Source organism: Benincasa hispida, chromosome 1 (assembly GCF_027475165.1).
Source record: "Benincasa hispida cultivar pf3 chromosome 1, pf3_genome.v1.1, whole genome shotgun sequence".
Taxonomy (NCBI): domain Eukaryota; kingdom Viridiplantae; phylum Streptophyta; class Magnoliopsida; order Cucurbitales; family Cucurbitaceae; genus Benincasa; species Benincasa hispida.
This window is the reverse complement of record NC_143478.1, coordinates 10122478-10194566: the sequence shown is the minus strand read 5'-3', so window position 1 is coordinate 10194566 and position 72089 is coordinate 10122478. Positions and strand designations below refer to the sequence as shown.

Genomic DNA, 72089 nt, shown 5'->3' with positions numbered 1-72089 from the left:
TCGTCTTATTTGGGAGCTGGAAACACAGCTACACAAGAAAAAATTCACTCCTTCCCTATTGTCAGGATAAGTAGATAAATTACTCCCCTTAGGGCTGATTTCGGGGCTTGAAAAATGTGGCATCATACCATCTATTGGCCCGAAAGGGGTTTGGTCATAGTTGGACTATGATTTATTGTTCATTATAGGGATCAGTGGTACTTAAAGAGTTAGATGTAACTACAGAAGAAAAATGGTAACTTTGACCCAGTTGTACTTACGAGCAATTTGTGAAGGATCATCGTATCGTTGACTGGTTATATCCAATGTACATAGAAATATTTCTGTAGTGTGAAGAGTGTAGCTGTTGGTCTTTAGTTGACTACCTGACAGTTAACGGATGGTGAATAATTTAATTAAATAGTTTAACTAATTATTCACGTACTGTTCGAGCTTTAAGCTACAGGTCCATAAGGTCCCCTCAGTAGATCAACGGGAATTAATGAGAATCATTTTTTGAATTAATTTAAATTGTTCAAATTAATTATATATAATATAATTAATTTAATTTTAATTTTATATGATATAATTACTATAATGTATCTGATACATTATAATATAAAGTTTATTAAGAGGAAATAAATATTTGCATGTGATTCAAATATTAATTATATGAATTTGATTCATATAATTAAATTAATATAAGTGTGATTTATAATAAAAGCCATAGGTGAGAAAGAACTGAAACTATAGGTTATATTGTATTTGATACAATATAAAAACTATAGGTTATATGTTATATTTGGTATAACGTATAGTTTAATATAAGGTAGTTATCATGTAAATATATATTAATTAACTGTTTTATTAAAATGAGTTAATTTTATTTTGAAAAATTATTTTTGGGAGGGAGTTGTAACTCCCTCCCCCATTTTTTCTCTCCACTACATTAGTGGGAATAGGGGGTTGAAAAGATTTTTTTTTTTCATCTTCATCCTCTCCCTTTGTTTCTTCACATAAATGAATACACATAAACGTTCTATAAAAAAAAAAAAAAAAAATTATCTCTTCTCTTACACTATCTAAAAAAATCTCTCTTATCCAAAATAGCCAGAGCCCGCAACTCATAAGTTCTCATCCCAGAGAATATCGAGGGATTTTTCAGTGAAGATTAGATATTCAAAGGTAGGGTTCTTGAACCCAATTGTTATTCTATATTTTAATTTTGAGCATGTTGCACATTTTGATTAATTGCATAATTTTTTGATATGATTGTTGTAAAATTATGATTATATAAATTTTGTGTTTGGCTCCGATCCCGTGTTTCGCTCAAGGACCTTTAATGGTTCCTTTATTAACCCCATCAGGTTGATCTACAAGATCCTAAACTGAATTAAAGTACATAGACTCCATTTCGAGATCCATAGCTTTGATCCACTCATCATTGTCAACATCCTCCATTGCCTTCTTATAAGATAATGGATCCTCAACGTCCCCGTCAGCTACCATAGCCAGGATTTTCATTAAACCTATATAACGGACAGGCGGGTTCGCAACCCTCCCATTACGTCGAGGCTCCCTCAAGACTTGAGGTGGATTTGACCTACTAGATGATCCAACTTCAATAACTCTTGTTAAGGTATTGGGTTCTTTAACAACTCTTGTTGAAGTTTCAGTAGTTTCTTTGGAAATTTCATTCAACACTATTTTACTGCGAGGCTTATGCTTCCTTGTGTGGTATTCTTCTAGAAAAGTAGTGTTTATTGACACGAACACTTTATTTTCCTTAGAGTCGAAGAAGTAGTCACCTTTTATTCCTTTGGGGTAGCCTATAAATAAGCACAGTTTTGAACGAGGTTCCAGTTTCTTAAGATTTGCCTCAAGCACATGTGTTGGGCAACCTCAGATTATGAAATGACGTAAACTAGCTTTACTGTCATTCTATAACTCCAAAGGTGTTCTAATAACACTCTTGGACGGAACATAATTCAAAATATACACTGCAATATGTACTGCAAAACCCTAAAACGAATCAGGTAAGGAAGTGTAACTCATCATAGACTGAACCATGTCAAACAGGGTTGGATTTCTCTCTTTCGATACACCATTTTGCTGAGGTGTACTAGGTGCTGAGAGTTGGGATACAATTCCATGCTCTATTAAATAATTTCAGAATGTAAGATCTAAAGCTCTCCATCTCGATCAGATCGAAATGTCTTAATTGTTCTATTAAATGCATTTTTAACTTCGACCTTAAACTCTTTGAACTTTTCAAATGTTTCAGACTTATGTTTCATTAAATAAACATACCCATACCTTGAATAATTATCATTAAAGGTGATGAAATATTTAAACTCTCCTCTTGTTTTTATATTCATTGGACCACAGAGGTCTGAATGTACTAGTTTTAAGGGTTTTTTGGCCCTATGACCTTCTCCAGTAAAAGATCTTTTTGTCATTTTGCCTTTAAGGCATGACTCATACACAGGTAAAGAATTTTCTTCTAACTCGCTTAGAAATCCATTCTTTACCAATTTATCAATCCTATTGAGATTGATGTGTCCTAATCTCAGATGCCAAAGTTGACCATTTTCTTTAGGAGAAATTCTAAGTATTTTATTTTGAGTTACTGCAGTTTTAAACATTTCAGTGTTAAGGAGGGATATTGTTGTTAACTGTCTTAGCACATAAATATTATCTTCGAGATTTGCATAACAAATATATACACCATTTTTGTAAATAAACACTTTATTTACATTAAAAGAAATAGTATAATTTTGTTTTAAAGGGTATTTTACAGAAATAAGGTTTTTTTCGAACTTGGAACCAAAAATATATTATCTAATATAACTTATGATTTCTGTAAACAAAGTCAAAGTCCTCCCATTGTTGTACCTGAGACGATGTGCCCAGTTTCAACCTATATAGTCATCTCCCCAGCTTCCAGTTGCCGCTAAAACTAATTCCCTAAAATGAAGAACAAACATGGTTAGTGGTGCCCGAATCAATTATCCAAGTTGAATAATCATTCTCCACTAAATAGGTTTCTGAAATAAGCAAATCATATTTACCTTGCTTAGCCTTATTCTTTTCTGCCAAGTATTTGGACAATTTCTCTTTCAATGTCCCTCCTAGTTGCAATGGAAATAGATTCCCTTTGCAACCTTGGCCTTCTTGCTCTTCTGGACAGTAGTTGGTGGGTTAGCTTTCCCCTTTCCACCTTTCTTCTTCTTCTTCTTCCACTTTTTGGTACTGAAAGAAGAAGACATAGATTTTGTCCTAGAGATCGAACCTCTGAAGAACTTTTTAAAGGATGAAACAACATTTACCTAACCCTTACGTTCCTTGGTTTTCATCAAGAATTGAAATGTATGGTAGCTCGTTGAGCAAGGTGGTCAGGTTGTAGTCAATCTTGTTTCCTACGAAATTATAGGAAACTTTCAAGTAAAGTTTCCAAGATGAAGCTAACCTGACTGGCTTCATTGATGATGAACCCATTCATCTCTGCCACGTTAAAATGGACCATCATGTTGAGAACACGTTCTCTAACAGATGCCTCTTCTTGTATATGGGCATTGAAGATAAATTTGAGAGCGTCATGCCTGAACTGTGTGGATGGTTGTCCGAACATTCCCTTCAAAGACTCCATGATCTCATGAGCCTTGATCATGGGCTCATGCTTCTTGGCCAAGACTTCAAAAAGGCATGCTAAGATGTATGCTCGAACCTTCTTGTTTGCCCGTGTCCATTGCTCGTATGCTTCTCGAACATTTCAAGCAGCATTTGGAGCTGGAATGGGAGGACACTCCTCTATTAGGAAAAAATGGAGATCATCAATAACCAGTATAGTGTTGCTTTTATTTTTCCAAGTCGTGTAATTATCGCCCGTTAATTTGCCCGCGGTGAGTAAAATAAGAGTCACATAAGTCATTATGAACAAATTTGTTGAAATCATACAAATTATTTATATTAGTATATTTGTATTAAACTACTTAGAAAAACCAATCAATTTTAGCAAAATAATCTAATGTACTTTAAGTGTCATCTATTTTGCAGTGATGCTTCAGTGAGACAAGACAAACATCATCGTAGGGTGATCAGATGTCCCTTCACTAAGATGAGACAATCTCAACCAATAAACATAATAACTTCTTATTACTGTAACTATCATTCACCATCGTTTGGTCAAAAAATTGTTAAACTCGCTCAACATTTCTTATAAGTACCCTTTATTCTAGACTCTAGAGTTCTGTCCCAATGAGCCAATCGTAGGAAAAAATCGATTGGAGCAAAAACTAAAGTAGCTCTTATCCATTTCTGGAGTTTGAATAAAGCATCATGCAAAAATGTCAACCTTAAGGGGACACTCAAGGTGCCACGAGGCCATACACGAGACTTTACTTCAAACTAATAAGAGGGACCGAGGGATGTGTTGTCACACGTCCCGCTCCTACTTACTATAAACACTCTCCATTCACCTTGATATCGATCTATACAAACACCATCTATAGGGGGCACTCAAGGTGCCTCAAGGCTAAGTATAGATCTCATGGTGTGAATGTTGGGATTGGTGTACTAATCTCTATTGTGTTCTCGTAGTTTGTAAACAATTTATAAACAGATTGTTATTAATAAAATAATTGTTATTTTATGAGCATACACTCAATCCAATAAACTAAGATCCTTACCAACATGATACATTCTTGAAGAGCCCGATATTCTTCTTGCTGATCAACGATTATTACAATATCGAGTAACCCTGTCATATAGTTAATCCCGCCCCAGATATGTTTGCAAGTGAGATAATTGTCTCTTCAACATAGCGGCATCCCTTTTTAGAAGACGGTTGAGTCCCCCCGTCTTTTGTTCTGTTCTCAAGTCCCTGAACTTATGAATAGGTTATTTTATGTAATTTATACAAGTATGAAGGGACATACAGGTGGATCTTGTTTAAATAATAGCCTAACTGATGTGTAGTAGATGGGTAAGATTGGGTGCTTTATCCTGGTGACACTATGGACACGACCTGCTTTGTAGATGTTATAAGTGTTATAAAATGCTACAAATGATCTGATCCTTATCATTCATGTGGAGACATGTGAATGGGGATATTCTATACAAAGAAGTTTGCATAAAACCAGACCACAAAATGACTACTCTCATTATATAACGCCCTTAATAATAGAAACTTACATTTCATTAGGATGACCAAAGGTAACATGACCTGAATCCTGAGTGAGAAGTGAACTTCTTCTCATGAAAGTAGTCCTTTGATTTGTATGGGTGAGAGTGGCCAGATTGCCAACTCTATGTGCCTACCATTTTGGGGATTCGTCTAATTGGAGAGCTGGGAACACAACTATACAAGAGGAAATTCACTTTTTCCCTGATGTCGGAGTAAGTAGATAAATTGCTCTTTTAAGGGCTGATTTTGGGGCTTGAATAATGTGGTCACACCCTATCTTGGCCTAAGAGGAACTTGGTCATATTTGAACTATGACTTATTGTTCATTAGAGGGATCAGTGGTACTTATAAAGTTTGATGTAACTATAGGGAGAAACGGTAATTTTGGTCCAGCTGTACTTACGAGCAATTTGTAAAGGGTCATCGCACTGTTGATTAGTTATACCCAATAGACACAGAAATATAATTGTAGTGTGAAGAGTGCAGTTGTGGGTCTTTAGTGAAATGATCGACAATTAATGAAAGTTGGGTAATATAATTAAAGAGTTTAATTAATTATCCAAGTACCATTGGAACTTCAATCTACAAGTCCATAAGGTCTTCTCTGTAGCTCAATTAGGATTTAATTGAGAATTAATTTTGTATTAATTTGAATTGTTCAAATTAATTGAGGGAATTAATTATATATGTGATATAATTAATATAATGTATTCGATACATTATAATGTAAAGTATTTTGAGAGGAATTTGAATATGATTCAAATATTAATTATGTAGATGAGATTCATATAATTGAATTTAGTATAAATATGATTTATATTAAATGTCATGCATTGTTGAGAGAAAATAAAACTATAGGTTATATTGTATTTCATACAATATAAAACTATGTGTTATGTATTATATTTGATATAACATATAATTATCTATAAATTGTGAATGTTTGTGAATGTTTTTAAATGTTCTTGGGTATTCATTAAGTGTTGATTTGGTTTCAATTTACCCATGATGTTGGATTTTAGATTCAAGATGTGGAGGGTTTTGAGGTGTTGCCTATCAAGATAGAAACCAATTTCGGCGAAAAACTGTTGAAGTTTGGTAAGTCAAGGTTTCAAAGCCTTTGGATAAATTGTATTTGGGATTGGGCCTAACAATTTAATTTTGGAATGGGATTTATTTTCTATGATTTTGTTCCAGTAAATTGTTGGAGTTGGTTGCTATGATAACTTTTCTTGACTGAGGTAAGTGGGTATATTGTCGGTGCTTTCGTGCCCTAATTTAGATTTATCAAGTTATCTAATGGATTCTAGAAGCATGATTTGGAATGTGTGATGCGTTATTTTATTAAATGAAAATATGGATGATATGCGTTGGTGAAATTACGTTATGCACTCAAGTTTCCTCAGCATAATTCAAGTGTAAATTCCCCTGAGTTTCCTGGTAAGTCCAGGGTCGATCACAGGGACTTGTGAAAATAGTTGTGTTGATAATTTTCTTATAAAAACTTTGCGGTAATTGGGTAAATAAATGAAGTGATTAGTTTGTTGTTGTGTTGATAAAAATAAATAAATAAATGTGGCAGAGTTGAGAAACAAAGTTGCGTTGATAGAAGCAATGAGTATGCGATAAACGAATTGAGAAGATCTTTAGCTAGCTTTACTTGGGAATGTGTCAGACTATGCGATCATGTTACTACCATGCACAGCAAGTCATTTTCCAATGTAAATGCAATGCTCCTAAATCTAGGATGCAAGTGTTGCATGCAAAATGTCCATAGAGCTTATTTCTAAGTCTCTACTCTTGTCCTATGCGTTGATGCAAAATGCAAGAAAGCAAGGTGACCGCATACAATCATATCTTATTGCTAAGATGCATGCGATGCGTTGATAACAAATAGTGCTCATCCCTAAGCGCCTATCTCACGTTTATGCGTTCTAATCTGGTTCTTTCAAACCTAGATTCTGAACTGACCTTCCCAAGTCTAGGTCCTATCCTTAGACTACCCTCCCGAGTATCTCTAATAGACAAATGAATCATACATAAACAAGGTAATCATACAGAATGAGGATTCCCTCGTTGTGCTAGCTCTCAACCTATTCAACTAATTTAACTACTCATGCGTGAGTCACAGAGAGTGAACAGATATAGAGAAAGAAATTCCATTCTTATATATGAGTTGAGTATAAATTGCTAATGGAAGTTAAGGTAGAGAGTCTGGTAGCAATTCCTTGCTGATCGAGGCTTTTTACATTGGAATCTATATTCTAAACTAAAGATATTCCCGCTTCCGTAAGAATTGGCCCCATCTCCATCTTAGTAGCTTCCGGTGCTCTCCCAAGCTTGCCAGAACGATCTACTGGCACAACTTCTTCCTCGCGTCCGCCTTAAAAAGGTGAAAGAATACTATGGACAGAGGCGTGAACTAAAAATGGTGAACTAATCAACTGCTTAACCCCTTCTCTGAAGAATGTGTTTGGTATTTATAGGGCATCAAAAGGTGAAAGGTGGCTTCTCTTTCCTTGTTGTTCAGATGAGACAGTTTTAATTCTTGACTGATGCGTCGGATAATTGTCATCGATAAAGCTGGATGTACTTTGTGACCGTTATCGGCTGTCAACTTAATTTGGATCCGACTGCTATCAGCTTTCTGTCCCATCGATCTTAATTGTCCTTTCATCCCGATGCGCCCACCATGTTGCAATGATTCTTCTTGGGTGAACATTTGCGTGCGCGATCAACGCAAAGTTTTGTGGTGAAGTTGCGCTCGGCCGATGAATTCCTATGATCGCAATCTCTGCAATGTGTTAACGCATATTCTGCATAAAAAAAATACAAAAATCAATAGTTCCAATGCGTAGATGAATGTGATCGCAATATTATAGCTTTTATGCTTAATGGACGCAATTTATCATTTTTCATCAACGCAATCCATCATTGTTTAATAACTTAGCACTATGATAACGTGCATTTCTGCCCGTTATCAATGTGTAATACACTATTTGTTGCATGGAAGTTAATAGAATTATAAGCATGATTGAATCTATATAATATGTCATGATTTGTATTGTAGGATTACTCATGAAATTAATTTATGTATGTAATGCATGATTAGACCAATAGGGGCGATCTATCATCTCGTCTTGATGCATGTTTTATTTCAGGGACCGAGAGGTCCAATTTCATGTTTTGACAGTGTGCCATTCAGGCCACTAGACATGCATGAGCTGACAGGTTCACGTTCACGTTTGTTCAGGCCACTAGACACGTGAATTAAATCGAGACAGGTTATCCTCGTAGTAAGTCTTTCAGGAACAATTACAGTAAGCATGTCCCACTAGCCTAGACATTCACTGCAAGTGGATGCGTAATCTGATCCCGGTAATAGGGTCATTTACCGAGTATTTTATACTCATCCATTATGTTTATATTTTATTCAGGTAAGGGCAAAGATACCTGGGCAACTAACAAGAGGAATCCGTGAGAATGTCAATGAGACCATAATAACGCATCCGCATTTGAGTTAATAAGTCTTTTCATGTTTTTCTTTTCATGGTCTTGTTTTTTTTACAGAGTCTAGGTGCTAAATATTTTCTTTTTCATTTAATCTCCTTTATTTTTAAAATTTATGTTTTAAGGGGTACCCCGAATCAAACTATATTATTTTTTAGTTGAAATTTATTTAAATCCTTTATTTAATAAAACAATCCATTTTCCTTACTCTAAATGAAAATATTTATGCATGTATGTAGTAACGGCTCTATGAGGTGTCTTAGAAAGTCGGTCATTACTTCTATCCTTTTCTTCTTCCCCCTTTTTAAAGCCGGTGAAAGCCTCAACCTCAAAAAAATCTTAATTCCATCCTTGTCTTATTTTCCTTAGTGAAGAAAATGTTGGTTCGATTCATCTTATTTCCAAGTATATCTCTTAACTAAAGTTCCCGAATCAAACTTAATGTCGAATCCTCGAGTTCATCCCTAATAAGTTCCCTAGCATTTTCCAGAAAGAGTAAAGAAATAGAGGGCTTACATGATATTTCCACGTTTCCATTGGCTCGATATCGATATGGAGTGAATCGATATTTCCATTGTAATGTATAAAATCCACGAAACAGAAAAAATAAGCACAAGAAAACCACTTATATAAATATAATATAAATAATAAAATGTTGATGTACTAATTTAAATTTAGATTTTTAAATAACTTTTCCAGAAATATCCATCAAGATCGATATTCTATTAATATTTTCATCAAAATTTCGGTCAAAAGAAGACCTCGATATTTTCGTCGACATCATTTGAAACCTTGGTTATAGAGTTATTTAAGGTAATTTTACAATTAAATCAATTAAAAATCTCAATTTAAATACTTTACTTTATCATCACATGATTTGATTTCAAATCTATATTGTTTAAAAGGGATTATGGGGAGAAACATTTGTTTTTCCCGTTTACCCTTTTAGATGATAGTTACAGGGTTATTTTAGATAATTTGACAATTAAATCAATTAAAAAGTCTCATTTTAAATACTTTATTTTATGGATTTGGTTTTAAATTTAGGTTTTATTTAATTTTTTATTAAAAAAATCAATCAAATATGGGTTTTCACGCCTTTTCTAAATTTAAAAGAAAAAAAATCATGTTATTAAAAAAAAAAAACAAAAACAAAAACAAATCAAACTAAGATTCGAAACCTAAATTTGTTCTATAAATAGCTAAATTGGATTTGGTTTCAAATTTTGGTTTTATTTTATTTTCAGGTTTTTTCTATTAAAAAAAATCTATCAAATTTGGTTTTTTCACTTTTTTTTTTCTAAATTTAAAAGGAGAAAAAATCACGTTATCTAAAAATTTAAAAAAATAAAATAAAATCCAATTAAGATTTTAAATCTAAATATGTTTCATGAATAACTAAATTAAACCTTCAATTTGCATCACGTATCTTTTCTTTATTTTCTTATTGTTTTGGTTTTGGTTTTAATTTTGTTAATATGTTTTCCCTAATTTTTATTAAGACTTTTTTTTTGTTGTTGTTGTTTTCTGTATATATACATTTTAATTCAATTAACCATTATTCCCACATTATTGTGTTGTTTTCCTTTTTCTCATACATCCGTTTACAATTTTTATTTTAACTTCAAGTACGTATTTTTTTTCTTTTTTTTCTTTCTCATCTTTATTAAGAGTTTTTGTGTGTATATGTATGAGTGTTATTTATTTATTAAATTATAAATGATTGAATCACTATCTTAATTACCAAATTGTGTAAATTGTGTGAGATTTGATATTTAGAGTTTCAAAATCACTACTCCAATGTAGACATAGATTGTAGTTAATAAAATATATTTTTTTAAAAACAAATTATTAAAAAAATTTTAAATGAGTTATAGTTCGGAGATGCAAAAAAAGTCTCTAAAATCGAGTAAATAGATTTATGAATTTTGTATAAAACTTCTATTTTATTAACGTTAAAATAAATGAGTTTATTTTAAAAAATTTATTGTATTTTTTTAAGAAAATTTTTTACCGTATTTTAATTTGCATGCGAATAACATTTTTATTTAAGTTTTAGATTCAAGATTTTTTTTTTCTACTCAATTGTGATTGAAAATATTAAAATAATGCAAAAATAATAATATTTAATAAAATCACATATAACTTCTATAAAAAGATGTTATATTTTAAATTTTTATAACACATGCATTGCACGTAATAAACTAGTTGTTTTAAATAATAAAACTGTTGAAAATATTTTCAAGTATCGCAAAATGTCACTGTATGCCACTGATAGACCGTGACAAGTGTTCTTCAAAATGACTGGGCATAAAGGGCACGCAGGCAGTGAATCGGGTTGAAAGTGAAAGTCGTCAAAAACTGGTGGAATGCTCTCGAAACCCATTCACTTGAGTGAGACAAAGGAGAGTGGAATTTCGTATTTGGAGGTGAAATCCATAGATCTACGAAGGAATGCTGAGGGTTAATAGACTAATAGAAGGGCTTGATCCCACACTATACTCACTGAAAGGCTTAGTTTCCAAGGATTTGACTATCACCACCTTCATAGTCGATTCATTAAGGTCGTCACCTTCTACCCTCTCACTTGTTCTACCTCTTTAGGGTAAAATCTTAGACTTTCAATAGAGATTGATCGCAGATGATGTATTTTATTAATAAATAGTGATCAACACACTAATCATTATATAGAAGGTACAATGTGTAAAAATAAAATAAACAAAATACACAATTGAATAACAGAATAACACATAACACATAAACTATCTAACGTTGATAATGTCTATCGCGGTTTATCACTAATAGATAGTGAAATTTTACTATATTTATAAATAAGTTGGCTCATTTTCTTTATTCGAAAATATTCTTATATAAACACATATTTCACCTCTTTTTTAAAAATTTCTCTATATACTCTATTTTAAAAGTGTTTCAAAAAACCAAAGTTAAAATTTGAAAATAAAAAAAGAAAAAGAAAAACGTAGTCTTGAAAACTTTATTTTGTCGTTGGAATTTGATTAAAATTTAAATGTCTAATTAGAAGATGAAACCGTGATTAAAAAGTGATTATCGAAGGAGCCTCAACTTTCCACTTTTTGTTTTTTTAAAGCTATTTAATTGAACGTCCTTTAAGTTTTTATTTTTTATATGGCGTGCTTGAGGGAAGTATCCTAAAATTTATAGACGCAAAAAAAAAAAAAAAAAAAAAAAAAAAAGCTCCTATATTTTAAATATTTTTAATGAATGTAGAGTCCAAACAAAGTGATATACTTTTTTTTATGAAAGATAAAAACAAAAACAAAATAATAACATCCGTTGATACAAAACAATTAAAACACCCTAAGTAGAGATGTCTACGGAGTAGGGTAGAGATGGAAAACATCTCCATCCCTCCCCTATGGGCCTATCCCATTCTCCGTCCCTCCAAATTTTCTCATAAGAAAAACTTTTCTGCATTTATTTTTCTAACAATCTTTTTAATTTTAATTAAATATTTTTTAAAACAATTTCTTAAACATTTCTAGTATAATTTTCATTTAAATAAACTATTATCAAATTTGCTAATAAAAACAATAATACACATGTAATTTGAAAATATATAATTAAAATATTAAATTCTTGTGATTTGTAAAAAAAAATGAAATTCAACAATGAGAACATTCTATCTTAAATATCACAACATCTAGGGAATTAAAGTAATAACGTATTAAATTTAAATAATCAAAACATCCATCATTATTTTAACAAAGTCTCCAATATATATATATATATATAACATTGTCCTCGAAAGCTTCCCTAGCTAGATAATGAGTCAACCTATCATGGCAATGACGAACATGAGAGAAAGATCTGACCCTCATCCCGTTTTCGCACCCTAGCCTCATCAAAAACGAAACTTCAAATGGATCATCAACTACTTCATTTAACAAATTAACAACTTTATAAGCAATTTGATTCAAAACATTAGTTTTGAAATGTTGAGGCTAGAAGTATGCTCAAGACATGAAAGATAACCATTGGTTCGGGAAACTTAACTTCACATTGTTTATATATGAATTTTAATCCAGCTAGGCGGGCATGCCATTGGCGAGTACATGTCAATTATCACTAAATTATGCTAATTTTATCTACCATTGTATATGTGTGTGTATATACATACATGATTTGGTATATAATTGATTTGATATACTTAGGGATGTTCAAATGACCCGACAATCAAAACAACTTAGACCACTCAACCTAAAATACAAGGGTAATCGACTAAAAGGTAAGAGTTGGGTTGGGTTAAACATTTTCTATCTTTTGTTAGGTTGTGTATATATATATATATATATATATATATTTGTCTAAAGTTTGTGATAAATATTATAGATATTTAGTATTTACTGATTAAATTTTATGAGATTTTAGTTATTAGTAATGTATTGTAGATTAATTTACATATTTTTAATTAAAACAAAAAAATGGTTATAACCCGACAACCCAACCAAACCTAACCCATTTTCGGGTTGGGTTGAGTTGGAGACTTTATCGGGGTCTCTTGGGTTGCCAACCCAACCAACCGAATTTCGGGTTGATTCAAAAATTAAAACACCCTCAACCCAACCTAACCCAACCCATGCATACCCCTAAATATACTATCGATGTACATGATTACGAGTGTGATATATCAAATGACCTATCTGATATGAATGCAAATATACTATTGATACACATACTTAACTTTCATGTAGTATGTCCATGAATTTTTAAAATGTTAAATAAGTCAAAGAACTATTAAATAGAAGGAAAAATTATTTGAACTATTAAATAGAAGGAAAAATTACCTTTTTGGTCGTCAAGTCTTGAAGTATACGTGCATTTAGTCCCTAATATTTCAAATTGGTCACTTTAGTATATAGACGTTCCAGAATAGGTTTAAAAGGTCTCTCTCGATGAAACTAAATCTCATCAGAAAATTGACTACACATCTGATGTGACAAGTTCAGTTGAAAAAATATAATATTTTTAATTATTCCCTCTCGTCTCTTTTTCTCCTTCTCTCTCTGTCCCTCCTCTTATCTCCCCTGTTCTGCCTCCACTGTTCAGTTTAAGATTGGAAGCTGGGTCAAGAGATGTTGAACTCATTTCCCTTGCCCACGACTACACCAACGCTTGCATCTCACTAAAAAACTACACTTGTGAGTTGTGATGTATATGCAGCCACGTTTCAAACACCCTTCTTTCAAATTAAAACGTGAGACCCCAACATATGAAGAAAAAGTATGCTGTATGAGAGAGAGCGAAAGAACCCAAATGTTTTGTAGGGAAAAAAAAACCGAAACAGAGATGAAAAGTTGAAAAGAAGATTATACATCAGAAAAAGGAGAAGAAGATGAATACATGCAAATGAGGATTTTGTTCAGAGTTCTTGAAGAGATTACAACAAATAAGTCCATTCTAATCTAAACTTTCACCATTCTCATATATATTTAGATTGATATATATAAAATATAAGGAAAAAAATGTTGATTTCACCCAAATGAGTTATTGTTTTACCATTAATTAAACATACCATTAGCTTAATTTAGTTAACTAATCTGTTTTGCAGATGCACGTAAAGCATCACAATTTGCAGAATGTGATGTTTGATGAAACCGACCCTTTAAAATCGCAGCTCTTTTAACGGATGTTTGAAGGGAGAGAACAGTGTTCGGGGGTTGGATTGAGTTGAATAACTTTTTAGACCTAACTCAATTGTTCGAGTTATAAATTTCTTCGACTAAAATAAAAATGAACCCAATCCGATCTAACCATGAAATATTTAGGTTAGGTTGGTTCGGATTACTCAGGTCATTTATTTAATTTTTTTATAAAAGAAAATAAAATGTTAATACATAAAAGTTCGATTTAATTATTTTCATATATGAATTAAGATTAACAACTCAATTTCAATGTATATAATGTATAATATTTTTTTCAAAGTGCAAAAAAAAAACTATTTTTAAGAGTTATTGAAGAATAAGTTATCCAAAAAAACTGATAAAAATAAAGAAAACTAAAATAAATAAATAAATATATACATATATATCTAATTGTACATAAGCAAAAAAAAATACATTTTAAAGTTAATAATAAGTTTGGGTTGATTTGAGTTATTTTAGGTGACTCGTGAACCAACCAAACCCATAAAGTTTTCATTTATTTAAACTTAACCCAACCCAAAAAAGTTCATAACTCAACCTAAATCGAATGGGTTGAGTTGGATTGGTCGATTTTTTTGGGTCATCGGGTTTTTTTAACACCTCGAGAAGAGGAGAGAGGGAGGAAGAGAGAGGAGAGGGAACGATTAAAAAAATATATATTATTTTTAAATGAACTTGCCACATCAGCTTAAATTTAATAGTTTTATTAGGGAGGGGACAAACCCATTATTAAAAATCTAGGGATTAAAATGGCTAATTTAAAACATTATGGGCCAAATGTAACTATATTTTAAAACTCAAGGACCAAAAAGATAATCTTTCATAAATAGAAAATTAAAAGTTTAGAAGATTATATTAAAGTTTAAAAACCAAATAAGCACAACATTAAAATTGAGGGCGTGTTTGAAAGTGTTTTTGAGGTGGTTAAAAACACTTTTTTGTAAACCCTGAACCCTAATTTCCCTACTTGTGTATGTTCAATACTGAGACCAGTATGGTGAGTAGGTTAATGTGAGAATTAATGTTTAATTGTAGGAAAAAAGGTGAAGAGTTAGAAGAAATGTTTAAGTTTGGAAGCTTGTCTTTTGGCTGAAGCTAGAAATTAACTAAGTGTTGCCCATGCGTTGGCTTAGTGTTAGGCGTTGGAGTTGAGCCATACATTGGCCTTACCTATTTGTTAAGGTTAGTTGGGCTCTTAAGGAAGCCAAGTGTGGCTGAGTGAGGAGAAGCCATGTGTTTGTTGTGCACACCAAGAGAAGCCGTGTTGAAAGCAATCAACCTTATGCGTGGACAAGGCATGCAACAACCAAGTCTTGAAAGGTTAGTATACATGCGGCAGGATCGGGTGTGCGCGAGTGTGGGTGTTGGGCGTTGGAACGTTGCGCGCGGACGATCGCATAGCTGCTTGCAGCGCTAGACGATGCGCTGAGCGATGCGTTAGACGATGACGCTACACGATAAGCGTAAGCGCTAGATGATGGGAGTGATGCGTTAGACGATGGGGTCAGCACTACACAATGAGCGACGGCGAGAGTTAAACGATGGGCACAAAGCTAAACGATTGAGGTCTTGCGTGTGTGCAGGCCAGGATAGACGTTGGGCACAAGGTGCTGGCTACTAAGCGTGTGTTAGAGCTGTGCGTTGGAGTAAGGTTGCCTATGCGTTGGTCAAGCTTGGCATGCGATTAGTAGAGCTTACGTGGGTTAGACTTCGCAAAGCTGAAAGGGCTGAAGTGCGTTGATGATTGAAGCCGAGAGGCCAAGGCACAAAACACATGCGTTGGAGTAGGTTTGCGTGAGAACTATGGTGTGCGTTGAACCTAGTTGAAGCTCGCGTTGATAGTAGGTGAAGTAATCAGTCTTAACCACAGATTTAGGGGAACTAGTTGTCCTAAGCACCATAATTAACTCCACTTGAGTTGGAGGTGTCGTGCTAAGCATCTATGATAAACGATGGGAGGCAGTATAAAAGGGATGATGAACTTCAAAAGCTCAGTTTGAACAATTCCTCCGTGCAAATTGAGAGTTATTGGTGGCGTTGGAAATCTTTGAGAGTCTAGTTTCAGAAGTAGTGTTGCCGAAAGAAGACCTCATCGGAATAAGGCCAGAGAAGGAAGAAAGTAACAAGAGGTTTAGTTCATAGGTGAATCCAGGCCATCGATGAATAATTGAGGCTCTAGAACGAATTACATAGAATTTAAAGCTGAAAGTTTAAGGTAAGCTTCCTAAGACAATTATAAACAAGCTTGTAAAAGGACATTTCTTGAGATGAGCTCTATGATTTGAGTTATTAATGAAGTAAGACGAATCTAGAATTTTATGAACAAGCAGGCAGCTGCTTGGGTTGAGTAAGTTTGCAGCTTGCAGTAGGCCCTCGGACAGACTAAGGACTGAGCCTTCCTATGCGTTTGACTTGCTACTGAAGACTTGGACGCATAGATGCCTTTGTGTTATGACCATGTGCGGTTGAAGGAACACTTAAAGCAAGTGCTGATTGCACAGTGGGAATGCATTTGTGAGGTGTGTTGGCCGCATAACAAGAGTCAAAATCTCAAGAAAAATTTAAGTACTTAACCTATAGCCAGGTATGCGTTTGAGTGAAGGTCTTCTAGAGGAAGACTAAACACAAAGCTTAATTAAGAGTTAGTCTCAAAAGGGAGACCATTGTCAGTAGCTAAATATATGTTGTGTCCACGGGATAGACACCATTGTTAGAAGCATATCAACCTTTGAGAAGTTAGCCCTAAAGTTGTGAATGACTAAATATTTACAATGTTTTAAAGAAACCATGATTTTAAGAAAGATTATTCTCATGCTAGCTATTTTACAAAGTAGTTTCCTAAGCAAACTATGAGTTTATGTTTTCAAACGCATATCATGTATGAAAGCATGTTGTAAAACTATTTATGTGTGTTTAAATACACAAAGAATGCGTTAGAGCCTTTCGAGACATGTTACTATGTATTTAGGTATACATGCTTTAAAGAGTAAGTCTTAGTATGATTAATGTTACTTCAAGCTCGATACTGAAGGACAGAGATAAGGTATCCGAGCAACTCGATACTAAAGGACACTGAGAAGGTATCTAAGCAATAGTACCTAAGGTACGACAGTACTTAGTTATAACTACGTGCACGTAGGTAGTTCGACGTCAGAGATTGAGCAAAAGGGTTCTCTCTTTACTAAGAAATTGATGTTGTGATTTAACCATAACATGGTTACTCTCAACTAAGGAACAACTGAATGTTTTATGATGAAAACAACTTTACGTGTTTAATGTTTGGAAGTTTATATTGCAGTACAAGGTTACTGTAAAGTTTAGATTTCAGTACAAAATTACAGTAAAGTTTAGATTCCAGTACAAGGTTACTGTAAAGTTTACATTTCAGTACAAGGTTACTGTAAAGTTTATATTTTAGTACAAGGTTACTGTAAGGTTTATATTTCAATACAAGGTTACTGTAAAGATTTCTGTTTCAATATGATCTCTTTATTGAAACTTATGCATAAGAACTAGTTTTCTTTTTGAAGTCACTCACTTGGCTAGTAGCTCGCTTCGTTTTTCAAATGTTCTCTTTCCCCAGGTAGTAGTCAAATCCTCCGAAGATAGCTCTACATATGCTCTGTCACTTAAAGTCAGATGTTCTAGTAACTCGTCAGCTAGGTGGTTACTGTAAATATTTGTACACATGTTGTAGTTGTTTCATGTAGGGACTAAGTTTGGAAGTGGGACTTATGAGACTTGTGTTGTAATCTCTGTAAATGTTTTGTGTTTAATGGTTAATGTTTTTTTTTTTGTGCCTTAGTGGCAACCGTTGTGTTTGAGATTGCATTTTGTTATTAGATTATTTAAAAAGAGTCAATAGGCAGTAAGTGTCATAAAAAAGTTGATAACTGTTGCAGTCATGTCTCATTCCAGACTAAGAGAGTAGTCTAGGCGGGGGTGTGACACTTTTGACATTTTTTAAAATCACTTCAAAACTTATTTTAATTATATAAGATCAATTTCGATGATTTGAAAATTGTATGTATGTAATTAAATATTAAAATAATTTCTTAGGATGTGTTTGAGGAAAAAAAATATCTGAAAACTATAACAACTACCTTTTGTTACGGTAAATACTATTTTATATTTCTTAATTAGTTTCAAAACCCCTATTTGCTACAATGTTTACTATTTATTTCTCAGACTAAAATAATTTACATTTCAAACATATACTATTATAATCCAAATGAAATATATGACTATAATGACCAACTATTTGTCCTAAATGCCCTCTAGTGATTAAAAACATATTTTAGAGTGATTTTAAAAAATGGAATGATGAATTTAATTTAATTTATTATTATTATTTTTTTGTTTTTAATAAATTTTTTAATTCTATAATTCGTGAGAGGGGAGAATGTAATCTAATCTAACCTCAGAGTTTGCCTGTCGAGATATATGCTGAATGCTCATTGTGGCAGTTAATAGAGTGAGTTGATATCGTGGTTAAGCTTCCATTACTCGAATAGAAAAGAACAGCGAGAATCACGTAAAGAAGAAGAAGCTAGATATTGGAATTTCCCATTACTTCCCAAATTCAACTTTCCCAGTGATGAGTTTCCGTCGCCGGTCACTATAATTCCGTCCGGTTCTCCGATCAAGCTCCATTCCATGGCGGGAACAGCCTCCAAGATGGATCCTATCTCTCGTCTCCCTCTCCCTCTTTTAGGATCCGAGCCGATCCCTTCAGCCCCGAATAGATTCGACCCCCCTGGTTCCTCCATCGATTGGATTCCAGACTTTGCCGGCTATGCGTGGGTCGCTTATGGAGCCTCATCTCTTCTGGTGATCTCTCATTTCCCTTCTCCTCTATCTCCCGAAGAAACCAAAATCGGACCCATATTTCGGCAGGTACTGGAGCTCTCCGGCGACGACTTATCGGCTGTCAATGCCGTATCTTGGTCTCCCGTATTTCCGTCGGAGGGCGAGCTTGCTGCAGCCGCGGGCAACCGGATAGGGGTGTTTTCTCATGATTCGGGTGCTTCTCGAGGTACGCGATAGTCTGAAATTGTTAAACTTTCATTCCTGTTGGTTATTGTCTGAGAAAAATGAGCGGAGGACTGATTCCAAAGTGATATATTGGACTCTGCACCAATTAGTTCGGCCATCTTTACTAGGATAGTTCTGAAGTTAATTCCCACTTGGGTTTGTTGCCAACATTGGGAAAATAGAGATAATGGTAATATAAAACAATTGACGAGGAAATAGTTAGGTTCACTGAACGAGACTGATAACATTGAACTGTTTCCATTCAATTTTGGACACCTTTAAATTATATTTGATTTACTCATATTCAGGTTCTTTTTGTTGGAGGCAGAATTCAGTGCTTGTGCAATCTCTGAAGGTCGAGGCCATTCAGTGGACGGGTGCAGGAGATGGAATTATTGCTTGTGGAGTAGAGGTTGTTTTGTGGAAAAACACTAACAAATCCTGGGAAATAGCTTGGAAGTTCAAACCGGATGTACCCCAAACTCTTGTTTCCGCAAGCTGGTCTACTGAGGGGCCGCTTGCAACGGCACCTCATTCTAGGATCTCGAAGATGGAGAGCAAGTTAACTGAAAAAGCTTGCAGATCTGTGCTGGTAATTCAGAGTGAAGGGGAATATGGGTATGTAAGAAGTGAGTTATGCCATCCTCTACCCATAACTGCAATTCAATGGAGGCCTTCAGTTAATGGGCCTGAAATCGCCAAGCATACACCAAGACATGTGCTTCTGACATGCTGCTTGGATGGAACTGTGAGATTGTGGAGTGAGACTGAAAATGGAAAGGTCAGAAAATTTAGTAAGGATGTAAATAATAAAAAGTCGATGAGAAGGCATTTTTCTGTTGCTGCTGTTGTGGAGATGAATCAGGCACTGAATGGAACTCTTGGCATGGATTTGTTCGTAACATGGGCAACCGAGATTAAAGGTATGTGCGAAGCTTTTGAAGTAACTAAGAAAGTTCAATCCTCAGTAGGATTCGAACAAAACAGGGCTGGAAACTGTGAGTGGCTAATAAGTTTGGGTCCAGGATCATTGGTTACCTTTTGGGCTGTCCATTGTCTTGATGACGTATCCCCGTTAAGATTCCCTCGAGTCACATTATGGAAGAAGCAAGAACTCAAAGGATGTGAAGTGGGACGTCATTACATTGAAGGTTGTACAAACTTGAGTAACAAGTTTCTCCTCAAGAAAGTTGTAATCTCAAGGGTTCATCTGTCTGGTTCCCCAAGTATGTGTTCTTTGATTCAGTTATTGCCGTGTAATTCCTTGGTGTGGTCATTTTTATCTGCTCACACATCAGCTGACGCAGGGGATGCATCCTTTGACCAAAAAAGGTTAGAAAATTTATTCTCATGTTCATCTACTAGTCAACTGAATTTAAGTGGTCACACTGGAAAAATCTTACACGTTGCTGTCCATCCATACAACTGTGAGGTCAAAATAGCTGCTTCCTTGGATTCTAAAGGCTTGCTTCTTTTCTGGTCACTATCTAGTATCTCCAACTGCGTCGTAGGTCCTCCAACACTTACTCCAACCTGGGAACTTTGTGGAAAACTTGTAACTCAAGATTCATGCTCCAAATATACAAGTGTACGGTGGGCACCATCAATATTGGATGAAGAACTGATTTTTCTCATGGGACATGCAAGAGGAATTGATTTTTTTGTTGTCAGTATTAGCCAAAGTGATGAAGAAAATACTGAATGTCACTACTTATGTACCATACCTTTCACTGGTCATGGTCCTTTTGAGAATGGTCCAACTAATATATTTTCCATTCCGTTGCCTTCTTATTGTAATATAACATATAAATTCAATAAATTTATGTTATTGGGGGTATGGATAAAAGGATTTCAGGCATTATCATGGGAAATCACCCTACATGCTTATGATATATCTGGGACTGGAATACATTGCAATTGTGATATTGATAATGAAAATAAAGCTGATCTCAGCACGTTGACATTTGAAAGTGCTTTTGGAAGCAAAAAATATTGTGTTAGTATAATCCCTTGCTCATCACAGTTACCCAATTCTCAAATCCATGATCAGATTACAAGTTTTGCTGTAGTGCACCAAGGAACTTTTGTTCCTGTGCAACAAAAATTAGCTTCATCAGGTGAACCATATACCCCTGCATATATTATGGCTACTGGCTCTGCTGATGGTAGTTTGAAACTTTGGAGAAGTAATGTAGGCAAACCATCAATCTTCCATGTGCCATGGGAGCTTGTCTGTGCCGTTGTCACACATCAAGGCCCCCTTGCTGGTTTGTGTCTGACTGATTGTGGTCGAAAGATTGCAACAATTAGCAAGGACAACCATAAACCTAATACCAAAAATGTTCATTTATGGGAGCTTGCATACCTTGGTGCAGGGACCCTTTTGTTTGAAGATGAACTGTCCTTTGAAAGCAATATTGTTGCAGTGGACTGGCTAGCTTTAGGAAATGGTCAGTTCTTACTTGGAATTTGTTTGCAGAATGAATTGTGTGTGTACTCCCCGAAGCGTTTTGGCGGTCACACCTTGTCAGGCATCACAAAATCCGATATCAAGACTTGGATCTGCATTGGGGTTGCTCGTACTCTTCCTTCTAACTGTGGCTTTCTCTGGGGGCCAAGGACCACAGCGATAGTTTTACAAGATCATTACTTTCGTATAGTTAGTCCATGGTTGTTCCTTGTGGATAAAAACCATGATGCTATGTGCAATACTCGTTACATTGGAGAAACTGAAACTCAATATGTCAATGGGACCGATATCAACATTTCTGCTGCTGTTTTTGCTGATGAATGTTGCAGTATCAAAACACTATCAGATGATAGTTATGATAGCAAATGTAGATCAGGATTGCTTGGTCTAATAAGTATGCCGGATGTAGTTGATAAATTGTGTGGGTCACTGCCGTCTTTTCATCCTCAGGCCCTCCTTATTAATATATATTCAGGTGATTATATAAATTACTCCCTATCAGAAAGTTTTGTTGTTTTCTCAAGTATTGACCTTAAGAAGCTTCCAACATAATTCATTACAACCTATCTTTTCTTTTCTTACTTTTAAGTTTTAACTATTATGATATATCTTATTAGATGTTTATATGAAGACAGAGAATAATATCTTATCCATTTGTTTTATCTTAGATAAATTTTACACTTTTGTCTTTTTATTATATTGTTAAATTCATCATCTCATAGACTTACCAAAAATTACTTTCATAGACTTGCCACCAGCAACAGCTAACATGGTCAAACATTTATTTTCCTAGTTTCTGGTCAAAGCATGAAACTGTTAATTTCTGTGTTTTCTTGAAGAGATAAGAAATTGTGACTTCTTTAAAATCACTAGATAAAGTGTACCATTATGCTGCAAAAATAAACAACTATTGGGGATGTTGTGTTAGAATAATTTCTTTAGAATTTTGTTCTCTCTTTCTGTCCAATACAGTTAAATTTAGTGGTTCATTCAGGCTTAAGATGTGCAATCCTCAATTTGATTAGGCAAGTGGAAACGTGCATATTCAGCTTTGAGTCATCTCATCGAGCATCTTTCGTCTGCTAAAAAGAGCTCTGCAAATTCAACCTTTACTATTCCAGAGATCCCTTTGTCAGATTATCTTGAAGGAGTTGTGAAAACTTCTACTGATAAAGGAGTTCAGTGGAGTACAAATTGCTTATCTTCCCAGTTTAAGGAAAGTGTTTCACAATGGGTCTTCAATTGGGACTCTATGAATAATGACAACTCATTCATTCCATCCTCCACGAAGTCTGAATTCAGCAGCTTTATTGAGCCTCTTGAGCAGTTCTATGAATTAGCAGGGCTAACCAGCATGGAGAAGACACAAACTCTAGCAATTGTAGATCTTCTAGGTGAAATCAGTAACAAATCTTCTGCATCTGTTTATGAAAGTCTTGACGAGCCCGGGCGAAGGTACTCTGCAATAATGTTTTTGTAACTTCTCAATACTTAAGATTCAGAAGTTGCCAGACCTTGTATCTCGGTTACACTGTTTTGTTAAAAGGCTTGGAGAAAACCTTTACCCCATTGTCATTATTTGTTTCCTCTGTTAAATGCCTCATTGTCTGCAAGTCCTGCAATAAATATGTTTTCCTCCTTTCATGTGTTTTTCTTTCCAGTTTTAATTGATTTTTAGTTCATTTTCAGTATATTTCCTTAATTTTTGGGCATCTATTACTTTTCTTTTCAATATTTTTCTATTGGATCCTTCGAGTTCTAGAATAGTGCCCACATAATCTTTAGTATATGACCATACACCTTAGATTCTGTTTGAAGAGATCCCTGATATGTTAGTTTGATGTATAAATTACGAAAGCTCTGAGAATTGATTGTGAAACATAAACAAAGGACATTTCCCTTCAACTGTTGTGCTTCCCAGATTTTATGCCGTGTTACCTTGCTCTACAAGAGGCGTGGAGAATTCTTGTTATTCAAAGATTTTGACTAGAAGAACTTGGAATGTGAAAGTTCTGGGAGCTTATCAATTTGTTGAAGTAGAATACAACCTGGCATAGAGGAAGAGAGTCTTAAATTTCGTAATTTGAGTAGCTTCCGATTTAGTTTTGGTTAAATCCATTTTCTTCAATAATTCTTTGACCAAGAACTTCACTGAGAAATAACCTGACTCCAGCTGCCAAATTCTTGTATCTATTAGCTTTCCTCTCAGCGAGAACACAAAACTGCACAGAGATCTGTTTAAAAGAAAAAAAAGTAAATTGCACAGAGATCCAATCATAGCTCTTCCATTTGCTCTTCATGGGCGTATGAACATGGCTGAAAAAAAAATTCACAGTAGATGTCTATAACCATGCTTCCAATTTCCAGCTACGTGTCCTATGTGGAAGCAAAGGATGATCAAGCACATCTACTGTTTCATTGCTCTTAAGGAAGAAGTGTAATTTGCTTTTTTCAAAGTTCTGTGTATTCCTGGGTTGCATGAAAATCTGGGTCAACATTTGGCCATGGACTTGAATATAAGGTTACTGTTTTGTGGAAAAACGAAGTTAGAACGATAATATGGGGTTTTGTTACTCCTCCTAGGGTTCTTTATCTCTTATTTTTTGGTAATTATATTCTGTTTGTAATTAATTCAAACTTGGGCGGTATTCTGATACTTAAGTGGAGGCTGTAGATTTTTATGGTACCTTTTAACTAACTTTTTAAACATAAATGTTAAAATAACTATTCAATTATGAAACTTTCTTGCTTCATGTTATAATGATAATTTATTCTCTTTCTCTAGGTATTGGGTTGCTCTGAGGTTTCAACAATTGCAGTTTCTTCGACGTGATGGTAGATCAGCTTCTCTGGAACAGCTGGCCATTGACTCAAGATTGATTGGATGGGCCTATCACTCGGACTGTCAGGAAATTCTATTGGATTCAGTTAGCTCCAACGAACCAACTTGGCAGGAAATGCAAAGTTTGGGTGTCGGGATTTGGTTTACTAATACAACACAGTTGCGAATAAGGGTAATACTTGGAGATATTGTATATTAGTATAAATTCCATAGCTCGACTTAAACATCGAAATCAAAGTGATTCTATAATCATTATGCATTTCTTTTTTACTTTTTGTGCAGACTAAACATCAGTATGTGTACTGCTAGCAGATCAAGGCAGTTGCCACAATTTCATATCAAACAAATAGCATTTCTTTTCCCAAAAGAGTTAACACGAGTTTTATCCGTTCTTGGGTTTCATAACCCATAATATATTTTGAAGTTCAAGTGCCCTAAAACTCTTTTAGCCACCCACTTGAAATAATCTCATGATTTGCTTGTCTTCTTAGATGAGGTTTGGCCTTGGGTTTCTGTACACAATTGAACTAATAAATATTTTCAAATTCCTACGTATAGGAAAAAGAATTAACCAATACTTACATCCTGTTGATAAGTTCATTTGATGACTCTGGAAACAGATGCTTTATTAGAAAAATTGTTAAGTTTTGTCTGCCATAGATTTAATTTTTTTTCTTCTTCTTATATTGGTGCATGTTGTATGTAGATGGAGAAACTGGCGAGATCCCAATATCTGAAGAAAAAAGATCCCAAGGACTGTATGCTTCTGTATGTCACACTGAATAGAATCCAAGTTTTAGCTGGCCTTTTTAAAATTAGCAGGGATGAGAAAGATAAACCTTTGGTGGGTTTTCTTTCACGCAATTTTCAGGTGCTCCTTTGATATATACCATCTGGAAAATGTCAAATTTATGTGGAGGATCTTTGGAGAGAACAGTCTTGGAAGGTCACTTCAGTTTTCCCCTTTAAATAATGTTAATGTGCAGTTTCATTTAATTTTCCCTTTTCAGGAGGAGAAAAATAAGGCAGCAGCTTTGAAGAATGCCTATGTTTTAATGGGGAGACATCAACTAGAATTGGCTGTTGCTTTCTTTCTGCTTGGTGGTGATACTTCTTCTGCTGTTAGTGTCTGTGCAAAAAATCTTGGGGATGAGCAGCTTGCACTGGTAATTTGTCATCTAGTTGAAGGGCGTGGTGGACCTCTTCAGCAACACCTAATTACAAAGTTTATGCTTCCATCCGCCATTGAGAAGGGTGACACTTGGCTTGCAAGTATTCTTGAGGTGCTCCATTCATTTAAACGGATAAATGCAAAGTATATTCCCACACATGTGATTGAAAATTTGTTGTATGATTTAAAAATGATTGCTTCTACCCATGTGATTTAATTATTTACATAACACATCCCTTTTGCCGACTTAACATCTTAATAAATGTTATGTCACTCTTCTTTTGATTTAATACAGTTGAAAAGGGACCCCCTATGATAGATTTCCACATTAGCAAGAGCAATTGAATCCGTATATTAGTGAATCACATAAATAATAATTAATTTTTTGGCTGCAAGGGACTAATTTGTAATTGCATTAAACTATAAGTGTTTTAATTGCATCTACCTCATTTAAACAAACGATGAATGTGTAAATACTACAGCAGAAGTGGAATATACGTGATTTCCTTGGATTTGTTATGTCAATAACTTAAAATTTCTTTTCTTTTATTTTCAGTGGGAATTAGGAAACTACTCTCAATCCTTCCTGAATGTGCTTGGTTTGGAGTCAAATTCCCTAACCGGGATACCGTTTCTTTCAAGTAAACATATTGCTTTACTAGACCCAAGCGTTGGTATGTACTGTCTACTGTTAGCAACCAAAACTAGCATGAAGAAAGCAGTTGGAGAGCAATCTACTGAGGTCCTTTGCCAGCTCGCAACCTTGATGATGGCTACTGCTTTGAACAGATGTGGTCTTCCTGTAAGTTTATGTTTTGGCTAATGATTTAATTGGATGGTGTAGCTGCTTTGAAAAAAGTTTGACAAATAAGTTCAGTCAATCACGGGTATAAATGAAACTTTTTAACCCATAATTGAACATTTTATCAAGTTGATACATAAAAGGTATATTTTCATTAGAACTGAATGTACTTTGACATGGTGTAATAGAAGTATATTTCTAAACAGAGTGATTGAAATTCATAGGGAAGTACTTAAATGATCTTATGAAGCCTACTCCATAAACCATACCCAATTTGATGAGAAATCATTTATGTGTCCTATGAAATAATCCCATTCGACTTCAACCCAAATTCTCCAAATTATAGCTGGGACAGCAATCTTCATAACCTCTATGCCCATTCATTTAGTTTGAAATCAGATCATACTGTTAGGTACTTAAGCACCTTGGAGAACCACACCCCAAAAGCTAGCTATTGGGGTGGGAGAGCCAAGTCACTTAAGTACCACATTAGACATCCTATTCTAATCAATGTGAGACAAAGGCATCTCATACTACCTTGGTTCCTAACAATACCCTATCCGCGGAAAGCCGACGTCCCGGCAGTTACTTCAACGATACTTCACTCGGCCACACCCAGTCAGAACCCTCTGTCGATTCCACTCCAGAATGTCAACAACCGACTCTGATACCATTGTTAGGTATTTAAGCACCTTGGAGAACCACACCCCAAAAGCTAGCTATTGGAGTGGGAGAGCCAAACTACTTAAGTACCACATTAGTCATCCCATTCTAACCAACGTAGGACAAAGGCATCCCATACTACCTTGGTTCCTAGCACATATTTATGGAGAAACCAAAATCCAATTGTGAGCCATCCGATAGATGTAAAAGTATGTGTTAATTTGATTAGTTTCAAAATGGGTCAAGGGACTAAGGAATTGGACGTTTGGCTTCTAAAATGATTTTCAATTCCCAAATATGCACATGTGCCCCCTCCCCTTTTTAAAATCCTATTAATAACTAAGTAAATAAAAAGGAAGTGTATTGATTTCTTTCAAACGCTTCCATACCATACCCCATGTACGTGTTGTGATTGCTTTTCTTATGATTGATTTTAAGCTTGAAGCTTTGGAACACATGTCAACCTGTGGGAGCATTAATGAAGTTTCTGATGGGATTAATGGGGTTGATATTCAGAGTTTTGAGACTATAAGCAAAATCTGTCAGAAATCTCCCAGAGAATCCTCCAGTTGGATCTCTATTGAATTAGCAGTTCATCTCGAGCATCGATCAAAACTAGACTTGGCAGTACAATACTTCTCAAAATTGATACGGAAGCATCCCAGCTGGCCAACTACAAATTTAGAATCTGTTGAATGCATGGCTTGCTTGAAGGAATATGAGATGGATTATGAGAAATCTCTTGAAAGTTTTCAGCATAAGTTAAATATGGGGTTTGCACAGTTTGAAATGAAGTTTTCTTTGCTTCCTGCCTCTCTTGTTAGTATGGTAAGTGAATTTCTGAGTGTGATATTTTCTCTTTAATTTGTTGCTTCATATGTTGATTTTCAACTTTTTTAATAATATTCATTCCCTACCCATTTTTCTTATCAGATGTTAGTCTTTCTGTGTAATCTTGGGCTACAATTTATTGGACATGATATATTTCATGGATTTACTTCGCAAGAGTGCCCAGATGACAAGAACCTGGCGGTTTATAGTTTCCTCTTGCATAGTCTCTTGCACAAGGAACTTCTGAAAGCAGCACAAGAAATTTCATTTTCAGCTTCACGGTATGCTATTGCTTGCAGTTTATCTTTTCACAGAGGTGAAATTAGGTCGAAGTGTTTAGATACTTGGTGGTACTACCTTCAAGGTCTCTTACTATCATTACAGGGTGTAAGAGCTGCTTTGAGAACTACACATGGTTCTCTCAAAAATGATCTTGTTTCCAAGATCCTAAACATTCTTGATTTGGTTGAATATAACTTGTATTTCGCATCTGCTTGGCTACTGAGAGACTCAAAGTGTCTCCTTATAATGTTGCAGCCACTCTTGGCTAATGCACAATCTCCTCATGATGTTGACACGGAACATCTGAAGCAACTCCTCTCTCAGATTGGGGAGTTGATAGCTCAAAATTTACTGACTGATGTACATTATAGCCATCAAATTTTTGAAGGCATGCCTGATGAAGAAAGTGATGATATTGTGCATTCAATTCCAGGAGATGAAAGATGGCACATAATTGGGGCTTGTTTGTGGCATCACATGTCCAAATTCATGAAATATAAGCTGGCTACTTTAACTAGTAAATCTGAAGAGGGTAGTTTCTGTGGTATCTCTCGTGGGAACGTTGTTTCTTGGGCTTCAAGTCTTACAACCTTTAAATCTGATCAGAAAGACATTTTAAAGTATCTGATTGAATTGATGTCAACGGGTCTTACTTCTCTACTGACTATCGTCCTTGCTGAGGCTTCTTCTTATCAACTAAAACAACTGGTGTCATTTCTGCAATATAAATTAGATCAGAGGTTGTGCGTGGCAACCGTTGTTTGGTTTGAACAGTTTAGCCAGTCATCTAGGCATGACAAACACCATACTGATGAAATGAATAAAATAGATATGTGTAACAAAGGGGAATTTGAAACATTATGGAGCATTACTTCCAATCCCAATATGATATCAGAATGCTTTGCACATGAAAAAGTTCATCTGTTGAATTGTTTTGATCGTAAACTCTCTGCAAGATGGATTGACATTTATAATGCCACCACAAGGCCAGAGGACAGTTATACTCGTGAAGGTGCACTGATTAGTAGTTTCACCAGTGATACCACTGGCTCGCCTTGTAAATTACTTCGTAATGGGAGGACACTTGTCAGATCTGAAAAGGAATTGGCAACCCTTGATGATGCCATGCCTTTTCAGAAACCTAAAGAGATATATAGGAGGAATGGAGAGCTTTTAGAGGTAATTTTCAATCCAATTATATGTTTTGGCCTCTAAACTTTTTTTTTTTAAGGATCGAGAATTTCTGCTTCTATTTACATGTAATCCTCCTTGGTAATATATCCTTCTCATTGAAGAAGGCAAAAATTAATTTTGTCTTGAGAAGCAACTTGCATGTTCTCTATAGTAAAAAGTTGTTCAAAATCAAAGCTTTGATCTAGCGTTCTTAGTGTATTTTCTTTCTTAAGGTAGGCATTGTGTATCAACTCTGTTGATGGAAGACAAGCTGCAATTGCCAGTAATAAAAAGGTCAGTTGTCATCCTTCTACTAGACTTTTTTTTCTTTTTCACTTTCTTTTCCCCCTTTCCCTTATTCCAAAATTTCCCGATGTTTAGCATAATGTATTTGAGTTCCTCTTCAATTTGCTTAATTATTCGGTGTGCTACCTTACAGAATCATTTTGAAGTTGATGCTTACAGAATCATTTTGAAGTTGATGCTTACAGAATCATTTTGGCTTTAACAATTTAGGGCTTGTAAAATAGGGTAACTTCCTATTTAAAAGTTGAGATTTGAATCACTAGAATTCAAAATGTGCTAAAGATCATCAAAATTCAGGCGGACCCTTGAGTCATCTTTCGTATTGTGATGCTCTGAGTTTTCAGTGAGATGGATGACTTGGCAAGTTTTCTGTTTCTTTCAATTCTGTGCCGTTCTGTTTTGTTATCTACAAATCTTATGTCCTGATGCTGAGAGTAACTTTGTGGCGAAGGTTTATATGCTGTGTGATTGAAATCTGTGGAAGATTTAATAAACTCAATAAGAGCCAATAACTTTTGATGAGCTCTAAACGATTTTTTACAGATGTATATGGCATTCACTTAATCAGTTTGTGAAAACTTGGTAAAAGTGACCTTTGCAAATGCAGGAGGCACAGACTTGCATACTTTTTTTCTTTTCTTTTTTTCCGAAAAAGTATTAATGTAGATATAGTGCTTAATGGATATTTTTTTTTAATAAGAAACGAGAGAATCAGAGATATATTCCAAAAGAAGCAAAGACAACCCAAGGACGGAGGTAGAGGAAAACTCACTTAGAAACTAAACTATGAGGGCCTTCCAATTTTTTATAATCACGAGGAGGCTATAATTACAAAATAATTTTGTGTGCAAATATATCTGCCAAGAATTCGTATTTTCTACACAATTACACAAAGCATCAAAACAGAAAAACTTATCTTCAAAGGTTCTAGAGTTTCTTTCCTTCCAAATATGCCACAAAAGAGCTTTAAAGGCCTAACCCCCCACACTTAATGCATAATATATATTTTTTTTTTGAAAAGGAAACAATTCATTATATTAAGAAAAATGTGAGCTAAGGCCCAAAGTACAAGAGGGTTATACAATGAGCGATATAACAACCAAAGATCAAACGGATCAGTAAGCGCACCCGGGCATCTCAACTAGGCTGACACCCCCTTAGCGCCCTCATCACATCCAAGAAAATAAATTAAAATTAAACTTGAAATATGAGAATAGAACAAAACACTACAAGCCCAAACAATGGCCGAACAATGGGGGAAAACAAAACAAGACAGTCTGAAAAAACCAAGGAAAACAGCAGACTACTGACGAAGCTAAGAACCACCGCTGGGAAGGGAGATTAACGCTCTCTAGTTGAGATTGAAATCTGATAAACTGTAGCTATTAAAAGGCTTGGAGAGGATACACCAGGAAGAGGCATGCTGACGGGCGGATTTGAAGCGGTCTTGGCAACCAAGAGATTTATCATGAAACACCCTTTGATTTCTTTCAAACCAAAGTTCTGCCAAAAGAGCTTTGACCGCGTTAAACCAAAGTAAACGGCTGGATTTATGGAGGTTTGTTCCAACTAATAGCTGCAGCAAGTTACCCCTGAAATCATTGCTCATAACCCATGAAATATTGAAGATGGACAGCAACTTCTCCCAACACCAAGTTGAATAGGAACACGCAAAGAATAGGTGGAGAGAATCTTCGTAAGAATGAAGGCACAAAGGGCAGATTGAAGGGGAAATATAGCTGGATGTCAATTTCCTTTGTAAAACCGTGGCTACATTCAGCTGTCCATAAAGCATTATCCAGACGAGAATATTAATCCTTCGAGGGCTACTTGTCTTCCACAAGGCCGAGAAAAGAGATTTGTCCAAAGGGGAGGAGGGGGAAAGGTGTAATTTAAGGGAGTTAACCCTGAAAAGACCCGAGGCTGAAATGGACCACTCCCTTTTATCAAATTCAACTGAAACTTTTCTTGTTACAAGAACCCAAGCAGCTCTTGAAAAGAAAGCATCTCCTCATCTTTAAGCAAACGACGGAAGGAAATCGACCAAGCGGCCAGTCGGCTGTCCCAATGGTCAGCTACTGAACCATTCGGAAACAAGGTAATTCTGAAAAGACTTGGAAATAAGGTACTGAATGGAGTCACTCCTTCCCAAGGGTCTAAGCAAAACGTAATCCGGTTGCCATTTCCAAGCTTGAAAGTGGCCAATGACTCAACTTTTAGCCAAGACTTCGAAATACTGACCCATGGGCTTCTCAAACTTCTGCCCCTTTTACCTGCCGTGTGCCAATTAAAAGAATCTGATCCATGTATGCTTCTGATAACTTGGCCCCAAAAAGAACCTTCCTCATTAAAATATCTCCAGCCCCATTTAGCAAGGAGTGCTAAATTCATATTTTTGAACCACCAAGGCCGAGGCCTCCATCTGCCAAAGGCTTTTGCACCGAAGCCCACTTCACCAGGTGATTTAGCTTGCTGCCATTGTGTCCTTCCCAAAAGAAGTTCCTTGTAATCCTCTCCAACTTTGATGCAACTCCTTCAAGCAAAAGGAAAATGGACATATGATGAGTTGGGAGATTTGACAAGACTGACTTGCATAAAGTGACTCTACCTCCTCTTGATAGGTTGAAACGTTTCCATTTGTCCAATTTAGCTTGAAAATTGTCCAATACTGGTTGCCAAAAGGATAGTTTTTTCGGGTACCCACCTAAAGGCAGCCCTAGGTAGGAGAAGGGAAGGTGGTCAGCCTTACAATTCAAAGATGCAACTGTGGAAATCAGCTCGTTTTCATCCACATTAATACCATAAATGGCTGATTTTTCCCAATTCACTTTCTGCCCCGAACACCATTAAAAAAACTCCACAGTTTGCTTGAGTTTTGCAAGCATGGTGCTGTCATATTTACAAAATAATAGAGTATCGTCCGCAATTGGAGGATGGAAATCTGAATTTTGTCTTTGCCAACCACAAAACCTTCAATAAGACCGGCTTGAATGAGCTTGTTCACCAAAGCATTTAATACTTCACTAACAAGAAGGAAAAGGAATGGTGGGAGGGGATCACCTTGCCTTATACCTCTTGTGGCAGCCACCCTTCCCCTTGGTCGACCATTGATGAAGACTGAAAACATGAGATTTTTAACGCATCCCATAATCCATTCTATCCATTTCTGACTGAAATTTTTGTTTTTCAACCCCTTTTCTAGGAACTCCCAATAAACGCGGTCGAAAACCTTTTCCAAATCAAGCTTGAGAATCCACCCCTTCTTCTTTTTCACTCTATATTCCTCCACTCTATATTCCTCCACTGCTTCATTAGCAATAAGAATGGGATCCAAAATTTTCCTTCCTTCAATGAAGGCACTTTGGGAAGGAGCTATAATACTAGACATTACCCATTTTAGTCTTTCAGCCAGCAACTTTGCAATGACCTTTATAAATCACGGTAGTTAAATTAATTGGTCTGAAATCACTAATCGCAACTGCTATTTTCTTCTTTTGAATTAGACAAATGAAGTTTTCTTTTATACAAGCGTTAAGTTTACCATTCTTGTAGAAATCTTCAAAGGTGGAGTGCAAGCTTCCCTTGATCAGGTTCCAAAATTTCAACAAAAACTCCATAGTGAAGCCATCGGGGCCAGGTGCTTTGCATTTTCCAAGTTTTCTTACAGCAGCCTTTATTTCTTCAATTGAGAACTTAGCTTGTAAGGTCAAATTCTAATTTGAGTTGATGCATGGCCAGTCTAGGTTCAAAGGAATGTGTCTTATCCCCGGGGATTTAAGGAAAATGCTGCTATAGAAATTCAGGATTAAGCCTTCAATCTCTCTAAAAGATTTCGTTGGCACCCCTTGATCATCTATTAGTTTAGAAATAAAGTTTCTTCTCTTATTTGCTGCTAGGAATTTTTGGAAGAAGCTTGTGTTTTCATCTCCCAACTTGAGCCAATTCAACTTACTTTTCTGAATTAGGTTAACTTCCTCCAGCCTATAAAGAGACATTAAATCTGATTTCAGAGTGGATCTAATTGCCATTTCACTGCTAGAAAGGGTAGAACAATCAGCAAGAGCATCCCATTTTTCAATTTCTTCTAACAACCCCTCCTCTTTCCTTCTTTGAGCTTCTTGGAATTTCGAATGCCACTCCTTGACTGCTGTCTTTACCTTTTTCAGCTTTTGATTAAGGGCAAAACCAGCCCAACCCTGAGCTTCACTACTTAACCAAGTTGTCTCAATGAGTTTGACACATTCCTTATTGAGCAGCCAGCTGTTACAAAATCTAAAAGGGGATGGACCCCAGCTGAAAGAACCGACTTCTAGTAAAATTAGATAGTGATCAGAGAAGGTTCGGACTTGCCTATTAGCTCTAGAGTTTTCAAACAGCTCGTCCCATGCTTTAGAGATGAAAAAGCGATCTAATAAAGATCTTGAAGCTGAAACCCCTTCCCTAGACCAAGTAAAGTTGCCATTTCCCAACCGGACCTCCAAAAGATTGGCTTGGTCTATGAAGTTATTAAATTTCCTCATTCCTTTAGTGCTTCTGCCCAAAGGAAATCTCTCGTGAGCCCATCTTGTAATATTGAAGTCTCCCTCGATACACCAAGCTTCATCACAATAAAATGAGAGAGATAGGAGTTATGGCCAAACAAATTTTCTTTCTTTGTAGTCATTTGGCCCATGAACATTAGTGATCCAACAAGTCTTTTTACAAGCAGTGATGCATTTTACTGATAAAGAATACCCTCCTTTCAAGGTTTCAACCACAGAAATCAAACTCTTATCCTATAACGTCAGTAAACCACCTGAAGTGCCATATGATTCCACAAATTCCCAACCTATTTCTTTGGAGCTCCAGAGGGATTTGATGAAGCTTGCTTCAAAACTCTCTTTCTTTGATTCTTGAATTAAAACTACTGCTAGATTATGTTTCTTTAGAAATCGCTTGAGAGCCAACCTTTTATTAGCATCTTTTAGGCCTCTCGTATTCCATGTCACAATTTTCATAATTATGAGCCTAAATTTTTGGTTGTAGCCTCAGCAGCCAACTGTTAATCCAGAATAAGACTGCAATCAGTGACTATGGACTTCAGATGGGCTGGAAGATCGCACGGAATGGCTGGAGAGATGGAGCCGACAACTAAAGCTTCTGAAGACTTTTCATCCTCTGTCTGGAACAGGGGATTTAAGTCAGATAAAAGGGGGGCTTCTTTCCTTGACTCCTCTGTAATTCCCTCTGAAATATTCCAATCAACTTCTTCACTGCTCACATTAAAGGGAGAATCAATGAGGGCATCCCCTTTTTCTTTTGAATATGCACCCGAGGAAGAGCTTGGTGAGCCTCTCAGAAAAGTAAACTCTGAATTAGGCAAGGAAAAAACAGAGTGTTCAAAGAGAGGAGGGAGAGAAGGAAGGGGGGCTGACTTGATACTTTGGGACAGACCTTGGACTGAATTGCATCGAGCTTCTAGCAAATCCGGATTTTGATCAGTCACTGTCTTTACTCTGAGGCAGGACTTCTTGAAAGAATCCTTCACTTGCTTTCTTCTAATGAAACACTTTGGGAAGGATTTAAAGAGGCAAGGGGATGTCTTGCTTTGGAGTGTCATTTAGCCACAAATTTGCTAGGTCTTAGGCACTGATTTACTGAGACAACTTTTAGGATAGAGCCAAATTTTTATGGAAATAGGGGAAGAGGGCTTAATTAGGATAGAGCAGGAGAGGAGTGGAGCAGACTTAGGTGACGATTGGGCTTCCTTGGTGTTTGGGGTAAGTAAAAATGCCTGCCGAGAATTAAAATTAGACTTTCCCGTGCCGCATAGTCTTAAGGGCTTCTCATTTTTTTGTACAAACGGTTGTTCAACTTCAAAAGGTATAATGCCGGCTGAATTACCTCCTTCCTCCATCTCTCTTTTCTTAATTACTCGGGGCGCCTTTTCATATTTTTCATAAAAGATCTGTGACTTTTCACCTTCTTCCACAGGGGACACTTTACCTTTTGATGCCTGTTCGACTTATTCAGCTAAAAAAGAAGAATGAGTGGCTGATTTGTCTGTGTAACTTTCCAGAGAAGGTGACTTTTCACATTCCTCAGCAAAACTTGCATCTCTTTTCAGGGTTTGTGGCTTCAAGATAGACTTTTTAGAGGTCGGATTTGGGTTTCTTGAGAAACTCGGCTTGGATTGAGAGGAGACAAGGAAGGACTATTCTGAAATATCCATATGGAAATTGACACCTTCATCCTTAATAACTTGATTCAACCGAACTAAGTTAATTGGATTAGAAAAATCCTTAAAGAATAAATTCCCAAAAGACTTGGAGGGAGCATCTAAACATTCAATGTCACCAAAATTTAAGTAGAAATTGTCACGATTTTCATCCTTAATCTCAATAGTTGTCGGCATGAAACCACTGAGGTTTCGTCTAACTTGAAATTTGGCTTCTAAACAATTAGTGAGGTTAAGAGTTTCTGAAGCTATCGATTCCAGTCCCCCAAAATAAGCACCTATGGCTTCAAACGTGTTTCTGCACCAATAGTTCAGTGGAAGATTCTTGATTGATAACCAACCCCCAAATCCTTTCATTACTAAGGGTCTGCCATGCCTTGACGGATTCCATTTTTCGAACATCAAATGATAAGAACCAAATAACTGCCACTTGCCCAGGTATATAACCAGATCATTCAGATCACCATTACTGACCTTAATTAAAACTTTATCTACGAACAGGGGATTTATAGTGACAATGGAGTTGAAGGCCTCACTTAGCTCTTTTGCAATTTCCTTCCGATCGTTAAAAACCAGGAGTCTTAAGATGATCCATAAGCTACTAAAGTCTTCTTTGAATACTTCATGATCCTTTTGAATCCAAAAGGAGTTCTTGCTCTATTTTACCAACACCTGAACAGGGGACTTCTGATGCGAATCGACATTAAACTTTGGGGGCTTAGAAACCAAATGAGGGAGCTCCTTTCTCCCTTTTAACACCTCTGAATAACTTCTTTCTTGATGACCCAAGAGGGGGGCGCTGATCGAGAGTTATTGACCTAAACTAACTCATAAGGGAGTTTAAAGGAGGAAGAACTTACTTGTTGGACAGGGGGCTCTTTGAAGATGTGTATGCTGGCTTCAATCATGTCCTTGAATTCTTGCCATCCAGATTTGTCATCACCATACGGAATGTGGATGTTCTTTCTTCCCCCTGAGGCTGGCCACACTGTACACTCTACAAACCACTTATCTTTAGCTCGAAATTTGGCTAAACGATGAAACTCTGGTCTACTCTTTCCTTTAGTAAAAAGAATTCAAATGTTGGGCCAAACAGAAGTCTTCTAAAGCTTTCTTTAAGCCAAGGGTTGAGGCCATAGAAAGGAACATGGTTTGGCCTCTTTTCAAATCTTCCACGAGGAACCCGAGTCCCTCTTGCCACATACAGAAAAAGTGATCAAGAATGCTACAGCTTTTGATCTCCATGGCAGAGAAGCGCACAAACACAGAGCAAAGAAGGCCGAGGGAAGGAAAACTGCCGGAGAGTGAAAGAGAGGAGGGAAGCAGGAGGGAAAGGGACGCGGTTAAGGTGAGGAGACATGGTGAGTTCCGGTGGGATGGGAAGAGGAGGGGGTGGGAGGCTGAGTTGGGACGGGAGGGGAGAGACATTTTTTTGTTGACTTAATGCATAATGTTGGATGATGTATTTTTCCCCTGCTACTTCTTCTCACTAATGCAAGCTCCGGTCAAGGCTATTAACAATGTGGAGAAGATCATTAGAGACTTTGTTTAGGATGGTGGCTCCTTTAGACCGACCTCTCATCTTGTCAATTGGAATTGGGCTTCTCTCCCTACTATTTATGGTCTTGGGATTGGCTCTTTTTGCCAAAAAAAAAAAAAAACACCACCCTTTTGATGAAATGGCTTTGGAGATTCTGTCACGAGGAAAATGCTCTTTGGAGACGTGTTATTGCTGCTATTTATGGTCTTGATGATTGTGGTTGGTTAAATAAGCCTTCTAAGAAGGGTAGAAAGTATCGCCTATGGGCTGGAATTCTAAGGCACAAAGAGCAGTTTATTAACTTTACAGATTTTATTTTGGGGGATGGCAAAACTTTTAGCTTTTGGGAGGATAGATGGTGCAACTCTCAACCCCTTGCTCTCAAGTTCCCTAATATATACTCTATTTCTTACAAAAAGGAGGCTACAGTGGCTGATTGTTGGTGTGAATCGAATCAATCCTGGGACTTGGGGCTAAGAAGGAATATCTTTGATAGAGAAATGGACGACATGGTTGCGCTTTTGCAAATTCTTCACTCGTGGAAGCCACAAGGGAACAGTGATAGCCTTAAGTAGAAGTTAGATGCCTCTGGGAAGTTTACTACTAAAACTACTTTGTTAAACATTATGCAGCAGCCCTCCCACACCACCTTTCCTCTTGTTAATGTAGTTTGGAGGCTGAAAATTCCCAAAGAAGTTAGTTTTTTTCTTTTGGTCTCTTGCATAGAGAAGCCTAAATACTCATGACAACTTACAGAGGAAACTTAAAAACAGATATCCATCTCCTTCTATTTGCTGCCTTTGCTTGAAAGATGAGGAGACTCTGGACCATTTATTCTTGCTTTGTGATTTTGCCTATAAGGGTTGGTCTAACCTGTTCAGCATCTTTATGTTGAGGAGCGGTCTCCCGAACAAGATAGATGAATGGTTCTTGGAAGGGCTTGACAGCTCTGCTTTCAACGGAAAAGGAAAAGTTCTCTGGAGATGTGCCTCTTGGTCTCTCTTGTGGTGTCTTTGGAAAGAAAGAAATAGTAGAATTGTTTAAGATAAGTTTGCTTCTTTTGATTCTTTTTAGGCTTTTGTTCAGCATACAGCCTCTTGGTGGTGCACGAATTACATGAAATTCTTTTGTAATACAGCCATTTGGTGATTTTTAACACTTGGAAGGCTCTCTTGTATTAGTCTTCTGGGGAGGGGTCCTTAGGCTGTGCCTTTCTCTTTGATGAAATATATCTGTCTATTTTTTATAAAAAAAATGGTGGATGATGTATTTATCTAAAGTTGATGATCACTGTGCTCTCCTATAATTTATTGTTCACTCCATAGCTTATATCATATGTATGCAATCATGGTTTTTGATCCCAATGGATGCATTCAGGGTATAATTTTCTTTAGATGGGAAGATGGGATGCCCTCCAGAGATGAGGAGGATTATATCTGGTCAAACTCTGAGTGGCCTCTAAATCTAAATGGGTGGGCGGGCTCTGAATCGACACCAGCTCCAACGTGTGTATTTCCTGGTGTTGGTCTTGGTAGCAGCAAAGGGGCACACCTAGGGTTGGGTGGTGCTACTGTGGGTGTAGGTTCATCTGCAAGGCCAGGGAGAGATTTGACTGGAGGTGGAGCATTTGGTATTTCCGGTTATGCTGGTATTGGTGCTTCTGGCTTAGGTTGGGAAACACAAGAGGATTTTGAGGAATTTGTAGATCCTCCAGCTACTGCAGAACACACGAGCACGAGGGCTTTCTCCAGTCATCCTTCTAGGCCTCTTTTCTTGGTTGGTTCTACCAATACACATGTATACTTGTGGGAGGTATGAATTAATATTATCTTTTGCTCTAGGACAGCAGATTTTTGCAGTTTAACATATGAGTAAAGTAGTAAACTGCAACTTGCATATTTTAAATTTTCTGTACTCATTTACTGTCAACTGTTCTTTGGATGATATAAATTTGAACTAATGCAGTTCGGGAAGGACAGGGCTACTGCAACTTATGGTGTCTTGCCTGCAGCAAATGTGCCTCCACCATACGCTCTGGCCTCAATATCATCTGTGCAGTTTGACCAATGTGGACATAGATTTGCTACTGCCGCATTAGATGGGACGGTATGCTCATGGCAGTTGGAGGTTGGAGGAAGAAGCAATGTCTGTCCAACAGAATCGTCTTTATGCTTTAATGGCCATGCATCGTATGTGGTTTTACTTTTAAACGTTTAAGAAATACATATATGGATCTTTTCTTATTCATTAATAGAATACTTGGTTTTACATATATATAATTGGATCTGCTTGCATATGAATTTCATGATCGACTTAAGTTTGCACACGTTACCTGTAATCATTGTAATTTGAGGAATTATAATATACTAAATTGAACATCCATTGTGGTGATATTGCTTGCTTTTTCTTTATTCCTTTATAAGCGTTTGAGGTCACTGTAGATAGTTTGTTCACTCCTTGGTTTCAGATTACAAGTTAATTATTTAGAAGTCCTAATATATCTTTGGATATTTCTTCTTAGTGAACTTGTTTATCGATTTGCAGGGATGTCACTTATGTTACTTCCAGTGGATCGATAATAGCCGTGGCTGGATATAGCTCCTCTGCAGTTAATGTAGTCATATGGGATACACTGGCTCCACCAAAAACTTCGCAAGCAGCCATTATGTGTCATGAAGGTATTATTAATCTCATAAGTTATATTAAACTCCAAAAGCGAGGCATTTGAACTCTGTCTTATTTATATCTTAATGTGGGACCGGGCAATCATTATGTAGAACATATTACTTCCTTGATTGTGATTAGAAAGAAAATAAAGCCAAACTTGTCCACTGAAGGGAGATGGATTTACTATTATTTCAAGTTGGATAATGTCTTTTTATTAGTCGGCTTATAGAAGGAAGTTTTATAATAACACAGAAATCATATATTTTTCCTATTACTTTACCAGAGTCCTAGATTGTTTTTAGACTTGTACGGAAAACTTTAACGTTTAGATCTCATGATCACATACCATACTCTGTTGTCAAAGCTGGTATTTCTTTTTTCTGTTAAAACTTTCGGATTAGATATTGACCTGTTTGTATATTAATAAGCATCTTACTTCTTTTACTGTGAAGGTGGTGCTCGCTCTATTTCTGTGTTTGATAATGAAATAGGAAGCGGTTCTGTTTCTCCACTTATAGTTACTGGTGGGAAAGGTGGAGACGTAGGACTTCATGACTTCCGATACGTAGTCACTGGTAGGACTAAGAAACACTCTCCTAAAGATGAAAGGATTAGCGATGCTTCAAATACTAACATGCTAGGTACCGTTGGTGAACAAAATTTAAATGGAATGCTATGGTACATACCGAAGGCTCACTCTGGGAGTGTCACTAAAATAACTTCCATCCCAAATACGAGTTTGTTCTTGACCGGAAGTAAAGATGGGGATGTAAAACTTTGGGATTCAAAAAGAGCTAAGTTAGTGCATCATTGGCCAAAGTTGCATGATAGGCACACTTTTCTGCAACCGAGCTCCCGTGGTTTTGGTGAAGTAGTTCGGGTAATTTCTTTTCTTGTAGTTATGTGAAGTACTTGTAAAAATTCAGTTCTAATCAAAGCTGATGCTTAAATAACTGGCAAAACAAATCAACGTTCTTTATGTGGTTTATATGAATACTATATTTGCTGCCTTGCTGCTCAAAAGATCTACTTTTTTTGGAAGGAAACTCTCTCACAATGCTAAAGCCATTGAATTACGTAATGCTGCAGGCTGCTGTTACTGATATACAAGTTATCGCAAGTGGATTTCTTACCTGTGGTGGAGATGGCTCGGTAAAGCTGGTTCAACTTCAATAGATCTAATACAAAACAGCAAAATGAGTTTTATTACGGTTAAAATGTTGGAGTTTGAGATGTGCCAAAGAGGTAATGATGCAAGGACCGCGGCATGTTCGACTCTAGCATGCCGCCTTGCATTTGACCAAGCATGTTTAAGATGTTTACAGTTGGTCCATTCCCCTGACTAATTTCCTAAATGAAAGCTTAAACCAGTTCCGTCATTGTTAATCAAGCTTTTAGCTTGATTTGCCAACATGCTGTGATGATCTTATCTAGTACTAGTAACTTCAGAAAGTGAAGAAGGTAGTTTTCTTAGTTGAGGATTTCAGCAAACTTGAGTGAAATCAAGTGCAGTTATCTTGTTATGAGGTGGAGGAACGGCTTTGAGGCAATGATTAATACAACCCAGACAGAATAGAAATAAACTCGTGCTTTCTTCTTACATTTTTTTTTAGCTTTTTGGAGGAAAAGGAACATCAAGATGTACTACTGGCATCCGGACCTTCATGGAGTGAACAAAGAATTTGCTGCTTACTGCTAATGGGTGCTATCTCTCAGTGCATTCTTCTATGAAGTTGGCATAAGAATTTACTGCCTTTTGTTTATTTTTAGGTTAACGTTCTGCTACATGGTATAATATTGGGATGTCTGATTTTTTTGAGATGTGTATAAACTTTATTCGGCCACTTTCCCCAGTATAAAGGAAAATAAAACTGTCCTTCGTCACAGTTTAGGTTTGTGAGATTCTTGTCACTGTACATTTTGTAACAACTTTTGTAGAGCTGAAATTGAATGTGAATTATCATTTTTGGCCTCCTCTTTTTGTCTAATCATATTAATGTTTGATGGACGAATGACAGAATGACTGATTGGAACTATGGGCAAACCTGTCAAGCTAACTCATTCCTCTCTTTCCATAGAGATTCTGTTTGAGTCTCAATCGGTTCAATATAAAATTTTTAAGGACAGTTATACAACCTATAGAACAGATCTTGTTCAGGTAAGGTTGTCAAACGGTTCTCTATAAAAACAAATGTAAGCTTAGATGGAGTTTACTATTTGGGAGTTTTGGGGTGAAAAACTGGATTAAACCAACTGAACCAAGTTGATTCAGGTAGTCGATTCAGTTTGATTTGAATTGATTGTCGGTTTATGTTCATTCGATTTTGACTAAAAATCACCTAAATCAACCTGCATACAACTTTCTTTCTTCTGTGCTGGAATGAATTAGAGGTTTATTAAGTATAACCAGCGTGCTTAGTAAAAGGCTCCCACAGAAATAAACTTATACTGTCATTACTTTTGGTAGGGACAACCCCAAGAGTCAAAAAGCCATAGGATATGGGGTTTCAAAGCTCAAAATAACACCCAATCATTTTTGCTTTCTTCTCTCTAAATATGTAGTTGCGTTTCCATTAATCACAAAAACTAACACCTATGAAATTCTATCATGGTTTATTGGCCAAACCCATTTTTCCATTAAAGTTTCCTTGCAAGTCAAGATAATGATGCAAAGTCCCCAAAACCATGGGCACAACACCTTGATTGCATTTATTTTGCCTCCTCCAAATTTACTCTCAAGTCAGGTCCTTGGTTAAGAATTTCGAATTTCCGACTTTTTATTCAAAAGATGGTATGTTTTAATCAATTGAGCTCTACGCTAAATTAATCAATATGAAATTACTCTATATGTGTATATTCTTGCTCAAATCATTTTACGCAATTGGACAGATCATTTTGTAAACAATTTGGAAAACAAGAAAGAACCAAAAGAAAATGGTTTCTTAGAACAGAGGGTGGGAGGGAAATGAAAAACTGCTCCACTAGCAATTAGTGTTGGTTTTGAATGAAACGACATCGTTTTAGACCAGATTTCCGTTTCAATTTTTCTTGCTGATTAGTAAAGCGCTCCCTTCAGAAACCGACAGCAAAGAATTGATAACTGAACGAAGAAAAAGATAGAATGCAATAAAAAAAATCAGCAGAATTTGGAAGACTGACACCTCCTTTCTACAGTCTCCTTCTCACCCAGATGCGTCATCTTCTTCCTTTGGTTGCAGATTTTTTCTCCCTGGATTTTGAATCTTTTCAAGCCTTGCTTTTGACCCAGATCCTGTAATTGATTCTGTTTATTTTCCAAGGTACCCACTTGGTTTATTCCGTTCCTTATTCCGTTCTTTAGAATTTCTGAATGATTTTGGATCATAGGGTTGCTTTCATTCTGCTTTTTAGCTTGTTTCTGTTACGTGGGTTCTCTCTGTTGGTTAAAATGATTGTGTTGGTGAGTTGCTTGACTACTGGGTCATTTTTTTTTTTTACTTTGATTTTCTTGGGACTGCTAAATTTGGATCCTTTTCTTTCGTGATGTTGATTACAGCTTCCGGTTGCAAACTTGCGATTACTTTGTTCTAAAACCAATACTAAGAATTTTTTTAATTAGTTTTTGGGCTCAAGGTTAAAAATATCTTCTCCCCTGTCTTTGAATGTGTAAATATGCGCTTATAGTGGTTGCTAAGAAAGCATTTCTGTTGCAACTACTGTTCGTGGATGTTCTCTCTTGTATGTGAGTAATTCTTTCTGATTTTGAGTTGAATGCTTATGGGCGAGAAGACACAAGGGGGGCTCTGTTTTTTGCTCAAGCTTCCATTATGCTGATAAATTTAAGTGGTTCGGATAATATATTGGGTGTCTTTTCCTACCATTTTGTGCCCGAAACAAATGAATATCAAATGGGCTGAACCAATCGCATTTGGGTGTGTTAGTAGGAGGTTTGGGGAGGGTGTTCCGGTTAGCAAATTCATGTCTCAAGAACTATTGCCAATTTGTATTTGGAATTCTTGAACTGAAATCACCGTTGTGTGAACTGTGGCTTCAGATTCAGATGTATCTTCTTATTTGTGATTACTAATTAATACTATTCATTTCAAGTACAGGAGCTTGAAGTGCTATCTGATGCAGATTAGGCATGTGAATTAGCAGCAAGTTAACTTGTTCATAGATTTCCTTAATATCTTTAGAAGTTGTCGACATTTTGACTTTGTTTGAGTTCAACTTTTCTATACTATTTGTACATGCTTGCTGAAATTGAAGTTGTTCCCCTTGCTCCTTAATGTTGAAGATGAATACCTCTGTTTGTTATAATCTGATTCTTCATTAATGTGGTCTTAATCTTTTGCAGTCTAGCTGTCATGAATAACTAATCCTTTTGGAGAAAAGATGAAGAAGTAGTTGTTATCATCAGTATATTAGATTCAATATCAGGTTTAGATTTAAATGGGCATTGTACAACATGTCGTTTTCAATTGCTTAAACTGTGCTTCATATGAAACTTGAACTTCATCTTCAATTCGTTCACCTGTATTTCAGATATTAAGGTGGTGTTTTTTTTAAGGTTCTCAAGCTCTTGCATTTTTTTTTTTTTTTTTTTGTGTGTGTGTGTGTGTGGGGGGGGGGGGGTGGTTTCATGTGGACATAAATTTTGATTAAAATTGTTAACAAGTTCTGCTTTCCTGTGAATGTTCAAAAGATATAGGATTTTGATGGCAGCAGCAGAAGCAAGGGCTGCTTTTCAGAGGACAGTTAATCGTTGCTTTGTCCAAGAAGATGCCAAAAGAGCTCCCAGATTAGCTTGCTGCCAATCATCATCTTCAACATCCAAACAGGTTGATTCTGGACCTGCGAATGCAGCAGCAGATGGGCCTGATCAACCTTCGATTGGTTTTATGCCTTTTAGCAGAGCTTCCTCATATTCAAATCTGCTTCCTGACACAAAATGGTGGCTTCAGACGCAATCTAGTTATGGATACCAAAAGATTTTCACCCCAGAACACGTTAATGCTTTAGAGGCTGGCAATGAAACTTCAAAATCTGCTACTGAAAAATCATGTACTTCAAGTGATATTCATCGACCTGAAGGTGGCAATACTGTCTGTGAAATTGATGGTTTTAGCAGGTCTTCTCTAGATACTGATCATGGTGTCTCTGCTCTTTGTACAAAGAGAGTGAATAGCATTTTGAATGAAGACATAAAAACCTTGGATGGTACGGATTCTCAAGAATGTGTCGGTAGTACAGATATGAAAGCAGAATTTGAATGTTTAGATAAGGATTCTTTCAACAGCAAAACAGTTTCCAAAAATCAAGACGAGTTTTACTTCGATCCAGATTCTCCTTGGATTCAAGAGGACAAGGCTGAGCCATGGTGGTGGATAACAGATAAAGATGAATTGGCCTATTGGGTTGCGCAGAAATCTCTTGATCATATCGAGAATTGCGATCTTCCGCCTCCTAAAAAAACTTGCTTGAACTTTACGAGATACCCTTATGCTCAAAAACAATGCTATGAACATGATATAAATTTGGTATCTACCTTCGAGTCAACCCATCGAAATTGTGGATTGGATTTTTGTCGTTTTGGCAAAACACAGAGAGACCTGGGTGAATCAATTGAACAAGGAAACATGCTGCGTGGATCTCTTAGATCTTCAAGGTACTATGTAAATTCCTAGTGTATTTCTGTGAATTCCTGGTGTGCTATTTCTTTTAGTTGAAAATTCGAGTTGGCAGCTTTTGCAAGTCCATCTGATAAATGGGCATTGCCATTCTTTTATAATTTTCTAGTTAAGTTCATTAGTCTAGTTGAAAGCATAAATTGATTATCGTTTATTTTTGGTGTCTTCACATCCGAAAGCAAGGTCTTACTAAGATATAACTGAAACTGTTATGTCAAGTGCAGCTGTACAAATCCCAGCAACTTGACAAAAACAACACTAATTTCTGAGGATAATACTAGCAAAGCTGAACTAATGGATGCACTGCTACATTCTCAAACCCGTGCAAGGGAAGCCGAGATTGCAGCAAAGCGAGCTTATGCTGAGAAGGAGCACATAGTTGATCTTTTCTTCAGACAAGCATCCCAACTCTTTGCATATAAGCAATGGTTTCAACTGCTGCAGCTAGAAAGCCTGCAGATAAAGAACAACGATCAGCCCATGTCGACTCTTTTTCCTTTGGTTCTTCCATGGATGTCCTACAAGAATATGGTATCTCATAAGCGATGGCAGAGATTCAGTAGGCAGAAAAGAGTCAAGCGGGATCGGCATAGAAGTGATATTTCTACTTATGCTGTTGCTTTTGCTCTAGGATTGAGCCTGGTCAGTGCAGGTTTGCTTCTGGGGTGGACTGTAGGGTGGATGCTTCCTTCATTCTAGGCTTAGTTTGAATGAACTTCTCTTGGAAGAAAAGATCAATTGACAAGGGTACGTGCTCAATCAAATATAAGCTCCGTGTGTATCTGTGTAACATACCTTACCAATGTGTGGAATGTTGTTTGTATATATGAGGATTACATTTTAATGAAGAGAGAATCTCTCTCTCTCGTTCGATTCTCTAGCTGCTTTTTGGCTGTTCCTTTTTCATATAACTTAAAGTTCTTAGAAGGAAATTAGGAATCCACTTGCTGATGGGGCTAAAAGAGATCCGTACATTGAGAAAATTGATTTTACGATGATAGATAGTGGGATGTAACTTTGTAAAAATCCAAAAATTACTCCCAGATTTTTATCCATATGAAAGATCTAAATAGTAAATTCCATTTTGAACCTTCTTTCAGATTTTGGACTCCAGCATTGTTTTATGCATTTTAAACATGAAACAGGCTTTTTTTAATATTAAAACTCTATAACAACGTACAAGAGAGTCAGAAATGTGCACTAAAACAATATTTTATGCAATTAAAAAGTGATTCCAGACAAGCATGAAGAAGAGAACTTCGTTACCATGTACACCAATACCCACCAATCAAGATTAAGCTTGTTTTGAATGTTCTTAAAACAGTCAGAATGAAGAAACATATGGGGGACTAAGAAGATGTCTTTCCCTTCTTAAAAATGATCGAAAACAAATGATGATTCAACTCATAAATCATAAGACTCGTAACATTATTTCTGTACAAGAATGTCAAATATGATAAGTGTTAGCCATTAGCTAAAGCATAAGTCCTCCATATTACGATTATTTGATGCATTTACATTACAACAAGCTAAACTCAGTTTTATTCATAAACATTCTGATGATTGCATTACCAGTGCTCTTTCTTATGCTTTTTTGCTCTTCCATGGAATGTTGATCTGTTTAAACCCTTCGCCTATGCTTCCCTGCAATTAATTCCTCAAACAGTATTAGTTTCATTAATGATCACAAATTGTTTGGAAAGCAACAAACTCCTTTGAAGTTTTTCTTTTCATGTAAAACCAGGAAGGAAAGACTCTTCACAGAAAGCTTGGAACTGTCATTGCAGCACATGACAGAATCAAAGAGAACAGGTGATGATTTTATTACAACTTAGAAGAAAACTTTTATTTTTCTTTATGAAAACAACTTTCATTGAAAAAAAATAGAAGAACACAGACATACAAAATTCAAGCCCACAAAAAAGGGGACTCCCTTTACAACAAAAGACTCCAACTATGCAAAATCGCACCTATAAAACAATTACAAAAAGTCTTTGAAATCAAAGCTCAAAGTGAAACATGAAAGCGAATGAGAGACCATAACTCCCTAGGATCCCTTTCCACACCCCTGGACACCCTATTGTTCCGCTCACCCCACAAGACCTATAAAACCACGCACACCTCAGCAAGTGAAAGAAAACGGCCTCTCCTCAAAAGGCAGATTGAGGAAGAATTTCTCGATCATAGCACCGACGTCCCTATGATGAACATACATGATACACCATACTAAACATCCCGAAAAAAAAAATCCACACACCACCCACAAAAACACGATACAAAGAATATGGTCCAATTCTTCCTCCGCTTGAGATAAAGAATACAATAAAAAGATCTAATAAGCAAAGGCAACTCCCTCACAAGCCTATCCAATATATTAGCACGGCGTGAAGAACCTATCAAATAAAGAACCTTACATTTCTAGGGAACTTAATCCTCCAAAACAAGGGGGACGATCAACCAAACATGGAAAGAAACCTTCGTTTCTCTCATGTTTTCTTAGGGAATGTTTATGAAGTTTAAAATGTCATGATTGTTAACATATATAAAGACAGAGAAGAAGAGGGGTGGTTCTAGAATTACCCAAAAATCAGCCTTGGGTTGCAGAAGACAAGAAGAAAAGGTCCCAACTTTCTTGGTCACTGCAACTTTCATCCTTGAACTGCTTCTCTCTGCAACAATCCCATCTTCCAGAGAAGAAGGAAATACACTTCCAAAGGCAGACCCAACTTCCCCTTTGCGCCCAAAATTCAATTTTCCCAACCAACAAAACCATTCCTTCTCTATCAGTACTCCTCTCTTTCTCAAAACCATGGCTCCAAGCTGAGTTTTATGAAATCTGAATGACCCAAAACACTGCTTAGGAAACTGAAAAAACCCCTTTTGAGAAGGGATGGGAGGAGGGAGTTTTGGGATTTTGGGATCCATTAGAAACAATCTTGGTGGAAGTTCAAGGGAGTTTGTTTGAGTGGGAATGTTAGGAGAAGTGAAACAGAGCCTGGGCTTGCCAGGCTCTTCTTCCCAACGAAATGGGACTGAGACTGAGGTGTGGACTGGTGGGGTTAGCATTCCAGACCGATCTGGAGACTCCATTGCTGCAATTGCAAGTAATGGAAGCTTTGGTACTTCACTATTTCCCCATGCCTTTTCTTCACTTCCCATTTCTCCCTCTGTTTCTCTCTGTGTGTTGTGTACTGACTTGTATTTGGGGTCGGCATTTGTATGAAATAATGTGTTCATATGACTCAGCCAGAGGAAAACATATTTTCACTGAAATCTAAAAAAAACAGGTGGAATTGAATATTTTGGTCCTATAGTTTAGAGAAAGTTACCATTTAGTTCCATGGTTTGATAAAATTTTTATAAATAATCCTACCTTATGAACATTTATGATAATTTTATCAAATCATAGAGGCTATTTGTAATATCGAAATATATAGACTAAATTCTAATTTTCATCTTAAATTGTAATTTAATAAACAAGAATACTACTTTTTGGGTGGTTTTTTCCTGATTATTTTTTCTCTGTTTTGTTTTGGAACAGTGGAAGGTAGGGATTTAAACTTATAATCACAATAATATTAATGGTTTCATTTATTGTATCCTCGTTCTTTTGTTATTTTTATGGACCCTATAGGTAATATGATGTTGTATTTTGAATTTTTTAAAAAGAATTTAATAAGAAAATCGTTCATTGTTAGGATTTTATACATTTGTTCTAAGAAGAAGAAGAAAAAAAAAAAAACAAAACAAAACAAAAAAAACAAAACAAAACAAAACAAAAAAAAAAAAAAAAAAAAAAAAACAAAACTTCTGTGCATTCCTTGAACAATTACAATTTTCCCGATTAAGTCTAAACTTTTGTGCATTCCTTATCCAATTGTGGAAGAAAAAACTTTCGACTCAATTATTTAATTACAATTTGTCATCGTTACAAACTCTTTCAAAAGTTTCAAATTTTTATATACACAATTGAAGACGACAAAATTTAAAATAAAATAAAATAAATTAATTAATTAATTAATTAATTAATTTTTTTTTAAAAAAAAAAAAAAAAAAAAAAAAAAAAAAAAAAAAGACATGTTGAACATCCCATCCGAACCAAAGTTTACTGATGAAAGAAGTAAAAAATAAATCTGGTGCAATTATGCCAACATTAAAGCATGTACTCCACAATTATGCATGTTTGAAACTGAAATAATACTAAGTTGAATCTATCATCAACTTAAATATAGTTCAACTGACATGAACTTATAATATCAATTTGGAAGACAAGGTCGGAAGTTTGATTCCCACCTTATATATTATTTAAAAAATGTCAAAAAAAAAAAAAATCTAACTTCATTTGTAGGGTAGTAGTGGTACTGTCTCAGGAAAAAAAATGTATGACATGGCTGTAATTTTAAAGTTCTTTTTTAACCAAAAAAGAAAAGAGAAACACCCATTTAAATTATGGGGTAGTTGTAAAAAGAAGAATAATCTATAGCAGTTATATATATATAGCAGGGTAAAGATTATATTTGCAATATTGAAAATAATTTGGAATTATTGCAATTATCCATTGCATTTTTCTTCAATTGCTATCTATTTGGTCAGTCTTAAAGAAGGCAATAAACAATGGAGAAGTGAAAATCTAGTTGGGTATGATACCTAATTTGTTCTATTATTTTTGTATTATTGAAGTTTAGTTGGAGAATTTTCATTACTATTGGTTACTTAACTTTGGCTGTCTTTTTTCTCTTTAGATAGTAAGTCTACAATATAATTATGAGTCAAGAGCTAAAATTACTTTGAATAACAAAACCACTGAAAATATTTATAAATATAACAAAATATGATATACACATATGATAATTTATCATGGTAGTAAATGGACTACACACGTATGCACACATGCATATATATATATGTATGAATTGTCTAAACCAACGGTTAATATTGCAAAATTTAACTTCAAAATTAAAAAGTACTAATAAACATAGCCAAAGAGTTGAAAAATGATGGAAAGACTAAATTAAGAAATATACCTATGAACTTTTTTATTTATTTATTTTTTTCCAGAAATTGCAACATCATCTTGGACCTTTCACAAACATTTCAAAATTAACACTGAAATCAATATTTTTTAGAATATTAGGCCAAAAACTTCAAATCTTGAACAATATGATTGTAAAGGTGACCTGAAACGAAAATTGGTATTCAGATATCATCGCCACATTGTTAGAATAGTTTTGAGATACTTATAAAAGATCAAAAATAATAATACAACTTTCAAAAGAATATTAATATTTTTTAAATAAAAGGCAAAGTTTGAGAGTTGGTGTTCTCTTAAAAGAAAAATAATAATAATAATATAAACATTTCTTTACAATGTATAGGGAAAAGGGTAATACTTGCATCCCAAGATACACTCATCTCTATGCTTTCCTCTCCTATTACTCACACCAAAAAAATAATTAAAATTTTTAAGAATAAATAAAAGTAGTTTGCCACATGTCAAATTATAATAGGACAATTTATAATTTGATGAGATATACAAAGATGGGTACTCTGGAAAATGCACCCAAGTATCTGTTTTTATTGAAAATACTGTCCATGAAGTAACAAAGGAGAGGTAGAGAGAGAAGTAAAAAGTCAAACTCGTTGGTGAGTTCATCCAATGAGATGATAGAATGGAAGTAAGATTGGTGGTCTCGGATGCACTTGATCATTGCCTTCCCTTCTAGGATGGGATAGTTTAATTTTTGGAAGATGGTTCCAAATAAGTCCTTTCCCATTACATTCCCCCATGGGATTCCTCAATTTCCCTTTGTTTTCTTCAACACTTTCCTTAAATTTGGCATAAAAAAACATATATAGTATTTTAAAAGAACAAATCAATTTTGTAAAAAAATACATTTAAAATGTGACTTTATATGAAACTTTGTTAAAAGTAGATGATAAAACATATTTTAAAAAATATTTAAAAGTGAACATGAAATAAATGTAGATAATGCAATTCATATGACGTATACAATATTATAAAGTATAAACGTAATAGAAAAGTTCTATGATTACATTACTTTTTCATTCTACCAATGTTATTTGTTGGTCATATTGAAGACTTGTCCTTCAAATGGGTTATATGACTATATCAAACTCAAATTACTAGTAAAATCTAAATTTATACCAAAGAAACAAATTCATAGGGTATTTCAATTTCACCTAAAATGGAGTACAAATAAATGAATGGATGTTGGATAATTGATGTGCCCATACTTCCAATAATTGAAACATAAGATCACTATTATACACAATAAGTACTTAAACAGTGATGAAACAATAATTTGCCCTAATTTCTGCTGTAATGTTTGGCAGATTCTAATTAAATCCTCACCAATACTATACTGTTGGAAGAAAGAGAGGTAATATTCATTTTAGTGATTACAATGTTACTTATCTTTCCCATACTTTATCTGACAACTTTTTTATTTTCTTAAGAACAATTCGTATTTATTTAGTCTCTAAACTTTTAGTTTTGTCTATTTAATAAATTCATGACATGTCCAAAATTTATCACAAAAAAAAAAGGAATGAAACTAATCTATTAGATCTAGCATTGTCTATAAATTTTCTGAACTCGTCAAACATGTCAATGATTTAATAAGCACATAATTGAAAATTTAATAACTTACTAGACTAAATTTAAAGACCTATTAGACATTTTTAAAATTTTGAAGATCTAATAGATACAAAATTAAAAATTCACAAACCTAATAGACATTTTTTAGGTGCCTTTGGAACAAGGAGTGGAATTGTGAACTCTAAGAAGTTGCGAGGCCAGAAGAGTTATACTCTTAGGACCCACAATATAATGAGTTGTATAAAATTGATGTTTTTAAGCTGTAAGGCCCATGAACTCCTTAGCCAAACAAGGAATGAAGTTTACCTCCAACTCCTTGGGCAGAATCAAATAAGTATAAACTGACAGTTCAGAGACTAAAACGTGGAACTTGACCTTTTGTATTCTCATAGCATCAAACAACCAAAACTGTGAGTACGTTTATCACCAAAAGAAAATTGCAGACGAAAACATGAAAGTTCTAAACAGTAATATTTTTACACCAGCCGTAGCCACAATAACCAACTGATATATAAACTTGCAGTTGAATATCACAGCAATGAGATACAAGTGCTTACATGTGATGTCAAAATGACAAAGGAAATTTCAGAGGAGGAGCAAAAGAGAGAGCAGAAACTCGATGCCATATTACAACTCTTGGACCGCAATGAACCATCTATAAATTTGCTCATTCAAATGCATGCACAAAATGACAGACAGGTAAACATGACGACATAAAAGAAGATGAAAGCGATGGAACTCTTGTACCAAAACTTGGTAAACTGTGTTTGATGGCCTCACCTGCCAACTGGAAATAGCAGAATCTTCCACATCATTACCACAATTGTAGAAGCCAGCAATGATCTGAAATTTGAATTAGGCCACCAAGTGGGAACAACACCAAGAGATAAATATGATTAAAGATTAACTTCTCCACAAAAACCTGCTTCAATTCAGCACAAAATCCTGAAAGGTTGCAGGGGTACAAGATTAGATACAAGGTGGTGATGTTAACACTTTGAGATTAAGAACATAAATAAAAACATATCAAATCGGCTAAATAAAGATACATAAGTAGGCAGTTAAGCATTTGATTGGTGTCATCTTCACCTTCAAAACAAAAGGTGTCCATAAATGTCGTTAAGTTTGAACGTTAGCCATCGAGAGTAAATTGATTCCCATTTAGAACTTGCTATTGCTTCTTTTTACACCTGATAAAATTCTCATCCAACAGACAAGTCCCAACTAATTGAATATCTTGAGCAACAAATAAATAATATTCATTCCCACATCCCAAACAGGTCGCTAGATTTTGTAAAGATACCGAAATCAACAGATGTAATATAGAAAACGTGATGACCCATTCATGAAATATTCCCAACTTCAAAAAAAAATTAGAGAATCATAGATCAATCAATATTAAAGAATAAATATGCCATGTACGACCAAAGAAATATGCTCAACATTAACAAGCATGAGATGCAAATGAACGGCAAGGTTTAAGGAGTACATATAAGTTCACCTTTTACATAGCTAATTTACATCCATTTGGATGTAACACGAATAATGTAAAAACGCAGGCATGACATATAAAGTCATTATCAATCTCAACCAATAGAATTCAAATAAAAGATACAAACTTCACATGCGAAAATATATATATATATACGGGAATGACAACTTACTCAAGCAATTGGGCAATTATAAGATCTGCAAAACTGGAGCAATGCAGACTGATTTGTAGGGTCAAGATACTGACTGATGACTTGGGGATATCTCCCAGGAGAAAGACTAGAAAGCTTTGACAAAGATGCTACCAGAAATTGCTTCGGATCCTTAATATCTTTCAGAGGATCATCCTCCTTCTTCCCTGCATTGTATAGCCGAACAAAGCTTGCACTATAACCAGCATTTTCAGAAATATCAGGCATATCTGGTTCCTCATCAACCCTCTCCTGTTCAGGTCGAGAAAGAAGGGTAACAATGCTATCCAGCATTTTCCCCCAGTCTTCAACAAATGCAGGATCCAAAAGTGCTGGACACTCACAGATAAGTCTGGTTGAAGCAACTGCAGTTAACTTAAGTTCAATGGCCCCAGTTATCAGTTTAAGATTAGGTATCCAAAACTGCCTCAAGATTTGGATAAATATGCCATTCTGAACACTGTTGATGGTATCCAAAAGATTTTTGTGACCATTTTTAACAAGAAAAAGGGACATGAATATCAAAAGTGACTTAATGAACTTTACTGTCCGTCTACTTTGGAGCTGTCCAAAAAGAACAGCCCAGATATGGCCAATGTACTGTTCAATCACACTATATTCAAGAGAATCAATAACAGTGTTGAGCACATAAAAGCCTTGCTCTGCAGTGCTTGGAGATGAGACTAGATTACTAAATATTCCAAGAACTTGGCTCAGGCGCCCACCTTGATTAAGTTCATGAGGTGCCTTCTGAAGGAAGGCCTGAAGTAACCGTACAAGTGCTGGGACATTAGAGGCTCTTTTCCAAGATTCAGGTGACAATAAGATCTCAAAGATCTGCATGTAGCTTGTTGGAATAGGAGGATTATTCAATTCAACAAGCTGCGCTAACAGTTGAAAAGCATAAGGGAAGAACTCCGTAACATCGTTGGCCAGTATCATTTGAAGGCTGGGAAATAGGCTTGCCTCAAAAGCTGATATTAAAGAGGGATCCCTTTCGCAAGCCCTTCTAATCAGAAGGGCCACAGATTCAAACATATAGTGGTTAAAAACAGGATTTTTGGGGTTTCTACACACTTCATTTAAAATAGACGTCAACCCAGCAATGCACGGTCCTGCAACCTCACGAGGTATGTCAGCAACTCCAAGAACTCTCATTATACACTTCATAATGTATTGGTTCTCCTCGGATTCAGGAAACTTAAAGGCATTAAAGAGTTTAGTCATCATCTCAGGAAAAATTGGAGCAATATCCATAGAGTTATACCTGGCCATACCTGAATCCTCCTTGACCAGCAATAATTTTTCAATACAAATTGCAGCATAGGAATGAACCACGTTTGACTCAGAACCAAGAAACCGAACCAAATCAGGAAACATTTGTAATGCAATAGGTTTAGATATCAGATTACGGAACACAGCAAAGAACTTGAGCGCGCCCGCCTTGAGCATTGGTAGACCATTAACATCAGAATTTTTCAATTCTGGAATGATTACTGAAGCAAAGAAATTCTGAACATCTACAAGATCAGTTGAAACAGAAGAGCCCCCAGCTTTCTTTGTGGCAAGTGCGACAACCAAATATATCGCACAATCTTTATCTTTCCAATTCAGAGCAGGATTTAGCCCAAATGAATTTAGTAAGTTTTGTATCTGAGAGGATACCATGTCTGTCACCTGCGTTTTGTAATTGGTTGCAATTCCTTTGAGAAGCTCGCAAGCTATCCTCCTCCTAGTATCCAGATCACTACCTTCCATGTCCCTCCTAATGAACTCGACATAGTTCATTTCAAATAGTTCCTCATCTTCATCCCTCAGCCTTACATTGGGAATTACTATGCTCTTACAAATCTCAGGTATCACTCCCTCGCCTGCAAATAAAGTGTGGTGTACACTTGTGCTAACAGTAGTCAAAAACTTCATCGCTGTAACAGCCAGCTGGTCTCGGCTTGATGACTGAGATACGTTCCCAAGTAAGCCCCACACGGCTAGAGCAAAATCGTTCAAGTACCCCTGAAACTCTTCTTCATTCTTTTCCATATAAAGATTAATATTCTCGCAAACTGCAGCACGAAGCTCATCAACTAGAGCAAGCCCATCAGTGCCACTATTTTCGAGTGCAGGATAATTCATAGTTAGATATTTCCGGAATTCACCCATCCATTCTTTCATATGATCCTCAAAAAACTCAGGAAGCTCTTGAAAATTCAACGAGAAAAATATTCTACAACAAAGCCTCTGGGACTCGAACAGGGGCCGGAAGGTGGCCGCCAATGCGCCCGAGTTCAACGTAGAATCAATTAGAGCAGCAGTTTTGAGAAAAATTTCTAATAAGGGTGCCGCAAAATTGTCCAGACAATACTTCAAGTCAAGCAAAAGATCATTGGTTTTATATTGGTACCTAAACTTTTTAAATATAGAGTTTGCAGTGCCAAGAATACCGTTAACAGATACATAATCGGAAGCCTGAGACGCCTTCTGCAGACTTACAACGAGCTCCGGGAGCAAGGAAGGCCACGATTTCGGGAAGTCGTGTTTGCTGATCAAAGCCAAAGCCTCGCTCAGCTGACTCTGGATTCGCTGAGTGGAAGAGAGCATGAGCGGGACAATTAGGGCTTTGATTTGGTCCTTCTCAGAGTCGGGAATCGGACCCAGAGGAGAGGCATTTGACTCGTCCGGCGCCCCAGGTGCCCATCGGACCCGTAAATGGTTTTTGAAATTGACAGCGGCGGCTTGACGGATCTGCTCATCGACGGATGGTTCGGCGACGAGACGAAGAACAGCAAGACCGTAGTTGGGACGGTCGGCGGCTTCGGCAAGGGAGGCTTCAGCACGGCGGCGGGGCTCGGGGGCTGGAGAGAGAGTGTGAAGAAAACACTGAGAGAGGAGCTGTAGGGTTTCTGGGTTCCACTCCATTTAGCATAAAAGATGAATGGGGAACCCAAATCGAGAGGTGAGATTGGTTTGAGATGGGATTTCTGAAGCAGATTGGTGAATTTGAGAGTGATGATTCAATCGTTGAGAGGAAGAGAGCCAATTTTGAAAGGGAGGGCGAAATCGAAGAGAGGCCAAAGGGGCCGTTTCGTTTCGGAGGAGGGAAAGTTTCAAGTATTGTGGGCTGGGTTTTAGAGGTTTTTCTTCTTCAAACAACCAACCAGCAATCTTTATGCTAATACCTTCATTTTTAAAATACTTTCAACAATTACACCCATTTTCCATTGTAAAAGAAAATACTTTACATTGAACATTGTTTTTTTATCCCTGGTTGCTCTTCGCTCTTTTAGGGGCGTTTGGCGCACAAAGTTGAGTTGAATTGAGTTGTTAATTATTATAGGAAGAGAGTAATTGAAGAAATGTGAAATGTGAGTTAACGCAAATAACAAGGTAATAAACCTCTTTAACAATTAGTGAACAAAATGGTGAATGGGTTTTTTTCACCAACCCAACTTCGGAGGCCAAACACTCTTAATAGCGGTAAACACTCGACGTTCCATCATAGATCCTAACTTTGGTTACTAAAAATTGTCGAACTCTTTTATACTATAGAGGTGATTTCTCCATACTAATTCAACTACAGAGTACTCATCCATTCGAATTACGCACTATTCATCTGAAGGCTCAATTATGAAAGGATGCTCTGGTCATGACTATAGGCTCCCAACAGAACATGGTTCCGATATTAATTTGTTACGGACGATGGACCTCCAGATATCTTCACATTTTGTTCACTTTGGACATAACCCTCGTGACTTTACTTTTGGTTTTATCCTAAAAGGTCACATACCCTTGGAAATAGTTATCATCTCTTGTAAACTCATGATTATCTCTTTATTTAACCAACGTGAGACTTCGACTACATTCCCACTAATATTCGAAAGTCAAATAGTTATCTAGTAGGTCTAGTTTTTTTTTTAAAAAAAAAAAAAACCCAATTTGTGTATATTCTATTATTCTTTAAAAACAACTGTCTGTTCGACTTTTTATAAGTTTAAATTTTTATTTATTTTTTATTTTTTATTTTGTCCTTAGAAAAGAAATTATAATTTTCTTGAATAATGCTTTTTTAACCTACTTTGGTCGACAGTCTCCTATCAAAAAACCAAAAGTCCACACCATTTGAATTATCTTAATTAAAAAGTACCCTCTAGTCGTTACATTAGCTAGGAGATAAGTTTTCGAATCTTTAATATTTTAATCTATGTGAAATTCAATGATGATACATTGTTGCCTACAATAAATTAGAGGTATTTTTTATGTCCATATTTATCTTGTATAAATTTTTATTCAATATTTACCTTTTTGAAATAATTTTTTCAACATTTTTATGATGAATGAATGTGACGGATGAATGTACGATAACTAATGATCTTTTTTTTCCTTTCACTTGAACATTTATAAGAAAAATTGTCTTATAAGAAGATTGTATATATCATGATTGTCGCTAGATGCACTCATACACTGGTTACATTGAAATATTTATTATGTTGGCACGATCTTAATATTCTTTTTCTTATTTATTAGTTGTTTCAATAAAATAATTACTAATTCAATATATTTTTGTTGCTCTATTAGAATGTTTACTCCTGAATATTAATGTATTTGACATGATGGGATAAAAATACTAATTATCCTAAAATTCCATCATTTTTTTTAATAGAAAAACTAAGTATATAATTAGGAAAAAAACACTTCCAATATAAATTAATGGAAATTTTGAAATAAGATGGGGTGAGACCGGGCCGGCCCATAACAATTATAATCCTCATTTCCTCCCAGATGGGCCAATATTTTAATTGGGCCGACCAGTTTACTATACGATCCACAATGTACTGAATAAATGGGCCCAGCCTCCAGGCCCGATAATGGCTTGGATAGGCAATCTATAACTGAGCTATCCAAACCCAGAGGCCCGATCCGCACGCTTTTACCCACACACTGGACCGAAGATCCTGGTTGCATTTTTTGGGCCTTACGAAGCATTGGCCGGCCCAGTACAATTTAAACGAGTTAAAAATAATAGTTTGGTGTATATATATATATACTCCTCCCAATGATAATTTCAACTTCCCTAGAGGGATTGAAATAATTTTCCATTTTTCTGACAAAACAAAATATGTTATATTTCTTCCGTAAATTTTTCTGTTGGGCTTTACTTTTAAAAATAATAATAATAAATATTACTCCAAAATATGTATTTTTTATTTAGAAAATTGAAATCGAGGGACTATCTATTCTTTGAAAAGATAGATAATTGGAATCAAGATGTCCACGTCATGAGACTCTTAGATACCCACCAAACAAATCACAAATGTATTATTAGCATAAGAAACTTAAAAATTATTTTAAGAAAGCAAATTAATGAATTTAAAATATAACAAATTAGTAAATATGATATGTATCGGTCGTGAAAGGAAGTTGGGTGGCGGTGGGCGCGGCGGCGGGTGTGTTATGTCGGAGTTATAAGAAACAGAAAAGGTGTGGGTGGATTTGAGAAATTGAAAATAAAAGGCGGAGGAAAATGATATTAAAATAATAATTTTTTAAAAAAAACTATATGACAAAGAGGTGACGTAAGCGTAGTGTGGGGTCCACCTTCGTTAATCACCATCTTAACCACGCAACCTCGCACGTCCTCTCCTACTTCTACCACGTGAACCGCGTGGTCTTTTTCTTATCCCCAAAAAAGAAGAAAAAAACAATAATTAATAATAATAACTCCATTTTTCCTTTTAAAAAAAACATTGGTTTCGTTGTGTATTTAAATTATTAATTATTTTTTCGTATTTAATTTCTTAAATTAATATTTTTTTCGTTGTTTTTTTTTTCTTTTTTACCAAACGTTCTTTTTGGTTGATTCATAAGATTGGCATTGCCTTTTGTCTATTTAATCCTTTTTAGTTTAACCATTTCTGATACCATAATTTCATGTCTAATAAAACTTTATCACTTATATTACGACTTATTATCGTTGGTTAAAATTTATAATTAGTAGTTTTTTAAACAAATGATATATGGCTCTGACATAAATTACATCATTTCACGTGAAAAAAATGGTTATGAAAATTTGAATTTCCAACCTCGTAAGATAAAATAGACATTAATTATTGTTAAATTGTGATTGTTTTAGTTGTCTAATACAATAATCTTGTTAGATATTGTATTATGAGGTATTTAACATGATATATCTCGAAGACAAACACTAGAATGGTAAAATTGTATGAAAGAAACAACATGAATTAAGACCACGTGTTATTACCCTGAAAATGCTATCTATCAATAATAATATGTAAAGTGCATCCTAATTGATTACAACTGTAATAAAATGTGTGGCTCACTTCCAAAACTGCAATCAACAAACACAATTTGATTGCAGAGGGATGGTCAATCCAATTGCGATTGAAAATTACATGAGACCTACTATCTTTTTCTAAATACTTTTGAACGATTTTTCAATTCTTTTCCCTAATATACCCTTATTGTTACAATATGAGAATTACGAATTTGTCACAATTACCGTTACTATTACATATATTATTACCAATTATCCTAAACAGTAATAATAACGGCCAAAATATATTATTAATTCAATTACAAGCGTAAATTAAACAACTCCGATTGTAATTAGATTGCATTTGCAAAATATCTAATTAAACGTGATCAAGAGTAATCTAATTATGTTTACAATTGAGGTTTATTACGATTGATTTGTCGATAGAATTCTATTATGATTAGACTAATTTTAATAATGAATTAGTATACATGACCTTATTATATTAAGACTTATCAGATAAACATTTTAAAAATAAAAAATAAAAAATAAAAAATAAAAGTAATAATAACAAAAAGAAAGAAAAAAGATAAAATCGTATTATTCGAAGCAAATAAATTTCTCCTTTAAAGAAAAAAGGAAATGACGTATTATTAGAAACCGAAACAAATAAATTCCTGCTTTAGGTTCATATATTGTCATGGGTAAAGCTTATCGGGTAAAGACATTTATAATAATAATAATAATAATTAAAAGAAAAAAAAAATCTGAAACAAATAAATTTCTGCTTTAAAGAAAAAAGATGGAGAATCGAAAAAAAATATAAAATTAAAATGGAAAACCATAGTACAAAATACAAACTGATGTGCATCACTCTTTTTTAAAAATAAATAAATAAAAGGTGCACCATGTAATTAAGGGTGGGGCCAGGGTTTGTTTTTATCCGTTGCGTAGCACGTGAAGGGGCAGTTGGTTTTATTTGGGCGCTCACGCTTTAACTCTTTAAACCAACCGCACCGCACCCCAAAAAAATCCTTAAACTACCCCATTCCTCCAATCACTATCCGAAACGTGTCCTCCTCATTATCTCTAATCCTCCCCTTTCCTTTCTTTCTTTATTTTTATTTTTATTTTTCCAAAAAAAGAAAAAGGCATTTGCTTTCATTTTTCTCTCTGCTAATAATTAAATTGTTACATCATTTTGATACTTATCAGTTATTATTGGTTTTTTTTTTCTTTTAAAAAAAGTTATCGTCAATTAAATAAATTTTGATATTTTATTTTCTTCCATTCAAATTATTATTACTATTTAATTAATTTTTATAAGTATTAACTTTGGTTTCTACTTTAGTTTCTATTTGATCTTTAGATTTTAAAATGTCACACATTTAGTCAGTAAATTTTGAGTTCTATTTCTATTTAATTCCTAAATTTCAAAATGTTATAATTTTAAACATGATAATTGAGTTTTGTTTCAATTTGGTCTCTATGTTTCAATATTTTAGATTTTTTACCTCGATTTTCGTTAAATACTAGATTTCAATCATTAACGTTAACTTCTATTAATTAATTAAAAATAATTGGGATGTGAAATTTTAAATGTGATAAGAATAGTGAGACTTGATTAATTTCAAATATTTTAACAATTTTTAATTTATTGATATAAATTCATTCTAAAAACGAAAAGTGAGTATTTAACAAACAAAAAAAAATCGGATTTAAAAATGTAAATCTTGAAACATATGGACCAAATTGAAGCATAACTCATGGGGTAAAATTGTAGCATTTCGAAACTTAGATACTAAATTGAAATCAGAGACTAAATGTATAACATTTTGAAATATTGGAAATGAATAGAAACTAAATCCAAAATCTATGAATGAAAAAGATAATATTATTTTAAAAAAATCAATGTTATCAATTAAATAAATGAGAATATATTCACGTATTTTATATTATTCTATGAAAATTATTATAACTATTTAATTAATTGTTGTAAATATTAAATATGATATTTATTGAAAATATATAGACTATAATTAGAAAATTTAAAATATAAAAATTAAAGTTGAACAAATTTCAAAATATAAAGATTAAAAATCCTAATTAAATTTTATCTTAAAATATAGCTTACAAAGTTCTCTCATGTCTATAATGTGAATGACCTGAGATAAGCATTGGTTGCTTTACTTTCATGAGGTTATATTTATAATATATAGGCTTTTGTCTGAGACTCATAGACACGTGATTGAAATGACTCACACAACTTTTTTGTTTTTGCATATAATCTCGAAAATTATCAATTTATTCTCTTAAATTTTTAAGGGTATATTAATTTAAATACCAAATTAATAATTATATAAATTTAAATATTAAATTTTTATAAATATATCAATTTATATATTTGTCGTAAAACTTATAATTATATTAATTAAACCACTAAACTTTTATAAATTAATCCATTTAAATTCTTAGACAATTTTTCTTTAAAAATCATCCATGCATTTACTCTTGTCACTTTTGTAAATTGACATTTACAAGAGTTTACACAGGCTCAAGAATGAATACAATGACAATTTTCAAAGGTAATCACGATGAAATGTCTAGAGTGATTGACTTATAAAAATTTAGGCGCTTAATTTATTTAAATTATAAGTTTCCCGCAATCTGAATGTGTAGATTGTTATCCTTATGAGAGTTCGATATAATTATCGGTTCAGATTTTAATTGATGCAGCTCCAAAGTTTAGGACAATAAATTGATATTCGTCATATGATTTAACACGTTTTGAGATTTATAATTTTATGAAGATGGCGAGATAAATTTGTTCGTGATGAATTTTGTGGATAGACGTAAAAGTTTTTGCATTAGAAGTTCAATTAATATGGGCTTGGAATTCTTGTGTTTGGCTTTCCATAATTGGAAAAAAAAATACTACGAGGATGAATACAAACAGCAGGTTATATGAATGTTAGTTGAGTCTATTATTGAATTTGACTTTGTACCATATATTAAACAATGAAATCTCACGTGGATCCATGTACATTTAAAATTTTACTCTAGGAAATAAACAACTTTATATTGCTTTACAAGCATTCTTTAAAATATATATTATTATTACATTGTGTGATAAAAAAAAGAAATAGATGGACAGATATTAATTATTAAAAACAAGTCAGTTAAATTAATTACAATAAAGAAAGCCCACAAGTTGATTTTATGAACTTAAATTTGAAATTTGATTTTAATTTAGTCGTTACAATTTTAATTTTAATTTTTGGGTATTATTTCACAATTTGATACATAGATTTTAAAAATTTACGTTTCAACTTTGATTTTTTTTTTTTTCTAATTATTCACCTCCCGTCTTCAGTATTAAAGCCTATTTATTCATTTAAAGGATTATAATTAAATTTCACTATTTTTTATGTCTATTAAAAATAAACTTGAAATTAAATTTTATATTGATTTAAAATCAATTAATAAATATTAACACTAATAATTGACACGGAATATTTAACAAAACAAAATTGAGATTAAGAGATTAAATTAACGATCAAATTAAAGAAAAACTCGAGTCTCAAAGACTGATTGGTAGCATTTTGAAGCTTATATACTAAATTAAAGTCAAGCTCGAAATTTAACAAGTAAATGCGTAACATTTGAAATCTAATGACCAGATGGAAATTGACTCAAACCTATGGAACAAAAAAATGTTTTTCCTTATTTTTTTCCCTCTTGATTTTACGTTATAACTCTTCAAGTCTCCAAACACCACTACAAGAAATTTGACTTCTCCCGACATCACATTTTCGTCGGAAAAGTGTGTAAACCTTGTCGGGAGAGCCTCTCCCGACGAATAAACGATCGTCGGAAGTTCGATTGGGAGAAACCCGTCAGGAGAGGTCCGATGCACTTTAAAAGGGCGTCGGGAGTTATGGGGGAACTCCCGACGCGCGTATAATGTGTCGGGAGTTCCCCCAATAACACCCGACGCCATTTTAAAGTGTGTCGGGAGATCCCGAACTCCCAATGGTTGTTCTATGCGTCCGAAGTTCCCGAACTCCGACGATTTTATTTAAAGCGTCGGGAGATACAAGAACTCCTGACACAGTAATATATGCGTGGAGAGTATTAAAATTTAATCTTGTTTATAATTTTTTAAAATTTGATCTGAAAACCCGTAAAACATATTAAACCAAATAAAGATTCACATAATTAAAAAACGAAAATGAAGTCTATATTATAACAAGTAAATAAAAAATCACAATATCCAAACGAAGTTGATATTAGAAGTTCATAAATATTCATATCACAAATACATAAAAGAAATAAAATCAAAACAACATCTAGAAAACAGCATCATCAACAATTGTCCCAGCTCATCTCCGAACAACATTCTACAATAAAACAAAAACATTCAAATGTTATATCGATAAACATCCACAACGCATTCAAACTTCAATACGAGTGGTAATGAAACTCTACCCACTCCCCACGACAAACATGTAACCTCCTGAACGTCAAAAACACACAAAACGCCTCAAGAATGACCAACACACATAAAACTCAAATTTTTCCCCAAAATGGTTTAACTCAATTTCAACCCCCACTCTCCCCCCTCTCCCTTCCCCACCACAACACATTAAACTTTGTAAACATTTATAAATACACAAGAACTCTGAGTTCAAGGACAAGACGAGTGTAATGAAACTTTACCCACTCCCACGACAAACATGGAACCTCTCGAATATCAAAAACACACAAAACGCCTCAAGAATGACCAACAAACATAAAACTCAAATTTGTCCTCTAAATGGTTTAACTCAATCTCAACCCTCTCCCCCCTCCCCCACCACAACACATTAAACTTCGTAAACATTAAAAAAACACACAAAATAAGGGAGATATTCCATAGGTTAATAGATGTCGTTCCACAATATCTATCTTTTCCCAAATTGAATTCATACAATTATTGCATGAACATCTTATTCATCCAGAATCATTAACATGAAACCCTGTCATATTTAAGAACTGTGATATTCTTTCTTTATATTCCACTGATAATTTATTCCTTAGTTTAATCTATTATTTATTCATTCTTAAAAATAAATATTTTCTAACCAACTTGTAATCCAAAACAATAACTTGGATTAGAGGACAAAGTATAAAGTATTATTAAGCATTGAGTTCCATGATTTTCATTTTTTAAGGCAAAATAAACACGTAGGTCCCTAGACCGTTTAAATTGTCTTAACAACTTTCAAATATTTTATTTAGTACGTCTCCAAGCTTTCAATTTTGTGTCTAATAGGTTTTTCATTTATTCAACATCTTCTAAAATTTACAAGCCTATTGGACACAAAATTTAAATTCAATTTTCTATTAGACGCAAAATTTAGTTTTACGTCTAGTAGATTCTTTAAACTTTTTTAAAATATTAAATGTGTTAGGGACCTATTAAGTACCAAATTGGAGGTTTTTATATTATATTTTTTATATTTTTATATTTACTTGACACAAACATATAAGCACAAAAAAGTTCATATACTAAAAATAGCACATAGCATCTATGTGCTAATTTTATTTCTCCTTTCAAGAAAAGTTCGAAATGTTAAATCATGCATGCTTAAGCTCCAAATAACCAACATCATATCATTTTCTAGACATAAACATAGTGTTGTAATCAACTTGAACTTAAAAGAATTTTATAATGTTTATCTCTAACGAATTATGACATATTCGTTATAAAATTACTCTCAACAATTTCAAAGAATTGTAAAAAACAAATATATTCTGCAAAATTGACAAGATCTTAACAAAAGCGAATACAATATATACACACATTTGAATGGGCATAATTTGTATAAAAGAATGTGAAATAATGATTTAAATAAATATACAAGATAAAATAAAATGAGAAGATTACTGGTGGCGGCGGTGGCTGAACGAGACGAGGGCAGCGGCGGACAGTTGATTACAGGTGTTGACCGAAGGGAGGAGCAGCGACGGCGACGACGGAAAAATGGGAGAGTGGGGGAGGGGAGTTGGGGGAGGGCGAACGGTGGTGGGGAAAATGGGAGAGGGAGGGAGAGGAGAGGCGGCGCGACGACACTTGTAAAAGGATGGAAAATGGGGAGAGGGAGGGAGAATGGTGGAGAAAAATGAGGAAAATGGGAGAAGAAGCGGCAGTGAGGGGGAAATTGGAGAGGGAGAGGCGGAAGAAAAGGGGAAGAAGGGGTCTAGTTTAAACCAGACTCCTCTCCCGACGGCTAACAAACGGCGTCGGGAGTTCTTTTTAATCGTCGGGAGTTCCCGGGGAACTCCCGACGATCCTTCACAGCATCCCCGATGGGCCTTTACGTCGTTGGGAGAGATGGTCTCTCCCGACGCTCTATTTAAGCGTTGGGAGAACTCATTTTTCTTGTAGCGCATGTGTCATCTATTGGACCTCATCTCAAATTTCTACGGACATATATATCTATTTTAGTACAATAGAGATAAATGATTTATGTAAAATTCTCGAGCTTTGTATGATTTGGCCTATAAATATACATATCTAATATGTTATAGTTTTTTTTTTTTTCTTTTTTCAAGTATAGTAGTTAAATATTTGCGATATTAAAGATTAGTGGATTGACAATTAAATGGTTGGATTGTCAAAATAGTAATTGATGTATATTACTTCTCTTAAGGTCGAAGGTCATATTTTCAGATATATTATACTAGATTATTTCACATGTTCATTTAATCTATGTGTGCGCACGAAAATGAAAATAAAACTGTTAAGAGTATAAGATACCAAAATAAAGCGATCAAAATACAAATTAAGCATTTAATTAATAAACCCTATATATACTCGTTTTTCTACCCTTCATGTTCTTTTTTTCGGGTTTTTTTTAAGAACAATTCTACCATTCACTCATTGGTCCGTACATTAGGCGATGAATGTTTTTTCTTTGCATTTAAATAATTGTTATTTGAAATATGTGAACAACTTTCTTTTTCTTTCTTGTTTTTTTAAGAAAAATATTTGAACAAATATATAAACCATAATATTTTTGACAAAGTTCATTAAACTGAACTAAAATAAAATAAAATAAATAAATAAAAAGTTTCCCGAACTGAAAGTCCACAAATGAAAGGTGGTAGATATCTCCTACGTTTAATTACAAATTCAGTATTGTCTATTTAATTTCAAAACTTTTCTAAAATTATTAAAATGATTTTGTCGTGTTCCTACTTATTTCAAACACTTATATTTTCACATCCTCACAATTAGTTTTAAAGGGTTAAAAACATTTTTTTTAAATAATTTTTAAAATAACAATTAATCACACATAATATATCAAGTAATTTTAAAAGTAACAAAAATAATTTTGACATGACCCTAAAAAATAAAAACCATAAAATTTCTGTTCATATTCAATAGCTCAAATTACTTTCTTACGATTTACAAATCTGTTAAACACGGATTAGACACAAACTTATATATATTATCAATATTATGATAATAGATATTCATTAGATGCTTATGCCACGTGTCATGTCCCCATTTTTTAAAGTGTTGTTCATGTGTTTCAATATTACACATTATTGGTATCCATGTAATCCTACTTGTCAAATTGCCTATAAATAGTGACATTTGATGGGTTTTGGAAGATACACACGTTGTGCAGCGTCCATGAACTTTTGAGAAGTGGAGAATTTAAAGAAATTTCTTATTTTATATTTTGTTAATTTATATATTTTGTTTAGTTTATTTAATAATTATTTATTTTATTATTATATTATATTTTACTTATTTTAATATTATATTTTATTGGTATTCGTGTTCTCGTTGTGCTCTTCAGATTCATAACATGTTATCACGAGCTCTTATTGTTTTTCCCGCTAAAGATAGGTCATAAAAGTATCTCAGATTTTCTCTTCGATATAAATAATAAATTTAACGCTATTTTGCATATTTAATATCTATTAAATTTCTAATACAAATACAATATTTTATGATAGTGTTGTCATGACAAATCTCATAAAATTAGAATTTTTCGCTCTTGATATTATCGACAATAATGATTTGTCATGGGTACTTGATATCAAAATCCACCTGCATGCTAAGAATCTAAGAATCTAAAAAACTATTAAAAAATGAAATACGACATACAGTCAGGACAAAGCAAATGCTATGATTTTTCTTCGTCGTCATCTCCATGATGGATTAAAAATTGAGTATCTTACAATAAAAGATCCTCATATCTTGTGGACAAATTTGAAAGAGAGGTACAATCATAAAAAAAAACAATTATTCTTCCTAAAGCTCATTACGAGTGGATGCACTTAAGGCTACAAGATTTCAAATCAAAAAGTGATTACAGCTCCGCATTTAAAATCAGTTCGAAATTATTGTTATGCAAAGAGAAAATTATTGATGTTGATATGTTAGAGAATACATTTTCTACATTTCATGTCTCGAATATGCTTTTATAGCAGCAATATTGAGATAACAGTTTTAAACAATATTTTAAACTAATTTCATGTATTCTCGTGGCCGACAAAATAACAAGTTATTTATGAAAAATCATGAATCTCGACTAACCTATTCCATAAAGTGAATGTTGTGAATTTTAATAATAATCGTGGTCGAAGTCATGGTCGTGATCGAGATCGTGACCGTGGCAAAATAATAACTAATTATTATTTTCGTGGTGGTCGTTCTAATAATTCAAATTTCAAAAGTACCACACAAAATGATGATCACAAAGAAAAAGGTCCACAAGATAGTGTTGAAAATAAATGCTTCCGATGTGGAATGATTGGGCATTGATCACAATACCTGTCGTACGCCAAAACACTTAATTGATCTCTATCAACCATCTCTGAAGGAAAAAAGAGAAAAACGTAGAATGAAAATTTGCATACCAAGATAATGAGATATTTTAACCATTCCATGTGACAAATTTGGATGAACTAGACTTATTTGAATCTCCTGAAGAGAAAATCTGCATAATTGATGGAACATCAAGTGTTTACTTTGACTTTGAAAATATCTAGACTTGATATTGTTTTTTTTACTCATCTTCATGTTTTTTTTTTAATTGATGGAACATCAAGTGTTTACTTTGACTTTGAAAATAATTAAACTTAATGTTATTTTTTTACTCGTCTTCATGTTTTTTTTCCCTCTTAGTAGATGTTAACATTTGTATATTTCAAACATTGTTTTTCTTATTGTAATTATTTTCTTTTAATAAAGAAATCTTGATCATTTTCATATGTTGGGTGACTAAAAAATAAGTAAATAATATCTATGTCTGACAAACAGTATAACTACTCATACAATACTTATAAGTACAAAAAAAAAATTCAAACTGGCAATGTTGAAAGCAAAAGTCAATACAATATCAGGTTCTAAAGACCTGATTGAAGACTTTGAAAAATAAAATATTATTTTGCCTAAGTGAACAAAATTTACAACTGACAATGCATTGTTCTCTAGTCAATCGAAGAGAAATCTACTTAGTTTTTAAAGATATACGTCGCAATGGTTATCATATTGAGACTGATAATAAGGATATTGTGAAATATCTATATATCATATCTACTGTCTCAAATAAAAAACGTATACTTAAAGAGTTGTTTATTTTGTCTTATGGATTATATTATACTCGTATACGAGTAATTGAAACATATGCAATAATTAACCTGAAATTTCCAGACAAATTGGATCATCCAAGATCTATAGTGATGAGAATAATTATTGAGAATTCAAATGGAAAACCGTTGAAGAGCCAGAAGATTCTTCAATCTAACGAATTATTATGCGTTGCTTGCTCTCAAGGAAATTTGATAATTATACAATTACCGGTCAAAGTGGAGAATGAATCACCTACATTTTTTTAATAAATCATGGTGATACATGTGGACCTATTAACTCATCAAGTGGATCATTTAGATATTTTATGGTATTAATAGACGTATCCAGCTGATGGTCACAAGTGTGTTTATTATCAAGTGGAACTCTTGCATTTGCAAGATTGCTTGCTCAAATAATTAAGTTAAGAGCACAATTTCTTTATTATACAATTAAAACCATTCGTCTTGATAATGTTGTTTTACCCTTGTAGTTACATCTAACTCCTTAAATGGCATTGATTCTTCTAATGAATAAACAGTTTATAGTCCAACTATAGATTAACACCTCTCGGGCGAGTGAGAGGTCGAGGCTTCAATGTTCAAGACCTGGAATCAACTACTAAGAGAGCAGTTTATCTATTTTCTCTAAGGTTGTGAAATGGGTGACTTTCATCATATGTACTTGTGTCCCCAACTCCCTACTCAAACAATTCCCCAAAATAGTAGGCTTGTTAAGTCGTCTAACAAGGCCACTCTCACCCATACAAATCAAATGATTCCCCTCATGGATAGGAGTTTACAACTCACTCAGGATTAAAATAAAGTTATCTATGGTCATCATAGTGAAACGTAGGTCTCTTTTGGCAACAGTGTTATATAGAGAGACTATTCATTTCGCAGTCCGGTCTTATACAAACTATTTGTATAAAATACCCCAATTCACATTTTTCCACATGAACGAGCAGGACCAAATAATTTGTAGCACTTTATACCAATTGTAATATTTATAAAGCAGACCGTATTTATAGTGTCACTAGGACAAGGTATCCAACCTTATCCATCTATTATAGACCGTTTAGGTTATCACTTAAACACGATCCATCTGTATGTCTCCACTTACTGTTTAAGTTTCATAAAATAACTTTGGATCTTAGTCTATTGGATTGATTTAATGCAGTCTAATAAAATACCTCATATTTTATTAGATATATAATTTTTCTTAACAAACTACAAACTACACTCGATTTAGGACATTCACTTCAACAATAAATACCCATGAAAATAATCATTAACATGACTAGTGAAGAAGGTGAAATACCTAAAGATAATAATAAGATTTCAATAAATTATGTTATGTCAGAAAAAATATGTAACCGAACTAATGTATTTATTGGTAACATTTTTGCGTATAATGTTGCTCTTGATATTATATCTAAAAATGAGAATTCTGAATCAAAATTTGTTGAAAAATGTTGACATAGAAAAGATTGGCAGAAAAGAAACAATCGAGACATAATTAAACTCACTTTCAAGACGTCAGGTTTTTGGACCAGTAGTCTAAACACTAGAAGTTGTCAAACCTGTGGGATGCAAATGCGTGTTTATGAGAAAAAGAAATTAAAATAATGTGGTCACAAGATATAAAGCAAGACTAGTTGCACAAGGTTTCTCACAAAGACCTGATATTAATTATAAAGAGACTTGTATCTTTGGATGTAGTCACGATATACTTATATCGATCTCTTGATAATGATATTTATATAAGAATCACATAAGGATTTAAAGTAACTGAAACATATAAATAAAATTCCCGAAATTGTATTCAATAAAGTTACAAAGATCGCTATATGGACTGAAATAAT

At 34.7% G+C, this 72089-nt stretch overlaps 4 protein-coding genes across 15 annotated transcripts; 2 read left to right on the top strand and 2 right to left on the bottom strand.

The window, feature by feature from the left end:
• Window positions 1–18761: 18761 nt before the first annotated feature.
• LOC120090517 (transducin family protein / WD-40 repeat family protein) lies at window positions 18762–42331 on the top strand. Of its 7 annotated transcripts, none has more exons than XR_016525146.1 (15): window positions 18762–19393; window positions 19701–22337; window positions 22888–23317; window positions 24648–24876; window positions 25411–25575; window positions 25715–25987; window positions 26432–26677; window positions 27779–28168; window positions 28274–29632; window positions 29860–29920; window positions 39067–39501; window positions 39655–39878; window positions 40234–40367; window positions 40809–41236; window positions 41446–42331. XR_016525146.1 is itself a non-coding variant. In XM_039048235.2 (15 exons), exons 1-15 carry the CDS (start codon window positions 19015–19017, stop codon window positions 41530–41532), a joined length of 7473 nt encoding a protein of 2490 aa, XP_038904163.1. In that variant the 5' UTR covers window positions 18762–19014; the 3' UTR covers window positions 41533–42331. The 7 variants fall into 7 exon arrangements, 6 of the variants coding, with proteins under 6 accessions (XP_038904163.1, XP_038904197.1, XP_038904187.1 ...); XM_039048235.2 differs by having other exon boundaries at window positions 29864–29920; XM_039048243.2 differs by having other exon boundaries at window positions 18765–19393; window positions 19721–22337; window positions 29864–29920.
• A 606-nt stretch (window positions 42332–42937) lies between these two features.
• Window positions 42938–47899, top strand: LOC120084287 (uncharacterized). Of its 5 annotated transcripts, none has more exons than XM_090316366.1 (4): window positions 43036–43147; window positions 43246–43655; window positions 45041–46003; window positions 46250–46905. In XM_090316366.1, the coding sequence occupies exons 3-4, from the start codon at window positions 45054–45056 to the stop codon at window positions 46722–46724; spliced, it is 1425 nt and encodes a 474-aa protein (XP_090172492.1). In that variant the 5' UTR covers window positions 43036–43147; window positions 43246–43655; window positions 45041–45053; the 3' UTR covers window positions 46725–46905. The 5 variants fall into 5 exon arrangements, with proteins under 5 accessions (XP_038896085.1, XP_090172492.1, XP_038896086.1 ...); XM_039040158.2 differs by adding an exon at window positions 47770–47899 and having other exon boundaries at window positions 43094–43655; window positions 46250–46772; XM_039040160.2 differs by lacking the exon at window positions 43036–43147 and adding an exon at window positions 44693–44775 and having other exon boundaries at window positions 43407–43655.
• Window positions 47370–49199, bottom strand: LOC120084328 (uncharacterized). The gene is made up of 2 exons (XM_039040161.2): window positions 48606–49199; window positions 47370–47669 (listed from the first exon to the last, which is right to left on the bottom strand). The coding sequence occupies exons 1-2, from the start codon at window positions 49182–49184 to the stop codon at window positions 47610–47612; spliced, it is 639 nt and encodes a 212-aa protein (XP_038896089.2). The 5' UTR covers window positions 49185–49199; the 3' UTR covers window positions 47370–47609.
• Window positions 49200–53132: 3933 nt separating this feature from the next.
• LOC120080512 (cellular apoptosis susceptibility protein, putative / importin-alpha re-exporter) lies at window positions 53133–57546 on the bottom strand. 2 transcript variants are annotated; one of them, XR_005482536.2, is made up of 3 exons: window positions 54309–57494; window positions 53734–53834; window positions 53133–53589 (listed from the first exon to the last, which is right to left on the bottom strand). XR_005482536.2 is itself a non-coding variant. In XM_039035197.2 (2 exons), the coding sequence occupies exon 1, from the start codon at window positions 57240–57242 to the stop codon at window positions 54309–54311; it is 2934 nt and encodes a 977-aa protein (XP_038891125.1). In that variant the 5' UTR covers window positions 57243–57546; the 3' UTR covers window positions 53133–53589. The 2 variants fall into 2 exon arrangements, 1 of the variants encoding a protein (XP_038891125.1); XM_039035197.2 differs by lacking the exon at window positions 53734–53834 and having other exon boundaries at window positions 54309–57546.
• Between the last annotated feature and the right edge of the window lie 14543 nt (window positions 57547–72089).

Excerpts from the sequence above, each read along its gene's own strand:
- LOC120090517 (XM_039048235.2), top strand. The coding sequence starts at position 19,015 with ATGGCGGGAACAGCCTCCAAGATGGATCCTATCTCTCGTCTCCCTCTC. Across the intron at positions 22,338-22,887 it reads CCTTATTAATATATATTCAG|GCAAGTGGAAACGTGCATAT; the intron begins GTGATTATATAA and ends CAATTTGATTAG. Across the intron at positions 23,318-24,647 it reads CTTGACGAGCCCGGGCGAAG|GTATTGGGTTGCTCTGAGGT; the intron begins GTACTCTGCAAT and ends CTCTTTCTCTAG.
- LOC120084287 (XM_039040158.2), top strand. The coding sequence starts at position 45,054 with ATGGCAGCAGCAGAAGCAAGGGCTGCTTTTCAGAGGACAGTTAATCGT. Across the intron at positions 46,004-46,249 it reads GGATCTCTTAGATCTTCAAG|CTGTACAAATCCCAGCAACT; the intron begins GTACTATGTAAA and ends TGTCAAGTGCAG.
- LOC120084328 (XM_039040161.2), bottom strand. The coding sequence starts at position 49,184 with ATGGGAAGTGAAGAAAAGGCATGGGGAAATAGTGAAGTACCAAAGCTT. Across the intron at positions 47,670-48,605 it reads AACCCAAGGCTGATTTTTGG|GGAAGCATAGGCGAAGGGTT; the intron begins GTAATTCTAGAA and ends AATTAATTGCAG.
- LOC120080512 (XM_039035197.2), bottom strand. The coding sequence starts at position 57,242 with ATGGAGTGGAACCCAGAAACCCTACAGCTCCTCTCTCAGTGTTTTCTT.